The 55,719-nt window shown below is 33.4% G+C and overlaps 6 protein-coding genes and 1 pseudogene across 14 annotated transcripts; 3 read left to right on the top strand and 4 right to left on the bottom strand.

Moving 5' to 3' along the window:
* The first annotated feature begins 8,174 nt into the window (after positions 1–8,174).
* On the top strand, positions 8,175–18,463 carry LOC146957144 (5'-3' exoribonuclease 4-like). 4 transcript variants are annotated; one of them, XM_085741120.1, is made up of 22 exons: positions 8,175–8,487; positions 8,573–8,675; positions 9,967–10,043; positions 10,129–10,320; positions 10,503–10,622; positions 10,719–10,781; positions 10,873–11,016; positions 11,105–11,269; positions 11,468–11,545; positions 11,752–11,838; positions 11,950–12,030; positions 12,265–12,360; positions 13,188–13,258; positions 14,199–14,327; positions 14,406–14,482; positions 14,570–14,610; positions 14,703–14,777; positions 16,167–16,318; positions 16,412–16,516; positions 16,596–16,671; positions 16,893–16,975; positions 17,236–18,463. In XM_085741120.1, the coding sequence occupies exons 1-22, from the start codon at positions 8,299–8,301 to the stop codon at positions 17,849–17,851; spliced, it is 2,820 nt and encodes a 939-aa protein (XP_085597246.1). In that variant the 5' UTR covers positions 8,175–8,298; the 3' UTR covers positions 17,852–18,463. The 4 variants fall into 4 exon arrangements, with proteins under 4 accessions (XP_085597246.1, XP_085597245.1, XP_085597244.1 ...); XM_085741119.1 differs by having other exon boundaries at positions 16,409–16,516; XM_085741118.1 differs by having other exon boundaries at positions 16,161–16,318.
* Positions 18,464–21,571: 3,108 nt separating this feature from the next.
* LOC146957143 (putative transcription factor At3g04930) lies at positions 21,572–23,073 on the bottom strand. Its single transcript, XM_085741116.1, has one exon. The coding sequence runs from the start codon at positions 23,009–23,011 to the stop codon at positions 21,839–21,841; it is 1,173 nt and encodes a 390-aa protein (XP_085597242.1). The 5' UTR covers positions 23,012–23,073; the 3' UTR covers positions 21,572–21,838.
* A 795-nt stretch (positions 23,074–23,868) lies between these two features.
* LOC146957142 (putative transcription factor At3g04930) lies at positions 23,869–24,993 on the top strand (annotated as a pseudogene).
* A 936-nt stretch (positions 24,994–25,929) lies between these two features.
* Positions 25,930–27,360, top strand: LOC146957141 (putative transcription factor At5g28040). The gene has a single exon (XM_085741107.1). It carries the CDS (start codon positions 26,034–26,036, stop codon positions 27,204–27,206), a length of 1,173 nt encoding a protein of 390 aa, XP_085597233.1. The 5' UTR covers positions 25,930–26,033; the 3' UTR covers positions 27,207–27,360.
* Positions 27,361–27,457: 97 nt separating this feature from the next.
* Positions 27,458–36,990, bottom strand: LOC146957139 (guanosine deaminase-like). 5 transcript variants are annotated; one of them, XM_085741113.1, is made up of 5 exons: positions 36,948–36,990; positions 29,290–29,311; positions 28,854–29,038; positions 28,016–28,120; positions 27,458–27,919 (listed from the first exon to the last, which is right to left on the bottom strand). In XM_085741113.1, exons 1-5 carry the CDS (start codon positions 36,954–36,956, stop codon positions 27,731–27,733), a joined length of 510 nt encoding a protein of 169 aa, XP_085597239.1. In that variant the 5' UTR covers positions 36,957–36,990; the 3' UTR covers positions 27,458–27,730. The 5 variants fall into 5 exon arrangements, with proteins under 5 accessions (XP_085597239.1, XP_085597237.1, XP_085597236.1 ...); XM_085741111.1 differs by having other exon boundaries at positions 28,854–29,044; positions 36,948–36,989; XM_085741110.1 differs by lacking the exon at positions 36,948–36,990 and having other exon boundaries at positions 28,854–29,044; positions 29,290–29,472.
* Positions 32,992–36,909, bottom strand: LOC146957140 (guanosine deaminase-like). Of its 2 annotated transcripts, none has more exons than XM_085741114.1 (4): positions 36,080–36,909; positions 34,935–35,125; positions 33,586–33,690; positions 32,992–33,488 (listed from the first exon to the last, which is right to left on the bottom strand). In XM_085741114.1, the coding sequence occupies exons 1-4, from the start codon at positions 36,114–36,116 to the stop codon at positions 33,303–33,305; spliced, it is 519 nt and encodes a 172-aa protein (XP_085597240.1). In that variant the 5' UTR covers positions 36,117–36,909; the 3' UTR covers positions 32,992–33,302. The 2 variants fall into 2 exon arrangements, with proteins under 2 accessions (XP_085597240.1, XP_085597241.1); XM_085741115.1 differs by having other exon boundaries at positions 34,935–35,119; positions 36,080–36,221.
* A 6,160-nt stretch (positions 36,991–43,150) lies between the features above and the next one.
* Positions 43,151–45,310, bottom strand: LOC146957138 (Ribosomal protein S24e family protein). Its single transcript, XM_085741106.1, has 5 exons — positions 45,153–45,310; positions 44,860–44,901; positions 44,550–44,720; positions 43,521–43,607; positions 43,151–43,427 (listed from the first exon to the last, which is right to left on the bottom strand). Exons 1-5 carry the CDS (start codon positions 45,222–45,224, stop codon positions 43,386–43,388), a joined length of 414 nt encoding a protein of 137 aa, XP_085597232.1. The 5' UTR covers positions 45,225–45,310; the 3' UTR covers positions 43,151–43,385.
* Between the last annotated feature and the right edge of the window lie 10,409 nt (positions 45,311–55,719).

The following is a 55,719-nucleotide window of genomic DNA, read 5'->3' as shown; positions in this document are numbered from 1 at the left end:
TGATGTATGTAGTCTACAATATAGACCACATACATCATTTATTGAATGAACTTAAAAAGTCAAAATTTGCTTATAATAATGACCGGAGGAAGTATATACGGTAAGGAAGATTACTTTCAGGTGGGGCCCGCACTTTCTTTTTCTAAGCATGCTTGATTGCTTGGTGAGAAAGACTGGAATATTATTTTCTAGCCTTTCAAAACAATTTAATAGTATTAATAAGTTTATATTTAAAAGGGTTAAATATGATTTTAGTCCTTATAAATATATTAACTTTTCATTTTATTAAAAAAAAATTGAGGATTAAAAGAAAAAGTTGACATATGTATAAGAATCAAAAACATATTTAACCCAAATTAAAAAATATGTAATAAATGAATCTAATAATTTGTAAAATGTCTTGTATATGGGACAAACAAATTTTTGTAATTGGTTTTACAATTAGGGGCGTGCGAAGTATATGATGGAGTATTTAATACTTCCTTTGTCTTTGAATCAATGTCACATTCAAGTTGTGCTTAGTTCTTAAGAAAATTATTAGTTTTGTTGATTTTAATAATAAAACTTGTATTTCCTTCGGTCTTATATATAAATGTGGTCACTATTATAAGTGTTGATATTTTAAATAAATAGTAAATAATTATATTTATGTTGTAAATATAATCTAGCTTACTTTCTATAAGTTATTTAGCATAGCATATTCCTTCTGTAAATATATTCTATAATCTAGCATAAAATATTATATAGCTTACTCTCTATATGATGGAGTATTTGATACTTCATCCGTCTTTCAATCAATGTCACATTCAAGTTGTACTTAGTTCTTAAGAAATTAGTTTTGTTAATTTTAATAATAAAACTTGTACTATCTCCGATCTTATATATACATCTGGTCACTATTGTAAGTGTTGATATTTTAAGTAAATAGTAAATAATTATATTTATGTTGTAAATATAATCTAGCTTACTCTCTATAAGTTATTTAGCATAGAATATTATGTAGAATATTTCCTTCTGTAAATATATTATAGCTTACTCTCTAGACTACTTAACTCATATATAACAGACATTCCGTAGTGTTATTCAGTCACAAGATTTTCATCATATGTCTCCCTTTTCTCTCTTATTCAACATGGTATCAGAGTCATTTATTGTCTTTGAATGAATGATAATCATCATTCGGTAACATACTCCACAGAGACGTTGTATGTCATTGGCATAGAGTTTCTTAACCTAACTCTAAATTTTCTCACATGTGACATGAGGACGGAAGATCGGTTTGATGTTTGGATGAAGTGTTGACTTAATGACACTACACAATTGAGCATGAATCTTCTTCCACGTTGATTTCTTGCTTGAAGGTGTTTTATCTTGGTTTTCGGGTGTCAAACATTGATTACGTTTGAACCTTTTTAACCTTTGATATCTCATTTTTTCTTGGGAAGGGAAAAAATAAGCAAAACCCTTGAGAATCGAGGTCCGGGAGTTGTTTTCGCTACGGGAAGGTGTTAGGCACCCATAACGACTATAGTATCCTATAGGAACCGTCTTTACTTTCTACGCGCGCGCTTTATTTTTAAATGCTATTTTGAAAAGTGATATTAAGCCTAAGAGTTTTCTAAGTGAAGAATTGGAGGGAGAAGAAAGTGTTTGAATTTTTATTTTATTTGAATTGAAGGAATATTGGTTCCTTGCTACGTACCCTTTTAAGGGATCAAATCCACCGTAGTTCTCTTCCAAAAAGTTTTTTGTTTTTGTTGATTGATTTTAAGTTTGAAAGTTGGGATTTTGAAGAATGGAGATTGAGAGGCCTTAAAGGCATGAGATTTAAGGAAAAAAGTGAGGTTTGATTAGTTATTTTGAAAAAAAAAAGGTCAAGTATGATTAAAATTCATTGAAATTTTGATTAAGAAAATAAAAGAGAAAATCAATAGGGTTTTGGGCCCCAAGGTTTATTAAGAAGAATATTTGAGTGAGGTTGTTCATATTTTTTTGAAAAAGGGTTTTTTCTCTAAGTACAAATCCTAGGCATTCATCTAGACATACAATCCTAAACATACATCTAAAGTGAGGTGTGTGCATGTGTCGGTGCTTGTGTCGGTGTACATTATTAGAGTCCATTGTCCTTTACATCATGCCCTAATTACATGCTATGGTCTTGCAAGAATTTTAAAGGCATAAGGTGAAAAGAATTACAAAGCCCTAACTTTACATTCTATTTGCTTGCAAGTGAAATATAGAAAGAGAAAAAAAAAAGAAATATGCAAAGTGAATATGCAAGATGCTATGGAATATGAGACATGAAACAAAGGGAGTTAGTAGCACAAATGAAATAGAAAAAAGTAACAAATGCATAGTAAAGCAATTATAACTTGCAAGAAAAGTAAACCAACAAACTTGACAAAATGTAATGAAAAGGACTTGAAATTCAATATACTTCTAAAGCAAGTTTGAGACCTAAATTCTCACAATATTAGAAATTTTAGGTGACTTATTTCAAGGAAAGAAACATGAGAATCAAGGAGAATCAACATACCAAAGACTATAAAGTTTTTCAAGTTCTTTATGCACTTTATTTCACAAGAGTGTTTCATATTATTTATCAAACACAAGGTTCGCACAAAACTATGCCAAAACAGCAAGTAAACTCTAATTACAAAAATCACATGTTCAATACCACAAACATAGGCCAAGTCATCAAGTCCAAAACACGTCAAAATTCCACAAGGTTCTTTTTAAAAAGAAACAAGCCAATAACAAAGAATCATCACCCATATATTTTTGAAGTAGGCTTTAACATGCAACTATTTTCCAAGAGTCAAATCTCAAATGTCAATACTAATCACAAGAAAGAAGGAAACCACAACATCTTAAAGGCTCTTTAACAAGATTTTTACCGAAATTAAAACATCGAGGCAACAAGACCTTCCACATATTTTCCGATCAAAATTAACGTGCAAAAGTCATCAAAAACCATCAAAGAGTAACAAGAAAATCCTCGGAAATTTATTTGGAATTTTTCATGCGATTCTAACACAACAGGGGGGTATGAACAGCGAAATTAACAAAACATGCAGGGAAAGAGGGGTATACCAGTAACACATCAGAATGTAAAACAAAAAACAAAATAGTTGGGCTTGGGTATGAGCTGGATCGGTTAGATCCATGGGTTATGGGTGGAGTTGAAAGAGGTTAGTTGTCTTATGAGCAAACAGAATCCCTTCTTCTTCTTCTTACCAAAACGTGTTCTACCCCCTCTCTCACTAGAACTCAACTACTCTCTACTTCTCTTTCAACTAACAGGAGGAAAAACACCGCTCTCAACCTTCTTCTCCGGCGTGTTTGAATTTGCCGGCGTCGGAATCTTGGAAGCAAACACAGATTACTAATACACACCACTAAGACACACCACTAATACTCGGATTTCTCTCCCTTTCCCGATGTCAACACAAAGAAATCAGAGTACTAACACAGATTCATGAATCTAGCTTCAAAGTCAGATGAAAACAAAGAAAAGAAATTACCTCTTGTTCAAAGTCGGAGAAAACAAAAGTACCGACGAAAAACTCCGCCTCTTTGCTGCGTTTTCTACTGATTCGGTTTGGTGTGAAAGATTAAGCCAATTCAATACACTTTCTGCCTACTTCACGAATCCGTCATAAGCTACAGCTTGCTCAATCTGCTTCCTCTTAATTTCATCCGCATTGAACTCTGTGATATTCAAACTCGGTTTGTGTCCTCTTGTGCGATAATGATTCAGTTTTGTTCATTTCTGTTCCTACATTTCAAACTCGGTTTTGAACAGTGATAATGTTTTTGATTTTGTGTTGTGATGGTTTTTGTGGTTTGTGAGGATTTGCAAGGAATCGGATTGAATTTAACGGTGTGGGATCGGTTTTGTGAAGATTTTTGGTGAAGGTTTGTGATGATGGAGTTTGTAGGTGGTGGTTGAAGGTTGTTGTGGTGGGGGAAGAGTTAGTTAGGGTGGTTTGAGTGGTGGTGGAAAGTTGTTAGGGTTGAAGATTGAAGGTGGTTAAAGGTTGAAGATGAAGTTGGTTAGAGGAGAGAGAAAGTGGAAAAGAAAAAATGAGGGAAAGAACTTTTTGTGATTTTTGTGAGAATGATTGAAAAATAATTGGTTAGTTATGTGACCTTGACCATGACTCATCTATTTATAGGTGAGGTGGGAATGCTTGGACCAATGATGTGATGCCATGTGGCACTTGACTTGTAACAAACCTTGACTTTGACTTTAACAAACTTAAAAAGGGATTAAAATGCAAATAACAAAAGTACAAGGACCAAAATGAAAATTAAAACTAAAATTGAATTGAAAAAGTAAATTGAAAATTAACATAAAGCGAGACGATTAAAAGCAACAAAGCAGATTAAAATCAATCAGAAATTTTATGTGAAATGACCAAAATGCCCCCAGGGACTAAAACGACTCAAAATGACTCAGATGCAATTTTAAAATGATTTTTTAACAGAGAACTAAAGCAAGAACTTATACAAGCAAATTAATAGACTCAGAGACAATTTTAAGAGATTTAACAGGACTTTAACACATGAAAAGACTAAAACGCCCCTAGGGGCTAAACTGACTCAAAATGACTTCAAATGCAATTTTTGAAATGGATTTTGACATAGAATTGAAATAAGGACTTATTCAAACCAGTTGAAAAGACTCAAACAATTTTTCAAAGATTGAAAGAAATTTTAACATAGGAAATGACTAAAATGCCCTTTTTCATGAATTTTGCAAATAACATTGAAATAATATGCAGAGAAAAATGCAATTGATCAGAGACAATTTCAAATGACTTAAAATGCAAGAAAAGGAGAATTGAGCTAGTATTTTTAGGTCCAAAATTAGGGTATAACAGAAGGTATCTGATCAATCGATTTAGTGAGATGGTTTTCGTATTCTTTATACCTTTAACCCACGATTTTATGTCACCAAACCAACTATCGTAATTTGACCCATTCATTTTTTCAACCGAAAGGGGAGATGTGACATAGTTGGTAAATATACTTTTGTTAACATCAAAGGTGGTACTTTTGGTAGTTTTCGAATTGATGGATGAAGTGCGAGACATGATGATCGGTTAAGAGAAGAAAAAAAGTGTGTGAATCGATGAAAAACAGGCTATTTGAACAAGAGCACGTATTTCTGTGGATCAAAACTGAAAACAGAGACCAGATCTAGAATCAGGGTGGAATCAGAAAGACAGCTGGACGTGCTTTTACGCGCGGTACATAGAGGGGCGTGTGGGTTAACGCGCTGAACAATGGGGTGGCGTGTGATGGCGCATAGGTGGTTTCTGGTGGCAAAGATTTTGGTAGTAGGTCAGTTTTGGGATTGCGATCAGATGGTGAAGTCAATTTTCAAAAAAGTCACCGAATGAGCGGTGGCAGGAGCGACTGTGGTGGTTCATGATGAATTTTAATGCTGAAAATTGACACGACAATGAAGGAGTGGCAAACCGGAGTTGAAACACAGTTTGGCGAAAAATTTGAAAAAGGGTTCAACGGACATAAATGATGGGTGGCACAATGGATCTTGAAGGAGGCTCTAATACAACATCGCATAATTCACTCTCGAATGGTTGGGTCTAATACAACATCGCATAATTCACTCTCGAATGTTTTATGGGGTTCCCATGTTAGGAAGAAAAAAAAAGTTAAAATAGAAAAGTGTTGCACATTTTGGTTTTTTCCCCATGTTTTAGAGAGCCTTAATGAGACAAATCCATTAGTCCCTCAAACGTAAAATCTTCGACCTCTTCCACACTCAACTATTAGAGAAACGATACTCGTTTTTCACCTCTTTGACTTTCATTTCTCATATCTTGTTTATCACTCATGTTTCATCACGTCAGAAGCTCGATCCTCACTGACAACAAGTTTGCCTTCGTTGATGTTCAATCGAATCATGATTCAAGTTCGATTAGATCTCAAATTCAAGTATGTTTCAATTGATTCACATTTATTTTTGTTCACACGGACTAAGCTTCATATATCATCGAGGTTTCTCTGCGCTTAGCTATATCATTTGTGATTTGTCATTTGCCTCTTTGAGTTTTGTTTATTAATTTGTTGTTTGTTCATACTTTTGCTCATATATCACATTTCAATGCAACATTTACTATATTTTTTCTCTAATATACTTTTATGGGTCTTGCTAGGGATGGGAATAGACTAAGCCGAGCTAGGCTTTGCAAGGCCTAAGCCTGGCCTGCCATATTTTTTTAAAGCCTAAGCCTGGCCTGCGGCCTGTCATAGGCCTACTTTTTAGGTCTGAGCCTGGCCTTCTGAAAGCCTGATACGGTCTGCTAGCCTGTTTAAAAGCCTATATCTTATGAACATCTTTAAGTAAGCAATGTGATATAAGTTTAAATGGACTAGCGAACTGATAGTTCAATTAGATTAAACTATCTTTTGATAATCAACACGAGGTTTTAGGGATTTCGACTATATATTGTATCATATTTCTATTCTAATAAAACTTTACAAATTTATATTTTATTTCAAAGTATAAAATATAATATAATAAGAAATAATATTATTCATATTACTTAAATAGGCCGGCCTAATAGGCTTAAAAGGCTTTTTGAAAGGCCTGTGGCCTGGCCTTTTAAGCTAAATAAGCTTAAAAAAAAGCCTAGGCCTTCTCTATTCAAGAAAAAAGTCTGGTCTGGCCTGACCTGTCGTAGGCTAGGCCGTAGGCCCCTGTAGGCCGGCCTGGCCTATTCCCATCCCTAGGTCTTGCTAACAAGTGCCCTTAGGCACTTGTTAATGATTCAAGAATAGAAATAATTGATAAGTTTTATGTAGAAAAAATTACTTTTTAAAGTTTCAATGCATTCACAAGACAAAGTTTATTCTTTAGACTTCTTAACAAGTGCCTTGAGGGTGCCTTGAGAACACTAATTATTATTAATTAATTAAAATTTGTAGTTGTTGGCTGACACAAATTAGGGGTGTTCGCGGTGTGGTTTGGTTCGGTTTTGAGGCTAAAAGTCATCCGAACCACAAGATAAATAAATATGCGGTTTGGTTTGGTTCAATTGACTTTTAAAAAAAAATCCGAACCAAACCAAACCAAACCAATGCGGTTTGGATTGGATCGGTTGGTGCAGTTTTTTATACAATAATTTTTTTTGTTTCGAATATTAAAATCAAATTAAAAAGCTAAAACACAACATATTTTCAGCAATGTTTTAAACTTCATCCAACGTTACAATTTTATTTTCATCCTGCAATGTTCCCAACGATGTAAACCAAATTTAAACGCGGACAAAAAGTAATCCTATTTTGTAAGAAATACAAAAGACTAAATTTTTTATTATTCTTTAAGAGTTTAAGTAGTACATAAATACATTTTTCAAAGAAAAAACAAAGAAGAAACTTAACAAGAGAAAAAATATGTTATTTTATTAAAGTTTTCCTTGAGTTTCTATGAGTATTGGTCCAAGTGATATATATTTAATTATTGTTTTTCTTATATTGCGATTTGATTTGGTTTGGTTCGGTTGGTAAAATCAAAACCGCAAACCGAACGAAACCATGCGGTTGAGTAAAAAATTGATCCGAATACATCCGAACAAAATGCGGTTTTTTGCGGTTTCGGTTTGGATTGGTTTAGTTTGCGGTTTTTCTATTGGATTGGTTTGGTTTGGTTTTGAACACCCCTAACACAAATAGACATGTGTGAATTGTAAAACACAAAAGCAATTTTCCAGCGGTAGTTAACTACCGCCTCAGCGGCAGTTAACTGCTGCCGGTTTACAGAACGGTAGTTAACTAACGCTGGAGGCTTTTAAGTAATTTTCATCTGTCATTGTGAAGTATTCAATGTCAGAAAAACAATTTTCAAAATCAAATTCAAATACATTTAATTATAACAAATTATTTCCAATTTTGACCCATTAACTTATGCTCTTAAGACACAAGTTAACATTTTTCTTTATTTTAACATTAAAATCAACTAAATTAATTATTTTCTTAAGAACCACGCACAAATCTAAAACGATTATTAAAATGAGACTGAAGATGATATATATTCGAGAGAGAAAAAATAATTCCAAATAGTTTAGGGCTTACTAATTAAAAAAATAAATTATTCCAGTTTTGACCTCAAACATTACTGCCGTATACTGCTCCGATTTATCAAAGTGGTTGTCTTAATTAATGAATGAGAGCGTGATGGAATGAAATGAATCGTGCAGCCAAATTGAATTGAATGAAGCAAGCAACAGTAGCAGCATTCTAGTTCTAGTAAGCGTCACCAACACTATGGGGGTCCCAGCTTTTTACCGCTGGCTCGCCGATCGTTACCCACTCTCGATCTCCGATGTAGTCGAAGACGACGGCGTTTCGTCCCCTATCGACGCTTCTAAACCCAATCCCAACGGAATTGAGTTCGATAACTTGTACTTAGACATGAACGGTATCATTCATCCTTGTTTTCACCCTGATGGCAAGGTTTGTACTACTAACATTCAATTCACTCATTTTTTTCTTAATTCAATTCAATTTACTTGTTATTAATTCAATTTTGTAAATGCAGCCAGCACCAGCTACTTATGATGAAGTTTTTAAATTGGTATTTGATTATGTTGATCATCTCTTTTCCTTGGTTCGTCCAAGGAAGCTTCTTTACCTTGCAACTGGTATGTATGACTTGTATTACTATATTCTTTCTTCTGTAACATATTAACATCACTCGTAGTAGTGGTTTCTTATTTCTAATGTTAAACCCTAGGGATATTATATTACAAGTTTCAACTTTATATCATATGTAGAAATTACATTGAAGCAATGTTTTAAATACCAGACCGGACCTTTGGGTCATGGTTTAACTTGTTCAACCGTACTTGAATTGGATGATAAATAAATAAGAAAGTACTCAAAACAACAACAAAAATCGATGGAACCAACTGTAGTACAATGGAGATCAAACCAACCGGTGGTCTGACCTGTTTCGGGTTCAACCGGTTCCGTCTGGTTTTTAAAACACTGCATTAAAGAGGTGGGTTGACAAACATCCACCAATTGGGATCCCAAAACATTTCATTGTTTTTAAGTGTGAAGTTTGAAAATTTATAATTTAGTGCAAATCTTCTGCATTCAAATTTGGGAACGCTACAATGTTTTTGTCCTTAAGGCTTTGTTTGGGAGTTTGGAGGGGAGGGGATGACTTTGGGGGTGGATAAAATATGGATAAATGGAGAGATCTTTCACATTTTTTGAAAGAGTATTTTTTTAGAGAATTATAAATCAATGCTTATGATTGATTTTTTTATTTTATTTTAAGAATATTATATCTACTTAAGATTAAATTTGAAGAATTCAAGCAAACCCTCCAAAACCCTCCTCCAATACAATTTTTGAGTTTCCCCAAATGAGGTGGGTTTGTATCATGAAGAAAAATGAAATCCCAAAGCCTTCCCCTCTCAATGTCATCTATTTCTTCCACTTGCTCCTTCCTTTTTTGCCAAACCCTTCCCTTCCCTTCCCCTCCAAACTCCCAAACAGGCCCTTAGGCTTTGGAGGGGAGGGCTTTGAAAAAAAAGGAAGGAAGAAATAGAGGGTTTTGGAAGAGGAGGGCTTTGGGGGGTTATTTTTCTTGATAACATAAAATCCCCCTAATTTGGGGGAGCTAAAAAATTGTTTTAGAAGAGGATTTTTGAAGGTCTGTGGGAACATCAAAAATATATTAATCATAAACATTCATTTTTCATTCTCTACAAAATCCCTCTCTCAGAAAAGGTGAAAGGTTTGTCAACTTTCTCCTCCACTTCCGTCCCTCAAAGCCCTCGCCTCCAAACTCCCAAACAGAGTCTAAGAGTCTTAGTTCCATAGCATAAAATCTCACTGTCCGTCTTTACATGTTCCTTGTCACACTTACTTTTCTTGCCCTTGTAGCTTTTGTATCCTGTTTCATTACTTTGATATTTGCAGATGGTGTTGCACCAAGAGCCAAAATGAATCAGCAACGTTCCCGGCGGTTCCGGGCTGCAAAAGATGCAGCTGAGGCTGTAAGAATGTTAATATGCTCATGCTTTCAAGGTTCTCGTACTTTTTTGCTGAAGGATTTGTTGTGCTCATGTGTAAGCATTACAGGAAGCCGAAGAGGAAAGGCTGAGGAAAGAATTCGTCGAGGAGGGAGCACTTTTGTCTTCTAAGGACAAGCCTGAGACTTCAGACTCAAATGTCATTACCCCTGGTACTAAATTTATGGCATCTCTGTCAGTGGCTCTTCAGTATTATGTACAGACTAGATTGAACCACAACCCTGCCTGGAAAAATATAAAGGTACTACTATTGAAACTACTTCCTATCTATTGTTTATGCCGCTTGATCCTTTCAAGTTGGGATGATTCCTTTCTTGTGGAGTGATCTCGTCTATTTTCTTTTCCCATATATATCTGGCTTTCAGGATGCTTTGTCTCTTTATATTTATTTATGGTTTGCATTGGATGATTATTTATTTGAAGGTTATACTTTCTGATTCGAATGTTCCTGGTGAGGGAGAACATAAAATAATGGAATACATCCGGTTACAACGTAACATTCCTGGTTTCAATCCGAATACTCAACATTGTTTGTATGGATTGGTGAGTTTTGCCCGAATTTGGATTTTCATCTTATCTGTTTATGCTGATTTTATCCTTTCCTTGGTTTTTTCACTGATTTTTTTATCTTTCAACCAGGATGCTGATTTGATTATGCTCTCTTTAGCTACCCACGAGGTTCACTTCTCAATATTGAGGGAGGTTAGTTTCCAATGTGTGAATTGTCAAGATGATATTATTAGCTCATTGATATCAATGGATAGTATCAAATGATCAATCACCTGATGGACAGGTAATTACTTTACCTGGACAAGATAAGTGTTTTGTGTGTGGCCAAACTGGCCATTTTGCAGCTGATTGTCATGGTAAGCCAGAAACTAAAGCTGAGGACGGGAATCCTGCTGATGAAATCCCTATTCGCAAGAAGAAATATCAGGTTTGAGGATTGGAACATAGCATGCTGATTTGAATCTTCATTTTATTTTTTATATTTTTATTTTTAAACTAATTCGTAGTATTCACAGTTTCTTAACATCTGGGTGCTTCGTGAATATTTGCAATATGAATTGGAGATTCCCAACCCTCCTTTTGAGATTGACTTTGAACGAGTAGTGGATGATTTTGTATTTCTGTGCTTCTTTGTCGGCAATGACTTTCTTCCTCATATGCCAACATTAGAGATCAGAGAGGTAAGCATCTGACTTGCACCATGTTACACTAAACTGTACTTGAAACAGAAAACATGACATTGTCATTTGCGTCTTATTACTATGTATATGATATGGGATCTTAATGTACTTTGTCTATGCCTTTTTATTCCATTGCATATTTGTCTTCCTACCTAATTGTCAATGTTGTACTCATTAATACACTTTCTACTATTACAGGGAGCTATAAATTTACTGATGCATATATATAGAAAGGAATTCACTGCCATGGGTGGTTATCTTACTTATGCGGGTGAGGTAATCTTTTAATAATCCTGTGTTCATCTTTTTGTTTGTCAAATGTCATTAGATTGTGATATGTTCTTTTAGAGTCTTCTCTATCAATTATCTATTGACTTTTTCAGTTGCTTATACTGTACTTTGGATTTGACTTAAATCATCAATTTGGAATTTCTTTTTTTTTTCAACGAGTGTTGAATTGTGAATATCTTAATGTCTTCCAGGTTTTCTTAGATAGAGTAGAATATTTTATCCAATCTGCCGCTGTTCATGAAGATCAAATCTTTCAGAAACGAGTTCGAGTTCAACAGGTATTTTGCTTTCTAATTAGGTTTGTAAACTGATATGCATGGACTGTGTGTTACTTTCATAGGATATTGTAGATTGCTTTCTGATATGTAATTCTTGTTACTGTTTTATAGGTGGCAGAAAATAATGAAGAGATGAGAGCTAGGGCAAGAGGAGTAATACTTCAAGAGCCACGGGCCTCATTTTCTGATAAGGTTCAGTATTAAAAATTATTGCAAGAATATGTTTTTGTATTTTCTTGGCTAAATTTAGTTTTTATGCTGTCGGCTTTCTGCAGCATGTTTTGGAACTCCACCAGAATAATTTTTCTGGATTGCCAAAGTAATTCTACTGGTGTTCCCAAACATGCACGAGTAACTTGCGACATAAGCAATCTAGAAATCCTGGCAAAGTTTTCATAATGAACTGCATGTTTCTTATTTTCTCAGGTCAAGTTAGGGGAGCCTGGATACAAGGAAAGGTATTATGTTGAAAAGTTTGGTGCATCAAGTCTGGAGGAGATTGATAAAATTAAGAAAGATATAGTAAGTGCTATCAATTTTTCTTACTTAGAAATAATCAACCTTGTCAAATTATTTGCTGTTCTTGGATTACATTGCATGCTTGTATGTTGGACTGACTTTAATATATTGTTAGAGGTATCATATACAGAGTTAAAAACCATTCATAAATCATATGTTTTCACCTAATAACGTCAGCTTTTTGAGTAGCTGATTCATAATATGTGAACAAAGCATCCATGACCAAGAGAGGTCTGGAGTTTGAACCTTGCCGCCCCATTCTTCAAATAAAAAGCTGAACTTAAGTAAAAGATGTCCAAACTTCTAATCTAAAGAGCCATTGCATGAGAGGCTGTGTTATACATATAATATAAAAGTCATTCATGTTTCTTCACCTAAAAGCCTGAGCTTTTATGGTAGATGATTTCTCATTTATTCTGTTAAAATGGAAATCACACTAGCGTAAATTTTCTTCTTCTTCTAAACCTGTATCTTTGACAGTGACACTTGTTAGCTGGTCTTGAAAATGTATTCTTACCCCTCTTCTGCCTTTGTTCCAAGGGAGTCTGTTCATACGAAGATGTTGTCATTGTATGGGTTAGATCAGTTGATACTGGTGTAAATCAAATTCAATCTTGCACCTAATGACAACTTTTTGCTGGATATATATTTCACAAAATCCAATGTAGGGTTCAGATTAGGCTTCATCAAATTCTTATTATTGGTAGATGGGCTTCTTGATTTTAAATATTTGTCTTCCTCACAACAATTATCCTGCTCGTTCTCATTAATTTCTGGCTATTGGAAAAGAAAAGAAAAAAATTGCATTATTGTCTTTGTTGTCCTTGTAGGTTTTGAAATATGTGGAAGGCCTTTGTTGGATTTGCCAGTATTATTATAACGGTGTATGCTCATGGAAATGGTTAGTTATAATTTTATTTATTATTGGGCATAGGTTATATTTGTTTATTGGTTGCTTCTTTTTTTTATGATTGACTTGGTAGAATGGTAATTTTACATGCATGACTTGATATGTTGTTAGTAACATAGCAGCCAACAAGTTTTGGAGGACAATTCCATTTTTAATCTCATACTCAGTAAACAATGAAGTTATCCCACTGTTGCTCTCCAGAAGGTCAAGCCCAACTACTCAGTTAAACTGGATGTTTAATTGTCTTTATGATTATTTCTATACTTAAAGATATCCTAGTATAATGGATAGGCATGTATTAAGGCGGTCTGAATATTAGAATGTGATAAGTAATGCTTCCTTTTGGACGAGTTTATGAAAAGATGTAACTGATAAAGGAGTTAGGATAAAGAGGGGATTACTGAAGTTGCTGTAATTGCAAGTTGCAACTGTCAACAGTTAGTTAACAGAGGTTTGGGACCAAAGCTATTAAAAGGAGGAATTAAACAAAGAAAGGAGTTAGTCGAGATTTCTGGAGTTGTTTTACGGAGGGAGGTTCTAGGTTCCTCCAATTACCTAGGTTTCGAGTATTCTGTCATTCTTTCATTTGTGAGAGCAATACAATAATTGTATTAAATTATTAAGTGAGTCTGAGTGTGACAATTATCAGAAATAAAAAAAATAAAAAATTAAGTGAGTCGGACTTGATAAATGGCTTGCTGCGCATTCCTGGTCCATCATCTTTCTAACGTGTGTGAATTTCAGTGCTACTCCTAAACATAATATATACTGGATTGCTTTGATGACTGTGGTATATAGTCTTTGCTTTCCGAGTTGCTTTTAGATTATTGATGTAAATTTCTAGGAGTGTATCCTTCGTTTTAGTTGAATTGCCATACATGACCATTGTTCATTTTTCTTTCTATTATTGACTTTTATTTAATTTTTCCAGGTACTACCCGTATCATTATGCTCCTTTTGCTTCTGATCTTAAAGATCTACCTAATCTAGAAATAATTTTTTCCCCTGGAGAGCCATTCAAACCATTTGATCAGCTTATGGGGGTCCTGCCTGCTTCAAGGTTCTTCCTCTATCATGTTCTTAGATCTATACTGCTTTGCTTTCTGTGATCTGCTGATACTTACTGATTTTGTTACAGTTCAAATGCACTGCCTGACAAATATAGGGATTTGATGACCGATCCTTCATCACCTATTTTTCACTTCTACCCTGCTGGTGAGATAACTTGTCGATTAAATTTGTATTCTGCTATATGTAACATATTTTCTTATTCTGATATTTACATGGATACCTTTTTGACAGATTTTGAGATTGATATGAATGGAAAACGATTTGCATGGCAGGTATTACAGTACTCTTTATGCATTCAAACTGTTTTTGAATTAACCAAAAGTTAAGTTTGATTTTTTAAACTAGTTTTGGGGATTCTTTTCAGGGTGTTGCCAAATTGCCATTTATTGATGAGAAGAAATTGCTTGCTTCCACAAGGAAGCTTGAAGACACATTAACGGTAAGTTTTATTTGTGTGTGGAAGGGAGGGAAGAGGGCATGGTAGTCAAAATCGCGATCCAACTCGTAGGATCGTACGATTTTGCGATCTTGTCACCCCTTGGCGTGCTGGGGTATGGTCGGAATCGTAATCTGATGGGCGCGGTAAGGATCGCCGCGGAAGATCGTGAAATCTGTAAAATCGTACGCGTCGGCCGCTTCTGTTCATGCTGTGCAGAGTTGTTGTTCACGGGTCGGATCTACAACCCCTTTTCTTAAAACGACGTTGTGATTACTGAATCCCTACAATACAACACGTGAAAAGCACATGCACTGATGTTTGCTTTGTCTTTTTCATTTTTTTTGTCGTTTTGCTTTTTGTTTTTTTGTCATACGCCGAGGTTTTTTTTTAGACGTTTGGTTTTTGTTTTTCTTTTTACAGGCTTTTATTCTTCTCCTTTTACAACTTGGTTTATTTTTTTTTCTCAAAAATTAATAACTAATAATTCTTTCAAAAAGTTAATAACTAATAAAATAATTTAAAAACAATAAAATCATTTAAAAAATCCATACACATAAATACAATAAAATTCCCATAAAAAACAATAAAATTAATAATTAAAGAAAATATTTTGTTATATTATTTTTAATAAATAAGGTGTCCTAAAAGAAAATAATTTATTTGTTTTCCATCAAGTAATTAAGGTGTTTTTTTAACAAATCAAGTAATTAAGGTGTTCTTAAGTGTTTTTTTTTATGCATACACATGAATTTATAGGCATATATATGTCGATTTGTGAATTTGGCAGGATCTTACGATCCGTGTTACGATCCTCCGATTTACGATCTTGTAACCTCTCTCCGATCTTGCCTAGGATCTCGATTTTGACTACCTTGGAAGAGGGGGGTTGTTACAATAACCAGTCATCCAAAATTGTTGGCCTTCAAATTTATGAAAGGATAAGCTGTAAAACTATGCCTGCCGATTCGTCTACAGTCCACCAGGAATATTTTAATGTGAACTTCGGATTCTGCAAACGAATCAGAGTTTTTCTCTCCAGAGATTATTTGCTTATTTTATAAAAGCTCTTGAATCAAAAAATGAGTTGCCTGAAGGTGTGCCCAAAACCTGGCAGGAGGGATGCAGCTGCAACTATTGAAGTTGGAATCTTTGAATGTTGATTAACTGTAACCATTTTAATATAGATAGATTAACCAAGTGTTAATTATTGCTCTGTTGTATTTTTTCTGGCAATCGCTGGAAGCTTTTGCTTTGGATTATTTTACTCTTCAATAGATTTTTCAAATGAATAGGTAACTGTGAGATGCATGCTGCTCATGTTTAACAGCAAAAGAATTCAAGATTCTTAGTTTTGTCTTTAATGCTCAATTTCTGTTTTGTTAGATGCAGGACGAAGAACAGCGTCGGAATAGTGTGATGCTTGATTTGCTTTATGTCAGCCGTGCACATGATTTGGCTTCACATATTTTACTGTATTACCAAGTTTTTGGTCGATTAGCCACTCATGAAAGATGTGTTTCACCAATTAACGCAAATGCTAGGTTGGTGAATGTCAATGGTCATCACTCATGAATATCTGTAATTATTTGAGAGGCTCGTATGCTTATTTTGTTATCGCTGTTATTTATTAGCAGTGGTGGGATGAATGGATATCTTTGGGCATGTGAGAGAAATGTTTTGAGCTCTATTGTACCGTCTCCCATTGATGGATTGCCAGATATCGAGAGTAATCAAGTCTTGTAAGTTTTTTCTTCTATACTCACCTAGTATTTTAAATTCCTTGGTGGAGGTCTCATAATGAGTGTTCTTGAATTTCAGAAATATTACATATCTCAATCCTTGTAGACATGGACACATCCCAAAACCTCCGGATGGTGTAGTGATACCCAAAAAGGTTTGCATATGCTGACCTTACTTAGCATCCTGCTTAAGGTTTATTGGTTCATAGTTAATACTTAACCCAGTAGATGAAGTTGTAACTGTGAGTGTTAATTATTCATTTACCTAATTGCGGCAATAACTAGGCTAAGATAATGACGTTGATGCCTTCTGTTCCTTCCTGGATCAGTTGTATTATACAGACCCCCTTACTTCGATTTTTTTTTTTATTTGCAGATAATAAAAGACATTGATATCAAACCTTCTCCTGTGCTTTGGCATGAAGACAATGTTGGTCGGGGACAGCAAGGAAGGGAAAGGTGAGTTAGAACTATGTGATACCTGATGGTTAAGTTTAATGTTCCATGTGAAAATGGTGCCAATATAAGTCGTAGTCATCTGTTGCCATAATAGAGAAGTGCTAGCATTCATGATCAGTATTTTTTGTTCAATTAATTTTATTCATGAAAAATCAATGTTGGGGAGGTTAAAAAATTCTGAGTAGTTTTCAAGTTATACATGTGAATTTCTAGATGCATGAAACGTGCCCTTACTTTTGTGTATGTGATGCATCTGATAGGTCACAAGTATCTGGAGCAATAACTGGATCTCAATTAGGAGAAGCAGCTCATCGTCTCGTCAAGAACACCCTTAACATTAAATGGAATAATACATCCCACGGAGTGTTGGAGCAACCTCCAGTTCGCCATACAACAAACAGGTTCCAATCAGCTGGACCATCTGGATATGGAAAATATTCTGGCGAGAACACTAACAGTTATTATGGAGAACATAATCACCATGGCGCAATGACTAGACAGAGATATCCAGTCTCATCTAATGCTGGGCAGGTGGACAGACAAAATTTTAGAACACAAGATAGGCCAAGGCATCAAGAACAGTTCCAAAATGTGAAGACTGGGTTTTCTGCTTTAACAATGGAGGAAGGATTGAGACCTGCACCATCGAGGCCGCCAATTTCTGGACCAACAACCAATTTAGAACCCCGATTTGTGCAGAACTCGGGTCCTCCAGTACGTCCCCTAAAGTGGAATACTAAAGCACCTGTAAATGGAATGTATCCTAGGCGTCAAGAAGCTGCATCTGGGGCAGTGCCTCATCATAAGCAGATAAAGAAGGTTTACCAAGTTAAAACACGTTTGCCCCAAGAAACTCCAGATTCTGGTAATCAATAGTGGTGGTTGTGGGTCCTTTTGTGTTTGAGGTGCCTTGGTTTCTATCTGCCCACTCCTCGAAGTGGACCTATGCTGTCTCTCCACCTGTATCCTAGTTGCATAACCAATAACAGGGGCGCATGTTGATACCCTGATGTGATTCATTTGACAGAATAATAATGTTTGAAGTTTTGTGTGATGATTAGATGCAGTGGAGGTGCTGCTCTGATTTGCATTGGTTTGACATGGTACCTCAATGATAGTGTTCCAGGGTTTAGAAAGATGTAAAAGCTACAAGATTATTTACTATTTTCTTGGATTAAAATGTAACTGGTGTAAGCCGGTGGAGAACATCAAATTGTGGGTATAGGAATTTAGCGCAATTGGTGTTTTGTTCCGTGGCATGGAACTAGGTTGTTGTATTCCGTGTGTAAAGTCTGGTGGGTTGTGTAACTTTTCTTTACAGTTAATTACAAGTTGTACATATTTGATATGAATAGAATTTGACAAGCGTAGTAGGGAAATGTTAAAGATTTAGCTGGGATTGGTAATCGCCATGCCCATCCACCATCTGTATTCTGCATTGTATGTTTGAAAGGAAAAAAAAAACAGAAAAAGATCGTGTTTGACAAATTTGTCCTTTGGCCTCGTTTGGGTTTATTGTGTTACAAAATAATTGATATCGGAAAAAAAGAAAGAAAAAAAAACACTCCGTATAAAATGTTTTTTTTTTGTGGTGTCCGGGGTTTGAAACTCAGATCTTGTATATATTATGCAGTGTCTCTACCAATTGAGTTAAGCTCACGAGGATATATAAAATATGTTTTAAACAAGCCTACCCTCACTTGTTTTTGACCAGAAAACCAATTCTATTCACTTGTAAATCGTAATAGTACCCTATATTTAAGTAGTTGTTAAAAAGAAACATGTAGAGTTTTGGTAAAAAGCAAGTGAGAGTAAGTTTGTTAACTTCTTCATGTTTTAGGTGTGAATAAGTTAGCAACCTCACATATGTGTTTGTTTGTGTGTGTGTTTGTGATAGAGGGTTTTTAATGTGAGAGATGAGAGGAGTTAATAATAGCCTTTGGATTAAAATACATGGCTTTTAAGAGAAGCTTTTGTTAACCACTGGTTTAAAATATATGGTTTTTAATGTTTCATGATTTGAGAGGCATAATCAGATTTGGAGGAGTTTAAGGCGAACAAGTTAGAGTCAAAAGCATGATGATCTAATGTTGTGCTTTGCGCTCCTTCACTAGAACTTGATCATGTAATGTATACGAGTCAAAAGCATGAATTGCAGTTTTTTCTTTATGGATCGTCTCATTTGTGAGTTTCTGGCGAAATACGTTTCACTACATGGAAAATGTTTAATAGTTCGAATTAGATCTCAATGGAAAACTCAAGAATGATGTGGCATACAGTTACTAGGATGTGTCAGTCCATTGGTCAAAACCTCAAAAGTACAAACCAAAGTCACACTCTGTCTCTTCAAGTCGCATTTTGCAGTGAAGCCTATGAATTGAATCCACAAATCACAAAGCTAAAAACCTCCTCTTTCACCTCTCTTTATTCTCTCTCAAATTCTACAAAAACAAACATTCCAAAAAGACAATGGCAACAATAGAGATTTCAGATTCCTAGAGGAACTTGAAGACGTCGTAGTTATCAAAGAGCGAAACTTCACCACTGTCATAAAAAACAACCTACACCCCTTGGTATGGTCACTATCAAGCCCTTGCGCCAGAGTACATTGTCACCGCCACCAAATTGAAAAGTGACCTGGTAGTCTGGGCAAGGTGGATGTTTTGTTGGAAAACAAATTGGCTCATGAGTCACAAGCATCCAAGGTGTATTTAGCCTTGGCTTTGGGTGTTTTTTGTGGATTGGAAATGTTCAAGCAAGAGTGGTTTCAGAAAAATATATCAAAACAACGAGTGGCATCTTGAAAATCATGTGCAATGCTAAGTTCCACTGTTATGATAAGATACATAAAGATCCCGAAAACTACAATTTTAAATTGGTGTGCGTGATAGTGGGTCTTATAAGTGTTGCTATTCAATTTAATATTTTTTAAAATACAAAAACTGCAGCGCACAACAACTAGACGTACTATTTAGCAGTTCGTTCACTACAAAGTACAAAATTAAGAAAATACAAAATGCAAAGCCACTCCGGATATCAACGTGCAAAGGAACCATAAAGCAAACCTCCCTTTGAGTTGCATTTGCAACTATCACTATCCGCAATTTTTGCTATATAAATTTGGTGTACCAAAATATAAATTTGGAAAATGAGAGTTAGAGTTTGTTTGGATTAAGCTTATTTTAAACTTATGCAAAACAACTTATGTAAATAAATAATTTTTTATGTATTATTCTTAACTTTGTAAGTGTAGTTTATGAAAAAACAGTTTATAAACATACAATTTTCGTTAATGAAGACTTATAAATTAATATAAAAGATTATTTATTTGCATAAACTCAAAATTAACCTAATCCAAACAGACTCTTTTTTGAAGGAATCCAAACAGACTCTTAACAATAGAGAAATTAAAGATGGAAAAAAAAGGCCGTAGAGATTTTTTAGGTTTTCTTTTTAACAAATTCACATTGTCGTTACAGAGAGGAGGTGAGTGTTTTTGGCAAACTGTGTTAGTGACATTATATTTGAACTCAAAAAGCTATTTGTGTTTGTTTATTACCCAAAAAAATTACTTTTTTACAAAATGATTTTTAACTAGATCTCGTGTTACCAAACAACAAAAATTTTAAGATAAGCTAATCCTAATAGCTTTTCATTTCATTTTAGAGTTAAAATAAATTTTTTGATAAAATAATTTTTCTAAAAATCATAAACAAACACTTAATTATGACAAGTGATTTAAAAAAAAAAAAAGATTCTTTCTTGAAAAAATCTAAAATAGATTATTTCCTGATAAAATCTAAAACAGACGGGTTAAGACTCTCATAGGAACACGCTCAATGAAATGCGTTCGTGAGCTATTCTTTTCTACAAATATTATTTTCCATCCCAAAGTGAAATAAATAACGAATGTCAGAAAATCAGAACTGTACAGCAAAACCATAATCTGAAATAAATATTTCTACGCCTCCGGTATTAACAGCTAAACCACAATTGATCACACTGATACTCAAAAATAATTTTCTAATGTCTTGAACATTAGAAAATGCCATTGCATACTGCAATCCAACCAAAGTAGAAAACTAAGAAAATACAAAACGCGAAAAAACCATCGATTTAATCGCTGAATTACCTCTCAAAAATTTATTCTCTAAACTATAAAAATATACACTAAATAGTCCATAAGTATATGAAATTCGAATGATGTTTCCACATCAAAGAAAGCTAAGAAACACCACAAATCGAAACGGCAGCTAACTACCGATGGAATTTGGGGTTAAATTTGTCATTTCATGGTGCTTCTTATCTTTGTGTGACGTGTCAAAAGCAATTTCATGAAATTAATCGGTTCAGACCTTATTGAGATTTTGTGGACCAAAATGATGGATTTCCATATACTTTGACGACTAAATTGATGGATTTCCATATACTTTAACGACTAAATTTAATGACTAAATTGACGAACGACTGAATTTAATGACTAAATTGACGAATTTTGTATAATTTAGGGACTGATCTGAAAAGTGACAATTTAGGGACTAAATCCATGGTTTATTCTATAAAACGCAAAGCCACTCGGGATATCAAGATACAAAGTAAACCCTAAACAAAACTTCCCTTTGAGATTCATGTGTAACAAACGCCAGCGAATTCCTATTGCACATCAAAATACAATCCTCTGCGTTCTGAATTCTCTCTGTAAATGTACAAGAGAATTCGACAACAGACTAATAAAAAAATAGAGCATATTGTTGAAAAGTTACTATGCAATTGCAATCATCCCCAAAACCAGCTGTATTTCAAATCCAAAAAAAAAGCTAAAGCTGTAAAAGAAAATCACTATCTATCTAGATATGATATTATCTATTGATTGGTATTATTTCCACTACCTCCAGCTCCGGCTCCAGCTCCAGCATTCGATCTCAACTCCTCGATCGCAACCTTGATTTCATCCTGCACCAGCTCCAACCGCTTCGAATACACCTCCAGCTCCAAGATCTGCTGCTTCCGCCACTTTTCATCCAGCGCCTTTTCTCTGCCCCCCAAATTCAAAAACCCAAATGGCACAGTATTCATTGAAAAAGCTCCAGCTCCAAACCCTCTTCCCCCAAGACCAAAAGGACTCCCACTCATGGTAGCATTCAATAACTCCTTCAACACCGGTGTCAAACAGCTCTTCACGGTCTCTTCGATTAATCCAGGTACATTATGTGCATGATTACCGTTACTTTTATCACGATTTTCATCCACATTGCTGCTATTGGTATTACCGGAGTTATTCTGATGATTATCTCTAGAATCAGTCAACTCACACTTTTCCTCCTCAGCTGCCCGCGATCTCTTGCGAGATTGCGCAGCTTTCTTCTCAATTAAATGAGAAGAATTAGGGTTAGGGTTAGGGTTTGGGCTCATTTCCTCCTCTTCATCAACAGGTACACCAATTGGCGTTGAATTACCGTTACTGCCCCAGATTTTGTGAGAAATTTCAAAAGTAGCTTGATCATGAGCACTCTTGAAAACAAAATCCTTACCAGAATCAAATTTCTGGAGAGCAGTACGGTACTTCTTCTTCAGCCTCCGAAGCTTATCAACAAGCTGGTTCTTGGTGAAATCCAGCTGAATCTTCCCCTTCATGTGATCATAAAACGATCCAGTATCGTTATGATAAGACGATTCACGATTTGCGTTGTAGTCGAGAAAACCTTGCAGAATCGTAATCTCGTCTTCTTCAGTCCAGATACGCTGAAAAAGCTTTCGAGAATCGCTGGTCTTCTCTTCCATTGGCTCCCGTTTTGGTTCAGGGGAGCCGTCGATGGTGGTTGCTGATGCGGAGGCGTGTGGTAGGGCTAAGATGACGGAGGTGGGGACAGCGGCGGTGGCGAATGTTGACGGAGATTGTTCGGTTTGATAGTGGTGGTCGGTGTTTGGTTGGACGAAATAGTTGTCCTCTTCATCTAATTCGTCATCGTCTTCACCTTCGACGCCGAAGGTTTCATCATGGCTGGGGATAACTACGCCGTTGCGAGAGAATGCCATGAGAGAAGAATGAGAGGAGCGTCGTGGCCGGTGGTGAGGGGTTTGTTCTGTTGTGTTGGTTGTGTTTGAGACACTCTTCAGTTGGTGGTAACATATGAAGGAGATTACGCATGACAATGTGCATCAGGGCTTTGGGTATTGGACCAAATATTTAAGCCCGCTTGATTTTTAGATAATTGCTTTTTAGGCACCTTGGAATTGGATTGCTCACACCTCAACTTCCGAAAATATCTCTACTGGGACTTACGAAATGTTCGTCTGTGAACGTAGTTAGGAATCGTTTGTGACTTTAAGAATGGTAGTTAGGAACCGTATAAGACTTTAAATCTTTGACACCATGATTGCTTGTGAAAGATTGTTGAAACTATGTGTTTCTTTCTGACATATATGTTGCAGTGGAAAATTAGAGCAAGGTTAGGAGGGAAAGAAAAGACATGGATTACAAAAGAAACCAACTTTTAGTTCCATTGAAATTGATTGAACCAATCACAAATTTGTGAACACCAGTAGAATTTCACAAGCAATCTTGGTGTCAAAGCTTCAAAGTCTCAAACGGTTCCTAACTACCATTCTCATAGTCAAATAAGATTCTTAACTACGTTCACAGATGAACAATTCATAAGTCCTAATAGAGATATTTTCATAAGTTTGAGGTGTGAGCAATCCAATTCAAATGTTCCTAAAGAGCAATTCTCCAAAAATCAAGTGGGCTAAACTATTTGTTCCAATACCTAAAGCCATAATGCACATTCTCACGCTTATTCTCCTTCTTATTACCAAAAACTGAAGTGAGTGACTCAAACAACATAACAAACCCTTCACCACCGATCACGCTCCACTCTTCTTCTTCTTATGTCATGGCATTCTCTCGAAACGGCGTTGTTATCCCCAACCATGATGAATACCTCGACGTCGAAGGTGAAGACGATGACAAATTAGAAGAAGAGGATAACTATTTAGTCCAACCAAACATTAAAAACTACCAAACCGAAAAATCTATGTCAACCTTCGCCACCACCGCCGCCATCCCCACCACCACCATCTTAGCCTTACCAAACACTGTCGCAACAACAAACGTCGTCGACAGCTCCCTTGAACCAAAATGGGAGAAAATGGAATAGAAGAACAACGATTCACATAAGCTTTTCAAACGTCTCTGGACTAAAGAAGACAAGATTACGATCTTGCAAGGTTTTCTCGATTACAACGAGGATCGTGGATCTTCTTATCATAACGGTACTGGATCGTTCTATGATCAAATTAAGGTGAAGATTCAACTCGATATTACCAAGAGCTAGCTTGTTGATAGGCTTCAAAGGTTGAAGAAGAAGTATCGTACCGTTCTTCAGAAATTTGATTTTGGTAAGAATTTTGCTTTCAAAAGTTCTCATTATCAAGCTACCTCTGAAATTTCACACAAAATCTAGAACTGTAACAATAATTCAACTCCAATTGGTGTTCCTGTTTAAGAAGATGCGGAAATCATCCCAAACCCTAACCCTAATTCAGCTCATTTGACTAAGAAGAAAGCTGCACAATCTCGTAAGAGATTGCGAGCAGTTTAGGAGGAGCAGCATGAGTTGAATGATTCTAAAGACAATCATCATAACAATTCAGGTAATAACAATAGTAGCAATGTTGAAAAAAATGCCGATAAGAGTAAAAGTAATCATGTGCATAAGGAACAGTATTTGGAGCCTACATATCAAAATAATCTACTGTCATATTTGGAGGCTACAACAATTCAATCAATAGGCATGCTAAGCCATATTGCAAATGCTTCAAAGTCCAGAGCGGTTCCTAACCATCGTTCACAGTCGTAACTTCTGATGGGAGTATTTTATGAAGTTTGAGGTACTTGTGACCAATCTGAAATGCCTAAAGAGTAGTTTCCTGATTTTTGTATATTGATTAATGTAATAAGATTTCTTCTTTGCAACAAATAAAAAAAAGGATTTTGTCTATTTTCAACGAGATATGTTACATTGGATATTATTATTGTGTCCTTGGTTTTTAAGGAGACGGGAACAATAGTCTGGTGGACGACTTGAGACTGTGTTGAGATGATTCTCATGTGCGAGTTATCATCTCGTTATGTAGATGATTGTTCTTAGGCATTGATACTGACCAGGATGGTCACACGAATGTCTGACATATTATATCATATTTTCCTTCAAAAAACAATATATATATATATATATATATATATATATATATATATATATATATATATATTAGTTTTCAATTTTTTTATAACTTTGGTGTAAATTTAAATTTGGAAAAAAAAAAGAAGTTTTTTTTAGGGGATTAGAATTAGATTTATATATTGGTATATATTATAAAATTTGATAATTAGTTTTTAAATATACATCCAATTTTTTTCACTCTTTTTCTGTCACATTTAAATTTCTATATGAAAGAAAAAAAGAAAAAAAAAGACTACTTTACACCCTTAAACAATAGTTACTCTTCAATTTTTTTAAAGGAAAATGATAAAAGACAAGTAATCATATCACAAATTTCTCATGATACGAGTATTCATGTATATATGTTTTTTTTGGTTACTCAATGTATATATGTGATAAAAGTATTAAAAAAAAAGTAGCAAAAAAAGTATTTATGAATACTCGTAATTTTATCCAATGGATGGACTTGTATGGTATCCAGTCCATGACCAGTCCATGACCAGTCAATGAGAGTTTAGAATTCATGTATATATGTGATACCATACCAGTCCATGACCATCAATGAGAGTTTAGAATAAACATTGGTTGGCATCACTTAATATATGTCACATTCTTTTGCTAACAGATTTTTATAGAGCAAAAAACTACCTGTAATCAACGACTGTCATTGCCTAACTATTCAAGCTCTCCTTTATCCTTTATATTTTTAACTGAATTTAAATTTACGGATGTTCACGTGCTATGAGAAAATAAATTGTCTCCATTTATAATTATTTCTTTTCATAGTAAATGCATAACTACCATCAACAAACAAACGGTTGGTTCAATACTCTAATATGCGGAAAATGGAGTATGTTCTCTCCTCAACAATGCTTTCACCATTGGTTTCTTGGATTTTGTCAACCTCATCATCTTCCTCTTCGTCATCCGAAGAAGAAGAAGATGAAGAAGAAGAAAGTCTTGACATTAATAATGACGAAGCAGACTGTGAAAACTTTGAAAATGACAATGTTGAAGACCAAATGGACAATGTGGATGATAACGAAAAGGACCATTTTCTATGTCCATACAATGTGGATGAAGACCAAATGGACAACATTCCCATTGCACTTGCCGTTTCTGATGCATCCCCCGTTGTGACGGTGGCCATGGCTGCCCCCGCAGATGACACAAACACGGCAACAAACACAACCACCACCGCGGCTACTACCACTATAACAACACGCTCAAAACGACAATATAACAAAAAGTATTCAGACGGCGTTAAACAATATCAGAGGCTATGGACAAAGCAGGACGAGATTGAACTGTTGAAGGGATATCTGGATTACATTAAACAGCAAGGAAGAGCAAATACTACTATTCAAAGCGGCGTAGCTTCATTCTATGATCAAGTTATTTCCAAATTCAGCGTGGAATTCAACAGGAACCAGCTTGTTGAGAAGTTACGTAGGTTAAAAAGGAAACACAAGATGACTTTGGACAAAGGCAAAGAGGTTCCGATTTCTTTCAAGATCCCTCAGGAACAAGCCATTTTCGAAATTTCCCACAAGATTTGGGGCAATGACACCGACCATGACGTTTTGGATGTTGATGAATCAAGACCTGTTCCTGAAAGTCCTGATCTTATTGACAATGTTAAGATGAAGGATGAAGGTGTTGACAATTGTGAAGAAACAGATAAAAGGGTGCACAAGCGTGTGAAGATAACAACAGATGACGACGTGAACACAAAAAATGACCGGAACAATGGCAATGCTACTAGCATACGGGGCTTCATTGAAGAAACCATGAAGTCTTGTTTCTCACCATTGTTGAAGGAACTATTGGATGATGTTCCAGTAGAGCCACCCAGTGCGTCGCCGATGTTGTTATCGACAGGGGAAGTGAGGGATGAACAATGGTTAAAACGGAGGATTTTGGAACTGGAGGTGTATTTGAATCGGTTGGAGTTGTTGCAAGGTCAGATCAAGGCTAGGTTGGAGGAGTTAAAGTCTAGCTTAGATTGACTGAGGTTTAACTCTTCTCTGATGTGCACAAACAGCTGATGATTTCCTCAATAAATAGGTTTCAATGAGTTGTGACATAAATGGTAGAATAGTTCCACGTTCTGCAATCTTTTGTATATATATATGAATCAGAAGCTTGGATTCTTTTGCATGATGTGCTTGTATTTTTTAGCTTTCGCTCCTACGCAACTCTTGAACAATCAAACAAATCATTCATAAACAGATTAATAATACTAAAAAGAAAATGGTAGTACTAGCAATAGCAAGTGCATCTTTATTGCAGTCATCAGTTACGCCGAGAGTCCATATTTACCGCGATCAAACATATTAATGACGAGGAACACATATTTGCTATGCTGCTGATACTTCACTTGCTCTACCATTGTCCAAGCCGGAGAATTAAGAGATGTATAACAAAATAAATATGCGGATTGATAGAAACAGGTTTTAGACTTCTGTTAGGAAATTGCATTTTCCAGAACAATTGTTACTTGTATTCTCTTTTACTTAGATGGTTAACCAAATCAGTAAAGAATGTACTTTCCCTTTGTCTTCTCAAATACTTGTTCTGCAATTGCAGCAGCATTACCATCTATCTTTTTTATCTCCAACTGGGCCTTCTGACGAGAATCACTTCCCTTCTGTGCATCGGCGATAAAACTATCAAATCCAATTGCTACTGCAGCTTCTGCTTTGGCTCCATAAACCAATCTCTGCTTGATGTGAATATACGACAAATATGTGATCAATTTAACAGTGGTTACAGAAATGCATGGTGTAAAGAGTAAATGAAAGGGGTTTCTGCTTGCCTTAATTTTTGAAAGATTAATGGCACCAAAGCACATTGGACAAGGTTCACAAGAAGCATAGATTTCACACTCGGTAAGGTAAATTTGATCCAGCTTTTGACAAGCCTGCAGATGATTTCCAATTAGTATAGCATGAAGTAATCAATTATGTGCATTAAAGAAAATAAGTAGAAGCTTACCAAAAAAAGTAGAAAATAGATATGGTATAGAAAAAATAATTGTGGCTTCTGATATAAGCATAATTAGAGCCCTCAAACATGTAGAATAAGTAAACTATACATGTATATAGTGAGTGATACAAAAGCTTTATGCGTTGACCAACCAAATGCAATTTCCTATCAGAAGTCTATAAAACTTGTCAATTTATCTTCAATGGTAATTTCAAAGACTCATATATCGAGATCCAAATCTGTCATAGATAGCAGATAGTAGATGATGGCAACTAAATATAAAAGAAATCTTAACTTCTGGTTATTTGGCTTAATTTTTTTATTTAGCAAGAGAAATAAAATGCCAATTTATCTGTTTAACATGTCAGACTCTATGTAGTACGGACACCAAGTACGACACGGGCACGTCAACACTGTAATAGATTGAGGAAATGAATTAATCGAATGTAATCTCATTCACGTGTCTGTGTCGTGTTGGTGATTTGAGAGACAATTGAATACATAAAAACTAACAAAATAACTAATGACAAATACCAAGACCAAAGTGGCGTGATATCATGATTAACACTCCAAAACCTTTTTGTTTTAATAAGCTATTCATTTTGGAGACAAATTAGATTACACAAATGAACAAGAAAAATTGAAGATAAAAAATTGATGTTAATTACTTCTCTTATAGCAGTAACTTCAGCATGAGCAGTGGGATCTTTGTTTCTTAAAACCATGTTATGACAGCTTACAACTACTTCGTCATTTCGAACAATGATTGCACCAAATGGGCGTCCATCACCACATTCAACACCTTTATATGCTTCTTCAACAGCTTTTGTTATGAACTTTTGGTCTCTATCCTCTGCAGCTGATACAACAAGAGGAAATACAAAGATGTACATTTCAGGTTATAGAAATTATCATTTATGAATCAATATATCATATTGTTCCAGCTATATATAGAAGCAAAATCGGTCCTTGTTCGGACTTCGGATACCGAGTTTTAAAAAAAATATATAGAAGCAAAATCAACAAAAGGCATCATTATAGTATATGAAGATGTTTAGAAGCAATAGTATATGAAGAATTTAATCAATTACTATTACTACTTACCGTTTGCAGCAGCAGCAGCAGCAGCCAGCTCCATGTGATGAATGATGATAATACTATAAGAATCCACTCAATAAACCCGTCCTTGACACCTTTCAAAAAAAAAAAACGTCCTTGACTTTTTGTTGAGATAACATTTTTTTGATTCCGTAGTGCTATTTATTTATTTTGGGAGCAACACCATGTGCTGGCATTTTCCTTTTAAAATATTGAAAAAATAATTATTCAAGGAGACGTAGGTGACAAACTTTCAGGCAACCGCCAATTAGAGAGCTTTGTTGCTTTCTTGCAATAATATCCTTATCTGATTTAAATAAGGAGAATGTTTGTGTATCCATTGTATTTAGGCGGATAAGGATTTTCTGCTGTAATATTTAGACGCAGTTGCACGCTGTAGCTGTTCTACACCGTCTGATCTGAAGTGAACGGTTAAGATCTGACATTGTGTGAAATTGTTGAAATCCGTGCTGTGAACTGGGACCGTCAGATCATAGATTGATGGCTGAGATTTGCTACTGCGGCAAACTGTGTGAATTTGCTACAACAGCAAATCATGATCCGTATTTAGGCATAGCAATGAGACGGATGAAGACATGTTTTACATGTTTCCATACTCTACTCTCGTATACTTACTTGTTGCCTTAATCATATTCAATAGAGATGAGAAATCGAATTTCATCCCCGTCCTCGATAGGTTCGGGTATCCCTGCAACATGTTGTCTTTATGAAGCATTTTTCAGCATCGAACGCAATGTTGTAATACATTATCCAACAAATATATGATGACAATCAATGGTTATTGTGATGGAGAAAAGAGAGCCTGAGGAAGTGAGATGTGGAAGGAGAAGAGAGAAAAATCGGAGAAGTGAGTGTGGGCTGAGAGACTGAGACTCTAATTGTATTAATTTTGTATGAGTAAAATGGTTTAGGGTTTTAGTTTATATTTATATAAAAGGGTTAATAAATTGATGTTCTACATACGGGACATGTTTGATTATGATTTTGGGGTGGGTATCTATATCTATGTTACCCGTCTCGTATCCGTGTTTTGAAATAGGGGAAAACTCATACCCAAACTCAGTCAAAACGGCGAAAACCCGTCAGATTGGGTTTGGTTTGGGAGGATACCCAAGGGTATGGGTTTTGTTGTCATGGCCAATTGCATTGCATGTATACACCATGAGAGAGAAATAGATAGGATGGAGTAATATGATAAGTTTTTTTTTTAGTAAATATGATAAGTTGGTGATGTGATTATTAATAAATAGGGCTAATTAAGTTAATGATCCTTATAAATATTCAAAATTTTGTTTTTAATCCCTACAAAATAAAATCACATTTTTTAGTTCATGTAACATTTTTCTTTATCCTTTTTAGGGATCAAAAATGCCGATGAAAATTTTTATAAGGAATAAAAATGTTGATGGAAAATTTTACTAAAACCAAAAATGCTTAAAAAGCGATTTTATTTTGTAGGGACTAAAAATAAAATTCTAAATATTTACAAGGATCGTTTATTTAATTAACCTTAATAAATATGCCCTTATTACTCTTTTTTTAAATATGCCCCGGTTAATACTATCAATTTCTCATTATATGAAAATTAACATTGAATTCATTTATATACAAAAGGGACATATGTAATTGTTATTTGTTTGCTCATTTTGACTAATGTGAAAGTGAGGAATGTTGGGATACTCTCTTTTCAACACTCATTTTTTTAATGGGTAAAATTATTGTATGACCCATCACTTTGAATCGAACTCATTTTCAAAGTGTGATATACACCATGATTTAAGCCAAGAAGAAAGTGAGAATGTTGAAAAGAGAGTGTTCCTAGCACTACTCATCATGTGAAAGTTAATTTATTATTATTATCAATTTTAATTTATATAGTGTACATTTATATATTTAATTTTAAATTTAACTTTTTAATAACATATCTTGGTCGTCTCGTATCTAAATTTTAACGTTTCTCGTATCGGTATCTTATCCATATCATATCATGTCAAGTATATGTATTTCATATCTTATACTCCCTCCGTCCCGGAATAACTGACCCATTTTCTAAAAAAAAAGTGTCCCAAAGTAACTGACTCATTTCAATTTTCAATACAACTTTCATCATTCCCAATACAATATAACACTAAATAATACTACTTTTATCATTCCCAATACAATATATTCCACTTTCCCCTTTATTTATACACTTTTCTTAATCTGTGTGAAAAACCAAAGTAGATCAATTATACCGGGACGGAGGTAGTAATAAATCTTGTGTGTACCATAAGCTTTTTTAATGAAGTAACTCTCCATAAATAAAAACAGAAAAATGTGGCTAAAGATTAATTCCAACTCTTGTTTCTCAACTTGTGTAAAAGAAAAATCACTAAGCTAATGTTGTAGTGGTGGGAAGGTACTTTGTCAGAAATTTATCAGAAATTTATAATATTATCGGATAATATTTTTTGGTGATGTATGGGGTTCGAACTCCGTACCTTATATATATATTTATGCATTATCTTATCAACTGAGCTAAATTAATAATTCTTTTTTAAATATGTTTTAGAATAATAACATCAACTGAACCACTACTAATAACGTGTCTAAATAATAAACTGAGGTGAAGTATTGATTAAACTAAGGTATTACAATACAACAATTAAAAAGGAAAATCTGTTTATTTAGATTAATTAACCCCAAAAATATCAATTTAAGAAGTTATTTTTTCTTTGATGATGATTGTAAATTTTTTGCATGTTAGGCGTGAAGCCAACCAAACTGCTCATTATTTAGCTAAATATGTTCTTAAGAATTTAGATTGTATATGGGTCGAAGAAACTCCGCCTTGTATTTCTGCAGTCTTGGCATTTGATTTATTGCCAGACTTTCGTTAATGAAATTGTTTTTTAACGACAAAAAAAAAAGGGAAGAGGAAGTAAGTATGTGAGGATGATTTTCACGGTGCTTCACTTTTAAGGATGATGGTGATTTGAGGATGGAGAAATTCCGGTTCAAATAGAACAAAATTTGGAGATTTTAACTTATCTTTGTTTTTTTTCATTTAAAATTAAATTAAAATAAGATTTATTAATCTAAAACAAAATTTGGAGATTTTAACCTATCTTTGTTTTTTACATTTAAAATTAAATTAAAATAAGATTTATTAATCTAAAAATTGTAGATCAATTTTTTTTAGGAAATGTGGATCAATTAAAAATGTAGCTCTATATTTTTGTAGAAGATTGTAAGCTCTTCTAAGGTCTCTTAAATAATTAAGGGAGATGCTTTATTCATTTTGGGTTTTTGTTTACCAGATGTCCAAAAATACCTATGGTACAAATAAATACCAGAAAACTGTCCCCGGTAAGGACAATGCATAATTATATGCAAGGTTGAGGGTTCGAACCTCTGAAACCACCAAAAAAAAAAAAAATACCAGAAAACTAGTACCAAAATTACTACTACTTCTAAACCAGAAAATAAATACAAGTAATTTGGGACTGTACAAAGTAACAGACATAGCAAAGAGGACTAGAGCAACACATCCAAGAATCATGAAGTGAGACACACATTTACCATACAAAAAATGAAACTAACGCATGTAACTTTGCTTAATTTGACTGAACACATGGAAACAATGTTTTGCATACGAAATACAAATAGCAATAAACACACAAGTTAAATTTAAAAGCAGGGTACAAGTCAAGCATCAATGATCATTTTTGTAATGCCTCAAGTCAAGCATATAATACCCAACAAGAAAACATTAGTACTAATAATAGCAAAGTGCATCTTTATTGCAGTCGTTGGTTCTCCAAGGAGTCCACAATTACCACGAGCAAACATATTAACGATGAGGCACGCATATTTGTTATGCTGCTAATATTTCACGAGTTCAACTATTACACCCAAGCAGAAGATTTAATAGACTAAAACAACGTAAATAGTTCTTTCTGATATGAAATATGATTTTCCTGAACAAGTGTAACTTGTATACTCTTTCACCATGATGGTTAAAGCGATCGTTTAAGATTAGCCTTTACCTTGTCCTTTGTCTTCTCAAATACTTCTTCTGCAATTTCAGCAGCAATACCATCTATCTTTTTTATCTCGAACTTATGAAAATCAGTGCCCTTGCCAATATAATTACTAAATCCAATTGATCTTGCAGCTTCTCCTGTGGCTCCATAAACCATTCTCTGCTTGATTTGAATATAAGACAAATATGTGATCAATTTAACACAGATTGCAGAAACGTGTATTGTGAAGACAAAATGAGAGGCGTCGAAAACTTGCCTTGATTTTTGAAAAATGAATAGCACCAAAGCACATTGGACAAGGTTCACAAGAAGTGTACATTTCACAGCCAGCAAGGGAAACGTTATCCAGCTTTTTACAAGCCTGCAGGTAAATTTCAACTAGTATAACCTGAGGTAATAAATGATGTGCAATCAAAATGAACTTTTAAACATATTACCAAACAAAATGAACATTCAGCAACTTAAACTCATATCCAACTTGTAACCAAAAAAAACCTCATATCCAACCTTCTCAATTTGTTATTTAAATGTGTTTTCCAAAACTCTCTGATACTGAGAACCATATCTGTCCGATGCAGCAGATGGTATATGATTCTTCAGGTCATTCAACTAAATATTTTGATTACCTTTTTTTTTTTTTTTTTGAAACGGCTAAATTTTATTAGGCAGAACTCGGTGTAAGGCACACCAAAGAACGCAAAGGAACAAAATCGAAATACAAACAGGTTCCGAACAAAAAACAGAACACCTCCTACAAACATGGAAAACAAAAGCTGCTGCTATAACAACTAGCAAAGCCTGGCATACCACATGCCCTAACACGGCAGGCTAGACTACACCAAAAAACAGACTACAGAAGTGGTTTTAGCAGCAAAAACAGCACCATGCTCCAAAGAAAACCCAACAAAACAGCCAGCAAAACACAAAAAAACAGATGGCGAAAAAACTGCACAGCAGCCGCGCCCTAACAGCTATCTCCGGAAACATTCCCTCGGGTTCCAACACCATTCAAAGTACAAACAACTGTCTCCGATGAATTTGAACTATATTTCATGAGGCTATACCACTGAGTTAACACCTCATAGACACATTGATATTTTATTTTTTTTTGTTATCAAAGACAATTTGATATTTTGATTAAGCAAGAACATGCCAGATTATACCAATCCAGATATCATTATTTCTGTTTAAACAGTTTTATGCCAAAGTAAAGAATTTAGGGAGAAACAAAGGAATACAAAAAAACACAAAATAACAAATGGAACATATTAAAACCAATCCCTCATTCAACCATATCAATCATTGTTGGAAACCAAAGTGGCCAAAGTGGCGTGATATTTAAGATTAACACTCCAAGACCTCTTTCATTTAACAAACTATTCATTTTAGAGAAATGTGTGATTTTTTTTAATGGCAAATGTTAGCATGTTAGTTGTTAGTATGTTAGTGTTTTCTCTTTCTCAGGACTTGAACAGTGTACTTTTAACTCCTCAACTCTTTTAATCACTTAGCTTAAATTAGTTGAGCTACCCAACCCTCAAAGAAATGTCAGATTACACACATGAATAAGAAAAATAAAGATAAAATTAATTTTATTTCTTTTACCTCTCTTATAGCAATGATCTCAGCATGAGCAGTTGGCTCTTTGTTTCTTAAAAACATGTTATGACAGCTTACAATAACTTCATCATTTCGAACAATCAGTGCACCATATGGGTATCCATCACCAGATTCAACAGCTTCATATGCTTCTTCAACAGATTTTATTATGAACTTTTGGTCTCTATCCTCTGCAGCTGGTATAATGAGAAAATACTTAGAAGTACATTTCAGGTTATAGAAATTATTCCCTCCCTCCCACAATCATCGCCAATTTGTAAAAAATATTTGACGCAAAATGATCGACCCTTTTCAAATTTCAGCATAATACCACTTACATCACTATCAATTCAATATTTTGCACCTACCACTTATGGTAATAGCGACTAAACTACTTTGGTAAAAGTATTATTTTCTCTCTCCAGTATACATTTTGCATAATACCTGTGAAATAGTTAAATGAGTCACTCGTTCTCTAGGACAGGGGAGTATCATTTACCAATCAATCATATTTTTTCAATTGTAGAAGCAAAATCAACAAGAGGAGTGACACTCTTTAACGCGCACAGTCTAACACATTTAATTTAATTGGTTAAAATTTATACGGGTACCACCAAATCATGTGGTGAGACTCACGTAAATTTTTACCAAAGTACTCTGCTAGAGAGGTTTGGTAAGTTCAACCGGTTTGAGTTAAAAGTTAAAAGAGTTTGATGTCTTGGGTTTAAATCTGAACGAAAAAGTAAATATTAGTATAACAACTGAATACTAACATTTGTCATTGGAAGAAAAAAAATGTGTTGAAGAGTTCATTGGTGGCATGGCATTATTCAATCAACAAAAAGGCATCTTATCATTATCATTATAATGAACAATTTGAATAGCAAATCAAGTAGAGAGAGAGAGAGAGAGAGAGAGAGAGAGAGAGAGAGAACTTTATTATTCAATATTAGGTGTTGTGATCACTCAATCTGGTTTCTATCAACAATCAAAGCAAGATATGTTTTGCCTCCATAGTAATGCAAGTAGTAGTTTTATGAGTAACAGCAAATAGTAGAAGTAGAACACAGTAAAGAAGGTAATGGAAGATGTTACTATAGATTTTGACCAAAAAGCGATAATATATGAAGAAAATTATGAATTAGTATTACCATTAGCAGCAGGAGTAGCAACAGCATCATGTTCCATGATGGTATAGAAAGAATGAGAGAAACTAAATGCTCTCTCCGCACTAATCCCGTCTTTAACTTGTTATTGAGAATACATGTTTTGATGTAGCGGTGCAATGCTATAAGAAGCAAAACAAACGTGTTCATCATTTGAATATTTTATTACAAGTAGTATTATTTAACTATATTTTAGGGAAAAACATGAGTGAGAGGCAGCTCATCAAACAACTTTATTGCTTTTTTGCATCTAGAAAGATGAGTAAACTGCTAAATTGATCTATGGGTCTCCCTAAGTCACTTTCAAATTAGTCCTGACTCTGTTAATATTTCAAATTTCAAATAACCCTATTTTCGTTAAAAGTTTCTCAATTAGGTCTTTGTTTTATGTTTTAGAGACATTTTAGATTACACAAATTGAAGAAGAAATATTAAAGATAAAAAATTGATGTTACAGTAACCTCAGAGCATGAACAGTGGGATCTTTGTTTCTTAAAACCATGTTATGACAGCTAACAACTACTTTCTCATTTCGAACAATGATTGCACCAAATGGGCGTCCATCACCACATTCAACACCTTTGTATGCTTCTTCAACAGCTTTTGTTATGAACTTTTGGTCTCTATCTTCACGTATTGAAAAGATGAGATCATTCAATCTGGTTTTTTAACTTTTATCCATAATCTAAATGAATACTCATAAAAGTGTAAGTGGTACTATTATTACTAATACCAAATTGTGGAACACACTAAGGATGTTAATTGAAGATGTTCAGAAGCAATAGTATATGAAGAATTTAATCAATTACAATTACAATTACAATTACTACTTACCGTTTGCGGCGGCAGCAGCCTGCTCCATGTGATGAATGATGATAATACTATATTGGAGTAATAGTATTTTTTTGATTCCAGCAGTGCTATTTATTTATTTGGGAGCAAAATCACGTGTTGTTTTTTTTTAAAAGATTGTACAACAAGTACAGTAATTATTCAAGGAGAATATGGGTGACAAACTGTCAGGCAACCTCCAATCAGAGAGCTTTGTTGCTTTCTTGCAATAATATACTTATTCGGGTAAAGATCCTCTTCATTTGTAATTTGTTCCATTTGTTGCAATTTGGAGAGAGATAGACACAAAAAAATTAATGATGGTGGGATCCACTTAGTGATAGGACCCACCACTTATTTTTTTGTGTCTATCTCTCTTCAAATTGCAACAAATGGAACAAATTACAAATTGAGAGGATCTTAACCCATACTTATCCTATTTAAATGTTTTGTGTATACCATCAATTTATACACCATGGGAGGAAAAAAGATAGGAGAGGAATGTGAAGTTGGTGATGTGATATGAAGAGATAGTTATACTATTGTGTTTAGAGAAATGGCACTTCAGCGGTGCAGTTAGGAAACTGACTTTTTTGAAAAAGTTATTTCGTTTAGCCAATAGTATTAAGCATTGAAGATGAATATTATGTAATAGTAATTCATCTAGTAATGCTTGCAACATTTTGGACTTACAGATACTATTTTATCGTTGGCATCTTTAACATGCAAACAGTGTTGATGATATTGAGCCCCTAACATAAACATATATGCAAAAGTGCAAGTAGAATTAAATTAAAGAACATAAATACTTTTTAGAATTCAAAAGCATAGAAGAAACTTAACAAAAGAAAAAATATGTCTTAATAAATAAAATGTCATTCTATAAAATTTTCCATTGAATTTCTATTAGTATACTAGGTTAAATAAAAAAAAAAGTCTGAATACATATAAACCAAATGCACTTTTTATGGTTTTCGGTTCGGGATGATTTAGTTTGTGATTTTTCTATTGGGTTTGATCGGTTTTTAACACCCCTACATTTTAAATAGCAAAATTAGTCTTTTTTTTTTAGGACAAAAAATCAATCATCTAAGAAACAACACTAATTAAAATGAATGAATATTATATTATCTTTGGTCAAAAAATAACTATTTTAAACTAAGTGATAAAGAAGAATGGAGAATCGCGCAAGAAAGAAAGCCCTCGACTCAACTTCAGTGCAAGGAAGCAATAAAGCTGTGAGATGAGTGTCACTGTGCTCAGTTGGTAAGACAATGCATAACCTTGGACACTACCAAAAATCAAAAAGTTGTCTGATGAGTAGCGTCCCAACCATGTTTTTATGTAAAATAGCTAAATAATTTCATAACGTGTACTAAAATATTCGGGATGATAATCATTTTGATCCTCAATGTGAATTGAATAGTCACAATATTCCATGAATATATTGAAATTTGAAAATAGTCCTTGATGTTGACAATAATTTTTTCTTTTAGAGATTGATACGACAATAAGTAAGTATTTATAAAGATTGATATTACACTGAGTAAGTATATTTAGGGACTGATATGACAATATTAACGAAACATTTTAACGTGAGAACTATGTTGACTAACAAAGTTCACAATTAAGTATTATTTTGCAATTTAAATACAAAGAACCATTTTGACTACTTCTTATACATTCAAAGATCAAAATGATTATTACCCCTAAAATATTTGAATGATGAACACGTGGTTTTGCTTCTTATATATAGCATCGCACCGTTGCATCAAAAAATGTATTCTCAATCAAGCCTTGCTATATGGTGCGAAATATATGCGCAAACCTTGGTAGCATTTTTACATTTTTTAAATAAATAAAATTAAAACACAACCTAAATCCAATGGTTATTGCATATGATCCTATGACTGCAGTGGATTCATTGCTTTTCGTCGTTCACCTATCGGACTATTAAGCTTTTCCCTTCTCAATAACAAGTCAAAGACATTCACCCCAATTATACCATCATGGAAGAGAATGTTGCTCTACTCCTAATGCTAATGGTAAAAGTAGTTGATAATTTTCTTCATATATTATCGCTTTTGGTCAATGCTTCTATTTCAAAATTTATACTAACATCATATATTGTCATTTTTTTATCAAAAAATATAAATAACTCATAAAAAACCTCATCCAAAACCCCAAATTTTCATCATACAAACTTAAAAACCTAGAATTTATTGAAAAAGTCTTATGAGAAAAAGATACGATATAAATGACGAAAATGATTAAATCTCATTGAAAAAAGATAACATAAATGATTAAATCATAGAAAAAAATATAAATGACGAAAATGTTACATAAAATTAAGTTAAATGAGAAATTGTGTAATATAATTACTTGAATATAGTGTAGATAACAAGTTTTTTTTTATAAAAAATACTTGAATATAATGTAGATAAAATTTTAAATAATTTTATAGTAATATATTGCTTTTACAATTCATTTTTCTATAATTTTGCTTTTGGTTCTTTGACAAAATCCGGTGTAAATTATTTACCAGTAAAATAAATTGTTCATATTGGAACAAATAGGTTCCTTCTTTGAAATAAAATAAAGAACCCTTATTTGATGTTGAAATTACAGAACCCAAAACAAAGAAGCCGTATGAGTATTTTATTTTCCTTCAATTGGAATTACAGGTAACAGCCGGTTAGAAACAAATAAGCCTAAGTTGGGGGAATTTCTCAATTCTCCCATGCAAAAACTCGCCTCTTCTTTCATCCTTCTTTCTTTCGCCAGCCATATTTGTGAAAGAAAGCAACAAAGCTGTGTAATGAGTTGCGTGCGAAGCACGGATAGGGCCACCAAACACGACACTGGCCCTGGCGTGTCGATATCGTTAATAATTTGAAGGAAAAAAAATCACATAACTCAGTGTAATTATATGTGCCAGTGTTGTATCGGTGTCGAATGCGATACGAGTTCGACACCGAGACACGCTTCGTGAAATGTCTGTGCTTCATAGGTTGCATCCCACTCGTTTTTCACGTGATTTTGCTAATGTATTCTCAATAACAAGTCAAAGACGGGTTTAGTGGTGGAAGCATTTAGTTTCTCTCATTCTCTATATTCGCCAAATTCTTATACCATCATCATCATGGAAGAGGATGCTGCTACTACTCCAAATGCTAACGGTAAAATACTAATTGATAATTTTTATTTTTCTTCATATATTATCGCTTTTGGTCAATGCTTCTATCTCAAAATCTATACTAACATCTTTTAGTTACCTTCTTTAGTGTGTTCTACTATTTGGTTGGTGTTACTCATAAAGGTACCACTTGCATTACTATGGAGGCAAAGCAGATACGGATCTTACTTTGATTATGGATTAAAACCAAATTGAGTGATCACAACACCTAATATTGAATAACAAAGTCACAATCCAAATTTATTTTAGATGGACTTAATGCCTTTTGTTGATTGAATAATGCCATGCCACCAACAAGCTCTTTAACACACTTTTTTTTCTTCAATGTAGTTAGTTGTTGTATTAATATTTATATTTACTCTTTGGTGCGGATTTGAAGCAAAAACAGAACCTCTAACTCATTTAACCTTAACTCAAACTAACTTAGTAACTCAACCCTAATATAACACACACTCTTTGATTGATTAAAATTTACCTCAAATCTCACTACATGATTTGATGGGACCCATGTAAATTTAAACTAATTAAGTTGAGTATGTGTTAGACATTGGCACATTGCATGTTAAAGAGTTTCACTCCTCTTGTTGATTTTACTTCTATAATTGAAAAAATATGATTGATTGGTAAATGATACTCTCCCCATTCTAGGACTATATCATACATATTATGAAAAATATAAATGAATGAGGAAATAATACGTTTACTAAAGTAGTTTAGTCTCTATTACCATAAGTGCTGGTTGAAAAATATTGAATTGAGAGTGATGTAAGTAGTATGTTAATATTATGCTAAAAATTAAAAGGGTCGTTCATTTTGTGACAAATATTTTTAACAAATTGGCCATGATTGTGGGAGGGAGGGAATAATTTCTATAACCTAAAATGTACCAAGTATTTTCTCGTTACACCAGCTGTAGTAGATAGAGACAGCAAGTTCATAATAAAATCTGTTAAAGAAGCATATGAAGCTGTTGAATCTGGTGATGGATACCCATATGGTGCACTGATTGTTCGAAATGATCATGAAGTTGTTGTAAGCACTCATAACATGGTTTTAAGAAACAAAGATCCCACTGCTCATGCTGAGATCACACTGCTATAAGAGAGGTAAAAATATTAATTTTATCTTTTATTTTTCTTGTTCTTTTGTGTAATCTGACATTTTGATTGCACATCATTTATTACCTCATATTATACTAAATGGAAGTTACCTGCAGGTTTGTCAAAAGCTGGATCGAATTTCACTTGCGGACTGTGAAATCTTTGCTTCTTGTGAATCTTGTCCAATGTGCTTTGGTGCTATTCATTTTTCAGATATTAAGGCAAGTCTTCGACGCCTCTCATTTTCTCTTCACTGCACATGTTTCTGTAATCGTTGTTAAATTGATCACAGATTTGTCTTATATTCGCATCAAGCAGAGAATGGTTTATGGAGCCACAGTAATTATATTGGCACGGGCACTGATTTTCATCGGTTCGAGATTAAAAAGATAGATGGTATTGCTGCTGAAATTGCAGAAAAAGTGTTTGAGAAAAAAAATCTATATTAATAGTTAAGATCCCAAGCACATATATTAAACTCTAAAAAATCTATATTTCACTGCCTAATTCATACTAGATATGAGTTGGCTTGTGAAAGATTGATTAAAAACTGTTTTATAGAATTTTCTGGATTTAATTGACGAGAAGTTAAGATTAACCAAAATTATTAAAGGGAAATCGGTTAGCTTCCGAACTGCAGGGCCCAGCTGCAAAAGCAGTTGATCCTTCTTATATCTCTGGCTATCTTAAGCCTAATCCAATTCCATATACCTATCTATCACACCAGTTCTGTGAACAGATTTTATTGATGAAATAACTAGTATTTTTATGAAGAGTTTTACAAGGTTGATGAACACTTAAACAAATGGAAAACTTTTTTTGAAGAACAAATGGAAAACTTGATAATGACTACTCTCTTCCATTAAATTTTCTAACCTTGCATATCATTTTTGGTTTTGAAGGAAGCATGCGAGTAAAACCAAAGCACGTTAAGCAAAACTAAAACCTAAACATGTCTTGTCATTATCAAGTTTTCCATTTGTTCTTCAAAAAAAGTTTTCCATTTGTTTAATTTTAAATTAAATTGTTATTTGTTATTATCTTCTAATTTGTCGATTTTTGTTTCGATGGGATACAATTATGTCTATATATCTTAACAACACTGGGTGATGTAAATTAGCCTATTGCATCTACCTCGAATAAAATTCATCCAGTTTATCAGAAGTGCAGTCCTTCTTCAGTTTCAACAAATTGATAAAGGGGGCCTCAATAGGCCTGAGAAAAAACAGATTTTCAATTAACTTGGGAGAGGAAAAAGAAATGTTAAGTGATGCAAGATTTGTTCAACCTTCAATCCCATGCTTTGACTGTCACTATGACCATTGGAACATGTTCACAGATTCTTGGGATTTAAAGAGTACTGATCATATTAGGCTATGCCTATAAGCCATGAGATAACTAGTATTTTTATGAAGAGTTTTACAAGGTTGATGAACACTGAGATTTGAGTTATATGAAAGAACAAGAGCAACAACTCTACGCTTACACTAATAATGTGAGATATCATCTAGAATAAAATTTAAAAGAACAGATCAGATAATTTAATTGTAGAAAAAGTGCTCGTCTAAAATCGAATTATAGAAATTCTAATTGCTAACTGAAAAAATAGGGGGCATACAAACACACACCAGCATCCAAACACCAACTGACGTGCATTTTAATTGATTTCTGGGTTCAGAAGAATTTTGAGAACACAAATTTTCATCTTGAATATTCAAAACAACGATAAACAGGCAAGATTGAACGGCATTATCATTTTCAAGATTCAATAATAAAATCATAGAAGCCTTTGGACAAAATCAAACAGTTGGTTGATCTCAAAAATAAGTGAATTGTGTTTATATGTGCAACACTATAACCATGTAAACGGTTCTATTGAGCTTTAAAATACTTTCACAACAAACTAACAATCCACAATCAAAAAGGAGATTAAGTATCACAATCAATTAACTAATTAAAAGCACAAAAATTGTTTAACAGAATTCTCAAAATTGGTCACTGCTGGCACTCAATCTTAAACATATAAGTGAAGATCAATTAAAGTACGAAAGACAAATACAGCAAAATCCTCCATTCTAGAAAAAACTATTTAAGACTATATAATAGCCTTAAGAAGCTACCAACAGCAAAATAACCTTGATATCATAACAAAATGACAGAAAACTTATTTCTTCTTGCCAGCCTTGGCAGCATCACCAGCCTTGGTCTGCAAAAATACAATGAAAGAGATTATACTTCAGAGTTTTACAAAGCAAAATGTATAAAATGAAAAATTATCAAGACAGAACATATGCTTTACCTTCTTAACTCCACGGATCTTCTTTGCCCTGTTCTTTCTTTCCTTCATTTGCTTCCTTGACTTTTCAACCTTAGTATCAAGTCCATTCTACAATAGAAGAAAAGAAAATGAATTATAATTTTCAATAACATAACAGAGTTCAAATTACAAATTTAAATCAATAGGCAGATTCATCAACTACATTAACAGGCAAAAGGAGCCCTTGGCAAATTTCAGAAAAGTGAGTGAAGTAGAACATGTGCCCAGCAGGCAATACAAATAACTATAACCAATAACAACACTACAAGCAAATCATTTTATTTCTTAAGATTAAAAAGTGACAGAACTGACACCACTGGACAAATTCAAACGTGAGCACTGGACAAATTCAAACGTGAGTACATAATTATAGGGAAAAAACAATCCAGCTAAATTATCTCTAAACTACATAAGAAAATAAAGAACACATCACTAGAATTTTAACAGTTTGATAAAAAAATGATTGAAATTAAATGTAGGGTGGATAAGCCCTTCACTTGTTAACAAACACGCTTATAACAGCACCAGGAACTATTTAACAGAAATAGCAAACCAAATACGCTCCCGTCAAATCAAAAGGAAGTGCAAAGTCAAACATCGGAACAGAGTTAAACTTGAAAAAAATAAATGAATAGGCAAATTCATCAACTAAATTCACAAGCAAATGAGGATGTAATAAATTTAAACAATGCAATTGAAAGTAGAACAGTTTTCTAACTATCAAAACAAACAAGATACATCAAGCAAATCGTTTGATCATTTACAATTGACATGCTTCACATTTGAAGAACTTGTTCCAAATTCCGAAAAAACAAACAAATCCATTTGGCAAAAACACTGATGTTGAGGCCAACATCAATGTTAACAACCAGGAAATAGCAAACTAAATCAAAAGAAAAAAAAAACAATAATATTCAGCTTAACTTATACAAAGATCGCAACAAATAAACCACAAAAAAAAGGTTACAAAGCCAGTCCAATTATCCACGAGAAAAGACAGAATTAACTCACCCTAACAAGTCTGTATTTTGGTTCATACTTCTTTGCATTCTCAACAGAATCATAGATCAAACCAAAACCAGTGGACTTGCCGCCTCCAAAATGAGTTCTGAACTTGAACACAAAAACAGTGTTTGGGTCCTTCACATCGTAAATCCTTGCAAGCTTCTCCTTTAGCTCGGCCTTCACACCAAACACAACAAACGATAAATCAATTTCAACCAATACACCATAATATAACGTAAGTTTTAGCCTCTGAGACAATATAAAACATCAAAACCTATCTAACATTCATAGCATATTAGATACAAATAACAAATACCTTGGAAACATTTGCCCTTCCAGGATGAAGAACATCAATGACCTTCATCACACAATAAAAAAAATCGGATCAGAAACTCCTAAAAATAATTTGACATAAATCATCCATACTAATTCTAATCATACTACAACAATAAAAATCAAAATTATTATTAAAATAATTTAGTTTGAATGTTAACTTACTGAATTTGAGCAAAACAATGGAAAAAAATGTTTCAAATGACACAGTCTATTAGCGATAACAGATTAGAAGAGTATACAGATCTAATAAAGAAAGGGAAGAAGGAAACTCACGAATTGCTTCCTGGAGAGAAGCCTGTTGGTCATGAACTTTCTGGTTCTGATGGTAACGGCCTTGTCTGCCATTGTTGTTGTTGTTGAGTTGCGGCCGCCGGTTGTCTACCTGAGATGAGAGAATTGAAGCAGCTCTGAGAGTTGGAACGAAGGGAGATATTGCTAGAAAACCCTAGTTTATTTATATATAACAAACCATCATTCGATAATTGGGCTGGGCCAATATAACTTTTTATGGTGAATTGTTGAGTATATTTCTACTCGCACTCCCTATTTTGTATATACGTCCCTTTTCATTTCTTTAATTTTTACTAAAATAACATGTCTTTTAAATCATAATTTTGAAACCCATTTAAGATGAATTTATTAAGTTTTTATTAAAGTTGTGTATTTTTTACTTGATAAAATACCAAAAAAAAATTGAGAAAATTCAAATTTTGGTGGCGAAATGGTGTATTAGTCCAAAGCATCAAAAATCATAGGATTCATAGAGCACTTGCAAAGAACTAAAATACATATATATGTTTTGTTTAAATTTCATCATGGAATAATTTCCGTACAAAATAGTATTACAAATAATTACAAGACATTTTGGAAATGTTTGATATGCGAAACAGTATGTACAGTACAAATCAGCACAACACAAGGTAGAATAATACATGACCAGTATGTACAGTACAAATCAGCACAACACAAGGTAGAATAATACATGACAAACTTTTATAGTATTGAATAATTTTTAGTCTTATACAATTTTTGGTGAACAAAAAAATATTTTGTATTTTAGACAACTTATACGTGGAACAAAAAGTTGTGATATGGTTTAATGAAGAACAAAAACTTCAATTTTTGTATTGTCCATTACATCATGTTTGTCATGTCCCTCGAACAGTTTTACAAATTAAACATTATACAACTAGAGTTGTCATGTCTTGTGCTTCATTTTTTAGTAGATAAAACATACTGGAACTTAATGTATGCATGACAAAATCTTGTATTTTGAAATAAAAAAATTTGAGATGATATGATTCTATATTTTTTAAATTTAGAGTTTTTAAAAACACTTAATTTTTTTTTTTTGTAAAGAACTTAAAGTTTGCTATTTACACTCCATTTAACGGGAACATATGAATCGAGGAAGTAATGTGTGCAAATATGAGCCTTCCTTTTCATTTAAGGGGAATTAGTCACTTTAGTCCGGGAGAGGATTCGTCACTTTAGTCCCTGAATGAAGAGAAATTGCAAAACTGTCCCTGCATGGTCAATTTCAGGGACTAAAGTGACTAACAGAGTCTATATTCAGGGACTAAATTGACTAACGAAGTTTGCATTCAGGGACTAAATTGACTAACAAAGTATACATTCATGGACTATTTTGCAATTTATCTGCATTCAGGGACTAAAGTGACGAATCTCTTCCGATTCAGGGACTAAAGTGACTAATTCCCCTTCATTTAATTAGATATCAATGGTCACTATCCAATACAGATAAACACATGTCGTTTCACTTTTTTCATAGCAAACCATTATTTCTTCAATTTTTTTCTCAATTGAGAGAATCTGTAGCCCTAATTTACCCTTGAGGTGTAGGTTGCTAATAAGAACTTAATCCATTCATAACACACTAAGCCGCGTTAATTGTTTATACATACCAATTATAACAGGAAGTTGTTGTTGACACTTCATGTTTGGATAAAAAAACACACCAGTAAATTACCCAAATATCCCCATCGGCAGTTAACTGCCGTGGATTTAACCAACGGTAGTTAACTGCCGATCCACAACCATTTTAACATATACATGAAGAAAAAAAACCTCCATCGGCACTTAAGTGATGTGGAGCTATTTCTGCACTTGTGCACGAATCACCAATATTATATATATATATATATATATATATATATATATATATATATATATGAGTTAGGATCCGTTGACACCAGGTGTCAACGAATTTGTTGACACCAAATCTCAACCGTTATCTCATTTAATCAAAAGGCTTATATTTAATTATTGTCTCTATTTGGTGAGTATCTTTTGCCTTAGTCGCATACTATTATTTTTTTTCCAATTATTGAAAACAAGATTCCAGGGACAATTTATTACTCATACCTTCTTGTTTGGAGCAAAGAATCATCGGATTTTTCCAATTTATTTCGGTGATACTCCTTATTTTCTTCCACTACCAGTATCACACACTCTCTTGGTTTATTACTCATACGGGTTGCAGGGACATATTCCAAATTAATGAAAACAGTGGCAGATGGAGAGGAAGGTATTGAATCCAAGATTGACAATTGAGTTTCTGAAATTTTATTTCAATTTTATAATTATCCCTAAGTAATAGAATTCCCAAATTCTTGACATAAAAAAATTGATTTCCCAAATTCAAACCCTAAAATATATTGAGATGAAGAAGATATAATTTTTATTTAGAACATTAATTGATGATAGATAGGGGGAACCCTAAAAAAGAGGAGAGAGGTAACAAATATCCAGAGAAGTAATGATCGTGTAAGATTTCAAGTAAATAAATATGAACCTTTTGATTAAATGAGATAGACGGTTGAGATTTGGTGTCAACAAATTCGTTGACACCTGGTGTCAACGGATCCTAACTCTATATATATATATATATATATATATATATATATATATAGGGCATATCAAGTGAGAGGGGTAACTAAAATGAGAGATGAGAGGATATAATATCATCCGTTGGATCAAAATACACGGTCAAGATTAAATTCCACTAAAATAGGATTGGCACACAGAAGTATACGTATCATCTTCTCTCTTTTTTTGTTTTTTCTTTCTGAAACAACGTTCCCTCTTTCTCTTCAAACATGCCCATTATTTTTCCTGGTTTTCTTCATCGCTCACAAGTCACAAGCATATATTTCTTCATTGTTTGTTAATCTGATTGGACTTAAGTGTTCCCAATTGCTTATTTGCTGTATTGGAATTCAGGATTTTCAATTTTATTGAAATTACTTTTCAAACTGTACACCATGAATTAACCATCCTTCTATTTCAATTCTTCATGGTTCTCATCTGTGTTCATTTTCTCATCTGTGTTTGTTACAGGTTTCGAATTTATTAAATATGTTTAAAAATTAACAGTATATAATTATATGCCAACTTCGATTCATTATTTCATAATTCAATTCCAAAACTGTGATTGTTTTATAATAATAGAATCCCAAAGAATTTGAAAATAGAAATTAGATGGAAAAAAGGAAGTCTGCAGTTTTCGCTTGGTGTGGAGAGAAGACGAAGAAAGGAACGATGATGGATAGAGGAAGAAGCTGAAAAGATAATCCGCTGCAATTATAAAAAATAAGTTCCACGGTAAAGATTGATCCAAGGGCCATGATTTAAGCCTCTCATCTCTCATTTTAGTTACTCCTCTCACTTGATATGCCCTATATATATATATATATATATATATATATATATATATATATATATATATATATATATATATATATATATATATATATATATATATATATATATATATATATATATATATATATATATATATTTCTTCCTCTTCATTTAATTAATAAGAATCTTAGAGTCATTCATTTTATTCGCATACAACGACGCCAATCTATTCCCTCACTTATTTTTTTTTTAATAGAATACATATTTTTCCTCATTCTTCATGTATTCGGTATGACTTTTTTTTTTTACGTTAGGTATAACTTTTTAAGTCATGAATGACGTGTGATAAAAAATATTATATATGTTACAAATACAAAGGGATTGTAAATTTTAATCTATATCATATATGTGTCTTATTCATAAAATATTTATCATATAATTGATTTATATTACAAATAATCACATTAAATTTTGTAATATTTACGCATACTATATGTTAGTATTATTCAAAAAAATTGGTTCCTCTTTACGGTGGCGGAGCAAGAAATAATTTTTTGGGCGGGTTAATTCTTTTAATGTGTGTAAATTAATATTTTGTTGTTAGTTAATTCGGATGACTGTTAATTTATTTTGTATATGGAACATGATTTAAACCGATGTTTTAAAGATATTTTATCATAAATATTATATAATTTTTATTATAGTTCACATATACTTTTAATTGAAAAAAGAATTATGATGTATTAACACATAATTTTGGTGAGAGATATAACATTAGATAAGATATATGATAATTTAAAGCAATAGCTGCAATTAGAATGTCGTTGCCTTGGTGGCTAAGACTTTTTACTAGACTAGCGTTTATAGCGCAACATATTATGTATTTAATATGACTTCATCATACTCTAATATGTGTACATATACCTATTAAAAATGATTTTCTTTACGGTTTGTGTGGACCGTGGCCCACCTTAGCCCATGAGTGGCTCCGCCACAACCCTTTGTGTTTGGGGACTTGGACGGTCGCACATCTTGATCGTGCTCAACACGTCACCTTGTGTAGCGAGGTTGAATATGTTAATTTTAAATTATTAACTTTATCCTTTGATATATAAGTTTGATTCAGGGAACTAATCATACACTATTTCAATTTTAGAAGTTTTGTTAGATAATCTAATCATATAGAAAATAGCATTTGTTTTTTTTTTTTTACAGAAAAAATATCATTTGTTTTTGTTTGTAAATTCCCTTATGTAATGGTATCGGCCTAAAATGCCCGATCCAATCATTCCCTGGGTTACCTAATAGCAATGTCCATTAGAATACGACATGAAGGTCCAATAAAGGAATCAGATCCAAGTCCCCACCTCGCCTGTTTATCATGAATTTTCTGGTTCAGATTGTGACTGCCTTACCGCCATGACGATGAAGATGTTCGGCGTCGGTGAAGGAGATACAACAATACTACTCCAGGCGGCTGCACATGTATCAGAAGATGAATGAAGATTGCGAACGAACCCTAAATTTATAATAAACCCTAATTGAATGGGTTAGGACAAATTAAAAGTGTTTTGTGCGATTTTTTATTTGCACCACCTATTTTATTTATGCACCGCTGTCCATGGAAAACAGGTGTTCTAATCTAATTATGTTTAAATAAAAAATAATAATGATTATGAGATCTATGTTTTGAAAATAATTTTAAGGTATTTTGGAACATAATTTGTGCATAACAAAATCATGTATTTTGACATCAAACTCTTGAGAAAGTATAAGTTTATATTCTAAATTTACAGTTTTTATTATTTACTCTATATTTTACGCTTGAGGTGCAGGTGCCAATAAGTGTTTAGTCTTATGATTAGATGTGTTCATGATGCGGTTTAAATTGGTTACAAGACAAATTGTCATCTTGTACAAATTAAAAATCACATGTGGTTCGATTTGGACGAAATTTTTCAAAAATATATACATTTGATCCGTTTAATTTTAATTGATTTTTTTATATCAACCATCATATTCATCTCTTCTATTATAATGATAGCTGTCAACCACTGTTTTTAGAGTAGAGTTCAATTGTGACACTTTTGATGTGCAACTCTTTAACCCATCTGCAAGCAGTGGCGGAGGGAGGGGGGGTTTGTAGGCCATGGTCCCCCCTATATGTTTAATAATTTTTTTATATATCACAATTAAGCTATATTAGAATGTTTCATAAAACATATATTAGGTCAAGTGGCGGAGGGAGGGGAGGGGGCTTTGGAGGCCATAGTAAACACATATGGCTTCTTCTTCATCAAGACTTAATAACGGTCAAATCCACTCTGGTTTTTTCAAAACAAAACTCCCTTGATCATCAAGAATACAAATCCCAATTCCAACCTTGTTTTTTGAATAGGAAGAAGCAACATCGACATCACTTTGGTAACAACTTGTACTTGGTTTCCTCCAAACTGTGCTGTCAATTTGTTGTTGTTGGTGTACATCCACTCTATTGTGCTAGGAGGTTCAAACCTATCTCACAAACTTATGCTAATACGATAATCACTCCTTACAAGTAGTATATTCCATTTGACTCAAGCTTCCAAACTTTCTTGTCATATTGGACAGACTCGAATATTGGAGTATTCAAAATATGTGATGTATCTTCATTGTTAAGGAGGCTACGAATTAACCCGACATTCCACAACTGAGGTAGTATAACATTCTCCTTAACTAGTATGATACACGTGCAAAGCACGGAAAATTAATTCGTACTCACAAAACTTTAATATAAAAAAATTATTTTAAATTGAATTGAAAGTTAATTTACCCAACCACCGTTCACCGCCACCCATTACCAACCTATCCATCCAAATTTCAAACCAATTGTTATTGATGTAACCATGATTTTGTGGTGGTGTGATCAACTCTTAAGGTTGTGTCGCCATCAAACCTCAACTGGGGTCGCTCAATGCCAACATCATCATTTCTTGCAATGCTGGCTCTCAAAATGTGTTTGCGTTTGTTTGATGGTCAACTCTTTGTTTTTCTCTAATCATAAATTGTGTTAGCGTCTGAAACTGTTTGTGTTGGTGGTCCTAGTTTGTTTCTCTAATGTTCCAAGTCTGTTGAGATCTACATGTCTCGATGCACAAGTCTGCCTCCACTCCGATAATGCCTCAAAAACCCAAAAGGCTATGGTTACTAACGTATTGGACTCATCCCTCGATCTGAGTTCTTACACGTTGTCTTGCTTGAAAGGCACTTTATGCTTGCTTTTGATTAGGGAGTTGTTGGTACTTGAATTTTGTTACCGTGTTTGCGGTCGATCTATTTGCCATATTTAAGTTCTAACTGTTCTTTGTAGATGTTCACTTTTCATTCTTTTTTCGTAACCTGTTTCGAGCCCGTGCGCGAGTTCGTTCGGTTGTGCTTGTGATTAGTGATTTTTTGTTATAATAGATTAGAGTTGATCCATTTGGACTGTTTTATTATGATGTATTCCCTTTTGGGTTATTCCTAGGTCAGGTTTAATGTCCCCCAGTCTTTATATCTCTTTATTTTTATTTTATATATTTTCTATTTTGCCTAAAAAAAAGTTGTAATTTTAATTAATCCATACATATTAATTAGAAAAGAGTTTGAAATACAAAAGCTTTTTATATCTCTCTCTAAAGCTAAAGAAATCATTCTCTCAATCAATATCTTCAACAAAAGCAAACTCCATAATCTCTCACTGTATTTTGTGTCCTATAATCTCTTGAGTTTGTGTTTGTAAAAATATCTCTTTTGTTTGAGATATCATTTTTTACCAAATCCCATCATCATACAAAGTGTAAAAGCTAGGTTTCAAGTCTATTGGACTTAATAGTTTGAGATAGAAAAGTCTTAACCTTTCTTGTGCGAAAGCAAAGAATTGTAGAAACCTGCTGAAATTGACTTCAAACAAGTGGATAATTTCACACGTGTTGAACAAGTGACTTCAAACACACAGGGGGGTGAATTGTGTTTCTTTAAAAATGATTTAGAATAAGCACTTAAAAAAAATGTTCAACAAAATAAAATAAATTGCTTATAAAGGATTTTGATAAAGATGAAAACTAGATATATTTCGCTAAAAATAAATGACAAATAAAGTAAAAGAGATAAGGGATGAGAGAAAAGGACACAAGAAGTTTATCCTAATTCGGCCTAAAACACCAAGGCCTACGTCTAGTCCCCAAGGAAAATCTCCTTGAGATTTTCACTGATCAAGCTTTTAAATAGGATAAACTAGTAACCTTTGTAAATATCGAGCACTCTCCAAACAAAACAATCATTTGTAGAAGAGTCTCTAAAATCAAGAGATATCACCTCTCTTGAAACCTTGGGATCGCACCCAATACAAAAGAAATTACAATAATAAAAATAGGGAAATGTTAACTTGTGCCCTTAAGGCACAAGTTTAGAAGCCAATTGTAGAAACTAATTCTTGGAAATTGCGCATTCAATGCTTTGAAAGTTTAAACATTTATTTTTTCAATACAAAACTTATGTTTTATTTCTTTTTTTAGATCCTTGGGCACAAGTTAACATGACCCATAAAAATAATACACCAAATATGTAGGTAGATATGACAAATTGAAGTACAATTACTACAACTCAACTATGTAGTATAAAATAGCTCTCAATAAAATAAATTAGCAAGTGTAAAAATAATGAGAATGATGAATGATAAGTTTTGACAAAGTTTTTGTGCAAAATATGAGTTATGTAAAAGTGATATATAGCAATACGAGTATGTGGTGCCATTAAAAATAAATCTGTTGCACTTAATATAAAAATTAGCCGTTGGATAATTAAAATAGAAAATAGTCATTGCCATTTAACATAAAAAACTAGCCGTTGCTTTTCATTTAAAAATAGCCTGAATCTTTTAAATCCATTAAACCATAACAAAATGTTTCCAACGGTATGAAAATGATTTATTGGCAAATGATACAATGTATTATTATAACTCGGTCAACTTCTAGTCATACAGACATAAATCATTGTAGTCATGTTATTCCGAAAATAGAGTTCAAATCAAATGCATGTTAAAGTTATATTTATGTTCAAAATAATTATGCAAATTTCAAAATAAATTATGACTTTTCTTGTAAAAATATTTTTATGTAAAATCACTTAAGATGAAAATCATTGTGAGTGTGTGATTTATTTTCATGGGAGTATTTTCTACTACTTACATAAAAGTTCTAAAACAAATAAAAACAAATCCAAGACTTGAAAGCTTGAATCTTCTTTTCCGTTTTTTGTATCTTTATTCTTCTAGGATTTCATTTGTCAATCATCAAAACCAAATTGTTCCTCTCAAGGCATATATTCACAACACGAAGTATGGGGACTGTAAATAGCCGGGTTTGGTGAACCAGGACAACTCTCTTGTGTTATCTCTCTCTCTCTCTGTCTCTCTCTCTCTCTCTCCCTCTCTCTTACTTTTTACACTATATACACACACGATCACACGCATTAATTTATCTCAAGAATATTCTGGTCCTAAATAAACACAACGTAACCATATTAATCCAAAGTTCTCCGGTCCTAATTAAATCTTTACTTTATTAACTGACTCCAGAACATTTTGGACCAAGATAAAACAATTGTCTAAATATTTAACTAAAGTTTAAATTCACTGTTTTATCATTTTGCCTTTATATTTCTCCAGAACATTCTGGTCCTTGTTTTTATATATCTTTATATTTCAGCTTAATATCATTTATATCATTCTGCTTATATAATCGTTCCCTAGAACATTTTGGTCCTACATATATTAATTATTATTTATTTTCATAACTAATACTAACCAAGAATTTTCCTGAGTATATAAACTTAATTTAAGTTTCAGGAATAATTTTAAAAGGGTCACCATTCAAACCCCTCTTTCTTGTGACGTTTATTGCTACTTCAAAAATGTGCATCGAGTAATTTAATAAATAATTTTCCCTAAAAAAATGTTATTAATAAATATATTTATTATTTAAAATATATTAAAATGCTTATAAGTTATAACTTGTAAAGATTGGCAATTTTAAAGATAGGTGCAATGATACTTGTGTTTTCTTTTTTAAAAAAATCAAGCAAAATGTTGAGTGTTTGATTATTCTAAGTTTTCATCTATTGAAATTAGCCTAAATAGATATATATAACATGTAAATTAAGCAACATCAAGATAGAAGATAAGGCTATAATAATCCTTCTCAATCCAAATTACAATCTTTGTAAATCACATTGATTGATGAGGAAGGTCAAATTAGTTGTTTGTCTTAAAAGTCAATACGAAGCTAATGATGGAACCATTTTTTTTTGACATGTTTATAGTTTTGTTGGCTCATAGCAATTCTGAGGTAGTACATTTCATTTCAGTCATGGCAATGACCATGTTAAATGAACAATGTTGGTACTAGTCAATGAGTTCTGCAAGGTTTTTACATGAAGAAATAAAAATTCATAATAGACCAAAGTAATAACAAATTTTGATACTTGAGTTTTCTTTAACAATTTACAAATGAAACTTGATAAGACTACTATTCTATTCAATAATTTACAAAGACCACTTAAAATAACAAATCTCAATTTTGTTCATAATACATGATTACTCCCTCCGATCACATTTATAAGCAAAAATTTACTTTTAAGATTCATTGAATATCAATTATTGTCCTCCTTCTATGGTTGAATCTAGAAAATTTAGAGTGGTCTATGCATGAATCGTGATGTGAGACACTTTTATGTCCACCATCTTTATTTCTCATTTCTTTAGCATTCCATAAAATGAAGCAATTGCTCTCCTCCGTCTTTTTAAACTCTCTTCCCACACCTGAAATAAAATAAAATAAAAATTGAACATGTCAAGTTTATTACAAAGCTAAATAGAAACACACATCTAGAACCAAATAGAATGGAAGTGTTTTTCTCTTCTTATTGTATTGACATGTGACACTCTTCCTCAAGCTTTTGAAATTCAATCAAGTCTCAATATGGAAGTGTTTTTCTCTTCATATTTTATTGACATGTGGCACTCTTAAGAAACCAAGCATCCTCGAGCATTTGGATTTCAATGATTTCAATAACTTTTCATATTAATATTTGCAACCATATATATCATTTATATTATAATGTAATGCAATATTAATATTAATAATTATTTTTCTAATAC

This window comes from Medicago sativa, chromosome 1, assembly GCF_051527215.1.
Source record: "Medicago sativa cultivar Bolivia chromosome 1, Bolivia_mono, whole genome shotgun sequence".
In the NCBI taxonomy this organism is placed as follows: Eukaryota; Viridiplantae; Streptophyta; class Magnoliopsida; order Fabales; family Fabaceae; genus Medicago; species Medicago sativa.
Note: the sequence above shows the minus strand (reverse complement) of the source record. Positions and strands in the feature narration are given on the sequence as shown.

Excerpts from the sequence above, each read along its gene's own strand:
- LOC146957144 (XM_085741117.1), top strand. The coding sequence starts at position 8,299 with ATGGGGGTCCCAGCTTTTTACCGCTGGCTCGCCGATCGTTACCCACTC. Across the intron at positions 11,546-11,751 it reads ATCTTACTTATGCGGGTGAG|GTTTTCTTAGATAGAGTAGA; the intron begins GTAATCTTTTAA and ends AATGTCTTCCAG. Across the intron at positions 12,361-13,187 it reads ATAAAATTAAGAAAGATATA|GTTTTGAAATATGTGGAAGG; the intron begins GTAAGTGCTATC and ends TTGTCCTTGTAG.
- LOC146957143 (XM_085741116.1), bottom strand. The coding sequence starts at position 23,011 with ATGGCATTCTCTCGCAACGGCGTAGTTATCCCCAGCCATGATGAAACC.
- LOC146957141 (XM_085741107.1), top strand. The coding sequence starts at position 26,034 with ATGCGGAAAATGGAGTATGTTCTCTCCTCAACAATGCTTTCACCATTG.
- LOC146957139 (XM_085741109.1), bottom strand. The coding sequence starts at position 29,323 with ATGGAGCTGGCTGCTGCTGCTGCTGCTGCAAACG. Across the intron at positions 29,045-29,289 it reads TGCTGCTGCTGCTGCAAACG|CTGCAGAGGATAGAGACCAA; the intron begins GTAAGTAGTAAT and ends TTGTTGTATCAG. Across the intron at positions 28,121-28,853 it reads AAGTTACTGCTATAAGAGAA|GCTTGTCAAAAGCTGGATCA; the intron begins GTAATTAACATC and ends AATCATCTGCAG.
- LOC146957140 (XM_085741114.1), bottom strand. The coding sequence starts at position 36,116 with ATGGAACATGATGCTGTTGCTACTCCTGCTGCTAATG. Across the intron at positions 33,691-34,934 it reads AGATCATTGCTATAAGAGAG|GCTTGTAAAAAGCTGGATAA; the intron begins GTAAAAGAAATA and ends ATTTACCTGCAG. Across the intron at positions 33,489-33,585 it reads TTCATTTTTCAAAAATCAAG|AGAATGGTTTATGGAGCCAC; the intron begins GCAAGTTTTCGA and ends CAAATCAAGCAG.
- LOC146957138 (XM_085741106.1), bottom strand. The coding sequence starts at position 45,224 with ATGGCAGACAAGGCCGTTACCATCAGAACCAGAAAGTTCATGACCAAC. Across the intron at positions 44,721-44,859 it reads GAAGGGCAAATGTTTCCAAG|GCCGAGCTAAAGGAGAAGCT; the intron begins GTATTTGTTATT and ends TTTGGTGTGAAG. Across the intron at positions 43,608-44,549 it reads CAAAATACAGACTTGTTAGG|AATGGACTTGATACTAAGGT; the intron begins GTGAGTTAATTC and ends CTTCTATTGTAG.